Source organism: Bombina bombina, chromosome 3 (assembly GCF_027579735.1).
Source record: "Bombina bombina isolate aBomBom1 chromosome 3, aBomBom1.pri, whole genome shotgun sequence".
Taxonomy (NCBI): domain Eukaryota; kingdom Metazoa; phylum Chordata; class Amphibia; order Anura; family Bombinatoridae; genus Bombina; species Bombina bombina.
The window spans coordinates 301108425-301180513 of NC_069501.1; positions in this window are offsets into that span (position 1 = coordinate 301108425).

A 72089-nucleotide genomic window follows, 5' to 3' on the forward strand; every position below is an offset into this window, starting at 1 on the left:
TACAAATTGATTTTACACATATTCCAAAAACTGGCACTAAACAATTATATCTGCTTGTAATAGTTGACCAATTTTCTAAGTGGCCAGAAGCTTTTGTTACCCAGAGGGAAGATGCAAAAACAGTCGCTAAAATTTTAGCCACTGAAATAATTCCCAGATTTGGTTGTCCACTTCAGATTAATTCTGATAACGGTCCAGCGTTCATTAGTAAAATCACACATGAGTTAGTAGAATGGTTACAGATTAATTGGAACTTTCACATTCCCTACCATCCTCAAAGCTCAGGGATTGTAGAAAGAATGAATCGCAATATCAAGGAAAAACTTTTAAAGGCAACAGCAGGTACATGGGTTAAATGGCAAAACTATTTACCTGTGATTTTAGCAGAAATCAGAATGACCCCAAATAGGACAACCAGGTTGTCTCCATTTGAGGTCCTAATGGGTAGACCATTCCCGACTCCATGGGTAAAAGGCCCACTTATCATTAAAAATGGTGATTTAGATTGTATTAAGGAACAATATGTAAAACAATTGATTGATAAATTGAATGGCATCTATGGTGATGTGTCTTCCCGTTTACCTCTTCCCTCACAGGAACCAACCCATCCTTTCAAGCCTGGAGATCTGGTCTGCATTCGCCAGCTGAATAAAGCAAAGAAAGGAGGTTTCCTGTTCAGCAAGCCAGTCACTGTGATCGCTGTAACCAGGACTGCCATACTGACTGACGACAAGGACATCTGGATACATGCTTCACGAGTGAAACTCTGTCCAAAAAGAGGAGAAGCGGGTGACAAGCTATCGGTCACCCCTCACAAAGGAGAAGTGGGTGATAAGGTATCGATCACTCCTCACAAAGACCAGGATGACGATCTCAATCATGGATCCAAGACATTTCTGCAAGATCTTCCTTTTCCTAATGGGGATATTGATCTTTGTTTATATCCCAATAGTATTAATAAAGGCATGTTATTACTCACCTGAAGATGCTGAACACTTTACACCTATTTTGTTTACTATTAATAACATTGTGTAACTGTTACATGTCTTGTACTTTACGAAAGAAAATATCAGGTATGATACAAGATGCAGAAAAAGTTCAACTGCAAAATTTAATTAGAGGTAGACCCAGATAGTTTATATTGTAGGAACATTACAGGTTATGTGATCACAATGTGATCAAAGAGGGGAATGATGGGTATGTATGTGTGTGTGTGTATATATATATATATATATATATATATATATATATATATATGTGTGTATATGTGTATATATATATTATATATATTATGTTATATGGGTAATTTGAATCTCACATATTAAGCATATTGAGGGTAGCCTTAAATCTAGTATCAAATGTTTATAATGCAGCATTCCACAAGTTTCTTTTTGTATAAGTTGTAACATATGGTTCCAATATATGATCCTCTCTACAAATGGTTATATGGGCATATTCTGTTAAGTGCTATAACAACATTCTTATTTCCTGTGGGCCCCTTATGCAGATGTGAAGTTAACTACGTTTTTTATATATTTCCTGTGACCTCATGTATGACGTATACATCACTATAAATTCTTTGTGTGTTCTTCAAATAAATGGGACTTTTGTGAAAACACTCAGTTGCATGTGTGTGTGATTTCAGTGGTCACCCCAGGGCCCTGAAGAAAACGTGTGCCGCACCCTTATCAGCCAGAGCAGAGCTAAGGAACAAAAGAAGTAACCCTACAGACTCTGGCTTATCTAAGAAACCAAACACAGGAACACATTTCTTCTCAGTAAAGCAAATTATTTAACACACAAAGTTAAAGGGATATGACACCCAAATCTTTTCTTTCATGGTTTAGATAGAGCATACAACTCTAAACAACTTTCCAATATACTTCTATTATCAAAAGCATACCTAGGTAGGCTCAGGTACTGGTAGTTAAATGCTTATTGGTGGCTACACATCAATGCCTCTTGTCATTGGCTTACAATGTGTTTAGATAGCTACTAGTAGTGCATTGGTTGCCTAACAGGTCAAATAAACCTAATGATATACGAAGGGTCATATAACCTCAAATGTGAAAAAATAGGCTGTTTACATTTAAAAAAGGTAGGTTGCAAGAGGGACTGTGTTACAGACTTTTTATGGTCGATATACCTAGGAATCAGAAACAGTTTACCCAAACCCTTCATTATGTCTGATATGATATGTGATAAATTGGGATTATTGCAGTGATTGTGATGGAATAGAATTTTAAAATGATTTATCAGACTTCAAAGCAGGTACAGTTTAATGCATAGTTGTATCTCTAGTCTTGGATGTTTAACATGTTTGCTCATAAAAACAGCATAGCTGTTGCAGAGAAATAACACATTAAAATCTCATTATTCTACTATTTTTTGTAATTTTGTCAGGTGAATATTAAATAAATAACTTGCCATTACAACTGAAATGTCAGAAAAGCTTAAAAAAAATATGTACAAAGATTTAACAATACTAACCTGCATAGCCTTGAATATCATTTGGCCATTTAATTTTTATATCCCTAATCCATATTGAATAGAAAACTAAACTTCTTTGTTGTTAATTGAACTTGGAAATAGCAATTAAACTCTGAATAGGAGAATATTTTAACAGTACATTAGCATACACTTAAAAGATTATATGTAGGGATGACGCAGGAAACCTGTTTTGTCAATTAAGAGAACAATGCTACTAATTGCATGACTGCTATAAATGGACATTCCATTTTGATTATAAAAAACTTATTTGGTTTCCTAAACTTTAAGGATTAATTTCCTCCATATATTATATCTATAATTTATTATCAGTTTAATATCCATATGAATTATGTTCACTGTTCTATCTATCTATCTATCTATCTATCTATCTATCTATCTATCTATCTACATATATACATACTTCTGGGGATAAGCAAGCAGGGATACTTGCCTAGATTTGCTAATTTTCTAGACAATAATTTTAGGGCTCTTACTTTTATGAAATGGAGAATTTTAATCTCATGCTTTTATCTCCACCATAACTCAAATGAGTATTACTTTCTCTGGAAATAAGTTTCACCAAGCAGCAAATTAAACCTATCTTCTGCTGATGATGGTTAATAAACTTGAAACAGCTTTCCAGAAGTGTTTTTTTGCTGCACCCATCCCATAAAGGGTATTTTTGTGGTTACAAACAATACTTGGAAGGAAACAGTGTGATATATTGTATATCTAATTTGCATATCTTACCCAGAGTTCTGTAATGCATTGGTAACGGGGATACTTGACTAGATTTGCTAATTTTCTATACAATAATTATATAGCTCTTACTTATATGAAATTGTGGATTATATATGATCTATAGTCAAAACCTATTAAACAGATGTTAATTATTATATACATTTTTCAATCATGTAGAAGTCATTAACGAGGAGGAATATTGCACTGGAAAAGATGATTTGGTGTAAACTTGTAGAAAGATGGACCAATTTACATGTATTCTCATGCTGTGGTTGAGATTATTTTATTGTCCCACAAATAGAAATGAATGCATGAAGTCAAAATTACCATGTATTTATGGTGCTATATGGTTTTCAGATAACTTTATGCACAAATGAGTATGAATCTAGGTGTCTAGGTTTTTGTTTAATAAGCTATAAGCATGTGCTTCTTTTAATGACAGCTGCATATTTATGTTCCAACAGGAGCAACAATTCAGACAGGGCTTGTAAGCATGACATCTATGCAGACCTAAAAGAGTATACAAATTAATTAAAGATGAAACACAGTTGGTGATTTAAATTAATACCAGATACATGTAAACAATTTAAGACAATAGCTTTTGACAGATGTCTTATAAACACACTATGAAGTTATACAAATCTAAGAATAAAAAGATGATTAAAATGAAACATATTATTTAAAAATAATTATTATTACACTTCACATATATGGGACAGTGGACACCACCAAAAATAAAAAATAACAATTTTGAAATAATTATTACTACACTTCTCATAAATGGGACACAACCACATGGGTGTATAAGCAGGAATGCTAAAAAATAAAATAAAAAAACAGAAAATAAAAAAGTGACTATATAATGATCAAATGGTGTAAATGGAGATTTATATATGGTATGAAACATCCTAATACAATGTCTTATTTTTCCTTGTTTCCCATAATCCTTTATTAACCATTTAGTACTTTTAACCATATTGATTCTGAATGTATAGAAAGAGATCTGAAAAATAGCATTTCTCTAAAAATGTTTCTCCAGAATACCATTTTACCCATTCAATGGTCAAACAAACAAACGGACAGATTACAAGTTTTGCATCAGGAGCTATGCGGTGCTAACGAGCAGTTTTTTTCTCTCCGATCATTTACCTATAGCACTGGTATTACAGGTTTTTACCAGCGCTGCTTAAGTGATCGGTGAGTTGGTCGTACGTGCTCGTGCATGATTTCCCCATAGACATCAATGGGGAGAGCCGGCTGAGAAAAAGTCTAATACCTGCAAAAAAGCAGCGTTTAGCTTAGTAACGCAGCCCCATTGATTCCTATGGGGAAAAACATTTTATGTTTACACCTAACACCCTAACATGAACCCCGAGTCTAAACACCCCTAATCTTACACTTTTTAACCCCTAATCTGCCGCCCCCGACATCGCCGACACTTACATTATACTTATTAACCCCTAATCTGCCACTCCGGACATCGCCGCCACCTAGATTATACTTATGAACCCCTAATCTGCTGTCCCCAACATTGCCGACACCTACATTATATTTATTAACTTCTAATCTGCCGCCCCAATGTCGCCGCAACCTACCTACACTTATTAACCCCTAATCTGCTGCCCCCAACTTCGCAGCCACTATTCTAAATTTATTAACCCCTAAACCTAAGTCTCACCCTAACCCTAACACCCCATAATTTAAATATAATTAAAATAAATCTAAATAAAATTTTAATCATTAACTAAATTATTCCTATTTAAAACTAAATACTTACCTATAAAATAAACCCTAAGCTAGCTACAATATAACTAATAGTTACATTGTATCTAGCTTAGGGTTTATTTTTATTTTACAGGCAAGTTTGTATTTATTTTAACTAGGTAGAATAGTTATTAACTATTTAATAACTACCTAGCTAAAATAAATACAAATTGACCTGTAAAATAAAACCTAACCTAAGTTACAATAACACCTAACACTTCACTACAATTAAATAAATTAACTAAATTAAATACAATTAAATAAATTAAATTAGCTAAATCACAAAAAACAAACACTAAATTACAGAAAATAAAAAACATATGACAGATCTTTAAACTAATTACACCTAATCTAATAGCCCTATCAAAAAAAAAGCCCCCCCCCCAAATAAAAAAAAACCCTAGCCTAAACTAAACTATCAATAGCCCTTAAAAGGGCCTTTTGCAGATCATTGCCCCAAGTTAATCAGCTCTTTTACCTGTAAAAAAAAAATGCAAACAACCCCCCAACAGTAAAACCCACCACCCACACAACCAACCCCCCAAATCAAATACTAACTAAAAAAACCTGAGCTCCCCATTGCCCTCAAAAGGGCATTTGGATGGGCTTTGCTCTTAAAAGGGCATTTAGCTCTTTTGCAGGCCCAAAGCCCTAACTTAAAAAATAAACCCACCCAATACACCCTTAAAAAATCCTAACACTAACCCTCGAAGATTCACTTACCGGAAGAAGTCTTCATCCAAGCGGCAAGATGTCCTCAATGAAGCCCGCAGAAGTGGTCCTCCAGACGGGCAGAAGTGGTCCTCCAGATGGGCAGAAGTCTTCATCCAGATGGCATCTTCTATCTTCATCCTTCCAGCGCGGAGTGGGTCCATCTTCAAGACATCCGACGCGGAGCATCCTCTTCAAACGACGGCTTCTTCGTAATGAATATCTCTTTAAGTGACGTCATCCAAGATGGCGTCCCTTAGATTCCGATTGGCTGATAGAATTCTATCAGGCAATCGGAATTAAGGTAGAAAAAATCCTATTGGCTTATGCAATCAGCCAATAGGATTGAACTTCAATCCTACTGACTGATCCAATCAGCCAATAGGATTGAGCTTGCATTATATTGGCTGATTGGAACAGCCAATAGAATGCCAGCTCAATCCTATCATGGTAAGTGAATCTTCTGGGGTTAGTGTTAGGATTTTTTTTAAGGGTGTATTGGGTGGGTTTATTTTTTAGGTTAGGGCTTTGGGCCTGTAAAAGAGTTAAATGCCCTTTTAAGGGCAATGCCCATCCAAATGCCCTTTTCAGGGCAATGGGGAGCTTAGTTTTTTTTAGTTAGTATTTTATTCGGGGGGTTGGTTGGGGTTGGTTGTGTGGGTGGTGGGTTTTACTGTTGGGGGGGTTGTTTGTATTTTTTTTTTTACAGGTAAAAGAGCTGATTACTTTGGGGCAATGGCCTGCAAAAGGCCCTTTTAAGTTTAGTTTAGGCTAGGGTTTTTTTTTTATTTGGGGGGGGGGCTTTTTTATTTTGATAGGGCTCTTAGATTAGGTGTAATTAGTTTAAAGATCTTGTAATTTGTTTTTTATTTTCTGTAATTTAGTGTGTTTTTTTTTGTGATTTAGCTAATTTAATTTAATTTATTTAATTGTATTTAATTTAGTTAATTTATTTAATTGCATTTAATTTATTTAATTTATTTAATTGTAGTGTAGTGTTAGGTGTTATTGTAACTTAGGTTAGGTTTTATTTTACAGGTCAATTTGTATTTATTTTAGCTAGGTAGTTATTAAATAGTTAATAACTATTTAATAACTATTCTACCTAGTTAAAATAAATACAAACTTGCCTGTAAAATAAAAATAAACCCTAAGCTAGCTACAATGTAACTATTAGTTATATTGTAGCTAGCTTTGGGTTTATTTTATAGGTAAGTATTTAGTTTCAAATAGGAATAATTTAGTTAATGATAGTATTTTTCTTTAGATTTATTTAAATTATATTTAAGTTAGGGGGTGTTATGGTTAGACTTAGATTTAGGGGTTAATACATTTAATATAGTGGCGCCGACGTTGGGGACTGCAGATTAGGGGTAATAAGTATAATGTAGGTGGCGATGATGTTACTGCAGGTGAAAAGTGTAGATTTATACTTACCTATAGCGCACTGGGGGAGCCATGCAAATGCCAACCCTTCTTCAGAGAACCCAGGGCCATGCTAATAGTAGGCTTAGCGCAGCTGATCACCGAGCCTGCACTAAAGGATCTTCTCCTTTAGTGCATAGTCTGGGATCCGGATCGCTAAGCCTACTATTAGCATAGCTCCCGGCTCTGTGAAGATGTGTTGGGATTAGTGAGACTCCCCAGTGTGTTATAGGGAAGTATTTAACCTTTTAAATATAATTTAAAAGAAACAAATTTATACTAATGAAGTATATACTAGTTTTGTTTAAATTAGTTTGGGCGTTTGTTCGTAACAAAATGAATGCACATGACTATTTATTTGTAGAGCGACAACAGATTCCTATAGAGCAAGAGTTCTCAAATTACATGCTGTATGAGGGTGCTCTAAATGGGCTCATTGATAATAACGTGAATAACAAATAATTAGCAAGAATAGATGTAAGAAAATAAATTGTTACTTGCCTTGATCATCTCATAAGAGACTATAAGAATGGGATGATATTCCTATAGTAATCTAACCTTGGATTGGATATATTACCCTGATTATAAAGTCAACATCAGATCTATTATTGATCACTAATGTAATTCTTTCAAACAACCATTTGGCTGAGAACTGTGCTTTTTTTGAAACAGGTGTATATCACTGATTTGCTTCTAAACAATTGTTTTTTCACAGCTTTTTTTAGAAATGTATTTTTATATCTTGTTTTCCCATTTTTATCACTTTTTTACTGATAAAAAAGTTACAAAAATTGTTATCGAAATTTGTTATTTCTGATTATGGGCTAGATTACGAGTGGCACGCTAACTGTTGCACCTGAATGATATCAGGTTTTTATTGGATTTTTGTGTGCAACGGAAATAGTGCACGTATTATGAGTTGAAAGTAAATGCATTCGCTCGAGCGAAATCACGATTTACACTAGTTAGCGTGACATGAAAGCTTGCATAAAGGGTAGGGGAGGAAAAAAATTACATTAAATGTAACATAAATACACTTAAAAGTTATAAGGGCTTAAAGATATATGGTATACGGTGTTTGAAACAAAATGGGCTGCAAAGGGCTTTAACAATATGTGTACATATGCATATATTTATATGTATAGATGTGTGTACATATGTATTTAAAGGGATACTAAACCCAATTTTTTTTTTCTTTTGATTCGGATAAAGCATGCAATTCTAAGAAACTTTCTAATTTATTTCTATAATCAATTTTACTTAATTCTCTTGGTATCTTTATTTGAAAAAGCAGGAATGAAAGGTTTTTTTGTTCAACACCCTGGATAGTGCTTGCTGATTGGTGGTTACATTTAGCCACCAATCAGCAAGCGCTACCCAGGTGCTGAACCTAAAATTGGCTGGCTCCTAAGCTTTCATTCTTTGATACCAAGAGAAAAAAGAACATTTGGTAATAGGAGGAAATTAATTGCTTAAAATTGCATGCTCTTTCCGAATCATGAAAGAAAAAAAATTGGGTTTAGTATCCCTTTAACAGACAAAGAGCAACAGTGTATCTAATCCAGAAACTATAGACCCAACACTCAAATATACAAATTATCCCAAATTAATTTGTCACAATAAAAACAATAATGAACACAGTAGAGGTGGCACAATTGCATATGCTGGTTTGGATATCTCTTTAAAACATCCTAAAACAATATATATATTAATGATATCTTATAAAACAATATAAGTTAATGATATTAAATCTATATTATAAAAAAATACTTCCAATGTGGTCAGTTCATATATTTATTGAAAATGATTAATATTCCATGTTCGTAATAATTCTTTTAAGATAGGGTATTCTTGCATTATTTTCGGCCAAGCTTTTATAGGTTGCCAACACTTACCTCCTAATTGTTTACTTTGTATGAAATTATGTTCTAGTTGTACCCATTCTTTCTGTTCTATATTCTTACACCAGTCAATAATCCTTTGTAATATGGATGCTCTCCTATATTTTATTAAGCATGGTACCCCTAACCCTCCCTTTTCTTTAGGGAGATACATAGTTAATCTTGATACTCTCGCAGTCGTGCCGTGCCATATATATTTGTTTAGTAAAGATTGAAATTTATCAACATAAGAGTTTTGTAAAGGGATTGGTAATGTCTGGAATAAGTATATCAGTCTTGGTAGAATGGTCATTTTCACCGCTTGAATTCTTCCAAGCCATGATAAATTTCTATTTTTCCATCTATTTATTTCTATTTGGGTTTCTTTAAACAGTTTATCATAATTTAATATAACTAGTTCTTTATGACTAACTGCTATAGTAATCCCCAAATATTTTATCGTATTTGAAATTTCTTTTAAGTTAATATTTTGTCTAATTAATTGTAAACTATTTCTGTCTAATCCATAACTAAGCAATTCAGATTTCGACTGATTTATAGAAAAATTAGAGTATTTACCATACTCCTTAAGTGTATTTAAAACTGCAGGGATAGATTGAACCGGGTCAGAAAGTGTGAATATAACATCATCTGCATATAATGAAATTTTACAGCTAATGTTACCTATATTAATGCCATGTATTTCTTCATTCTGCCTTACTTTAGATGCCATAATTTCTATTGCTAAAACGAATAATATTGGTGATAAAGGGCATCCCTGCCGTGTTCCGTTATTTATTTTAAATGGTATCGATAAAGAGTTATTAAATTTAACAGTCGCATAAGGAGCATTATATAAAGAAAAGATTCGTTCTACAAATAATTTGCTAAAGCCGAAATGATATAAAGTGAGACGTAGGAATTGCCAATTCAGCCTATCGAAAGCTTTTTCAGCATCCATCGCCAGAAGTGTAGATGGTATACCTTTATTCTTTATATATTCTAAGATCTGTAAAACTTTATTAGTTCCTGGGACAAAGCCTACCTGGTTTAGATGAACTAAATAGGGTAAGAAGTTATTTATCCTAGTGGCCAAGATTTTACCATATATTTTTATATCTAAATTTAACAGAGAGATAGGTCTGTAATCACTTGGTGTTTCCATTAATTTCCCTGGCTTTGGTATAACAGCAATCCTTGCCTCTAACATATTAGATGGAAACGGTTTTCCTGAGTCTATCATGGAATATTATTCTTAAAATGGAAAAATCAATAACAACTATTCCATCCCCACTTACACCTATTATATTAAATGATTCTTTGCCATTCTGTGAATTTATATAAGAACTCTGGAGGATCTAATCCCAATTTATACACTAATGAATGGTAATATACTAAAATCACAAGCAGAATTAATCAATAATGGGGTACAGATTTTAAGTCCATGGTTGAGGTATCTTCAGCTTAAATCATTTCTAAATAACCACCCAAAGAGAATAGAACTAGTCAGACAAAGGTCCCCTTTTGAAATAATTTGTTCAGGAAATCAATCAGTAAAAGGGACAATATCAGTGGTATATAAATTATTGACTACAGCAACAATTTTAGAATTGCCAAAATATACCAAAGCTTGGTCACGAGAACTAGCAGTATCACCTACAACAAAAGAATGGGGTGTAATCTTTCAACGCCATGCAAAAACCTCAATATCAGCTAGTATACAGGAGACAAATTATAAATTATTGATGAGGTGGTATTTAACACCGAATAGGATTAAAACAATATTTCCTAACTTTTCAGGACAATGTTGGAGAGAGTGTGGAGGGAAAGGTACACTGATACATATCTGGTGGTCTTGCCCAACAATATTTGATTATTGGTCTTTAATAGTTAGAGAAATAAATAAATTACTATCAATACAGCTTCCATTAGAACCAACAATAGTTCTATTGTACAAGCCTGTTTTAAAATTATCAATAGAATATGATAAAGCATTATATATACTTTTAAATAGTGCAAAGCAGATAATACCGAGATTATGGAAACAGAAAAGAGCGCCAACAATGATAGAATGGCAGTCACAAATACAATATTCTATATCTATGGAGAAATTTTATTATCAATCAGTAGATCAGCTGGATCTGTATTATAATATAAAAAATCTTTTACAAAGGAAAACATGAGGTATATATTTAAGTATTATATTAAAGTAGTTATAAAAATTATCTGTTGCTGAAGATGTTATAAATAACAATTTAATGTTATATCCATGAGAATAATTTTTCTTTGTTATATCTTTTTTATTTTTTATTAGGCTTTACATACATTTGGAATCTTTAGCTTGTATTTTTGTTAAGGAAAATGATTTTGTGGACAGTAAAAGACCCCAGGGAACCTGAAGGGGTCTTTCGATGGACTATCATGGACTTTAATTTAATATAGATATGAGGAAAAAAATATATAATGACCAAATGTGTTAAATATGATTTTTTTTTTTTCTCCCTCTTTTGTTGTTAATTATTAATAAGTGTAAATGTGGAATAAAGCCTAAATAAAATAAAAAAAAAAGAAAATGATTAATAAACTGTGAATATATCAATGTAACCTCTAAAAACAATTCATACAAAGAATAAAATACACCGGTGTCAAAATTCATCCACACTTCCAATAATACATGTATACAAACACAGAGCTCTGTTCTCCACATGTTTCGGCTGAAAAGCCTTTATCAAGATCTTGATAAAGACTTTTCAGCTGAAACACGTAGAGAACACCACATCTGATCCACATTCAGATTGTTGCAATACTGGCTGCTAATTGCCAAGAGAAGGGGGAATGAGTGCTGTATAACGTGGCAAAAGTATCCGGACATGAGACGATACCATATGAGCGCTTACTAGATATTTCTAACATCATCGATTGGATTGACCTGTGCATTCAGGAGTGATGTAGGGAAGGCTACAAGAGGATTGACCACCTTACGGTCACCTGATTGAGTGCAGAGAATCGGAACAAACAAAAGCTGCTTATGAAGCGGCATGGAAACAAGGTACTGAGCTTTGACTCTCCCCTGTATTTCATTCTTTCCCTGCATTTGGAACATTATAAATCAACAGAAACCTTACATTTTAAATTTTTTCTTAAAGGATAAGAATCAAAGTGGCAATTTATGATCTTTGGAGGTATTGCATGTTTATAAAACTATAACACCGACCCTGCATTATTTGCCACTAAGAGACTTTTAAAATCACTCTCTATTAAGAGGAGTTTTTTATGATGCATTTTTTTAATGTAATATTATATCTTGGAGAACAGAGCTCTGTGTTTGTATGCATGTGTTATTGGAAGTGTGAAGGAATTTTGACACAGGTGTATTTTATTCTTTGTATGAATTGTTTTTAGAGGTTACATTTATATATTCACTGTTTATTAATCCCTCCTACTTGACTTTTTTTCATTAAATATATGAACTGACCACATTGGAAGTATATTTTTATATTATAGATTTAATATCATTAACCTATATCATTTTATAAGATATCATTTATATATATTGTTTCATTTATTTACATAAAAAAAATCATAATTAGGATGTTTTAAAGAGATACCCAAACCAGCAAATGTAATTGCGCCACCTCTACTGTGTTCATTATTGTTTTTAGTATCCCTTTAAGTATTTATATGCTTTACTATATATTCACTGTACATATTTAACATTCTAATGTTCTTCACTTACAGGATAATGTACTTTTTATTAATACTTTGATATATATATATATATATATATATATATATATATATATATATATATATATTTATTTATTAATAAAAAGTACATTATTTTCTAAGTGAAGAACATAGGAATTAAAAATTTGTGTAATGTGCATTGTGGTTAACAATTTTGGTCTCACAAGGTCGGGTTAGTGCACATGAAGAATTGCTAACTTTAATGTGCATTATTGAAATATTAAATATTAAATATTAAAAAATAATAATAATTATTAAAAAAATTATTAGACATTCTTTAAAAAAATATAGATATATTCTATGGATTATTTTGAATATTCTACAGTATGTATAATAATTAGTGATGTCGCGAACCTAAAAATTTGGGTTCGCGAACGGAGAACTCGAACTTCCACAAAAGTTCGCGAACCGGGCGATCCGCCATAGACTTCAATAGGCAGGCGAATTTTAAAACACACAGGGACTCTTTCTGGCCACAATAGTAATGGAAAAGTTGTTTCAAGGGCACTAACACCTGGACTGTGGCATGCCGGAGGGGGATCCATGGCAAAACTCCCATGGAAAATTACATAGTTGATGCAGAGTCTGGTTTTAATCCATAAAGGGCATAAATCACCTAACATTCCTAAATTGTTTGGAATAACGTGCTTTAAAACATCAGGTATGATGTTAAATTGATCAGGTAGTGTAAGGGTTACTTGTACGTGATATACCTGCCCTGACCATGCTTTGCAGACCAGGTATCAGTGGTCAGATGGACCCTTGCCCCAACACTGTGTGCCAGACATGCCATTATAGCAGATTTATATGGCTTTGGCATTGCTTTTTGGTAATTAGAAGGCTGCTAAATGCCACTGCGCACCACACGTGTTTTATGCCCAGCAGTGAAGGGGTTAATTAGGGAGCATGTAGGCAGCTTGTAGAGTTAATTTTAGCTTAAGTGTAGTGTAGTAGACAACCCAAAGTATTGATCTAGGCCCATTTTGGTATATTTCATGCCACCATTTCACCGCCAAATGCAATCAAATAAAAGTTTTTTTTCACTTTTTCACAAACTTTAGGTTTCTCACAGAAATTATTTACAAACAACTTATGCAATTATGGCATAAATAGTTGTAAATGCTTCTCTGGGATCCCCTTTGTTCAGAAATAGCAGACTTATATGGCTTTGGCGTTTCTTTTTGGTAATTAGAAGGCTGCTAAATGCCACTGCGCACCACACGTGTTTTATGCCCAGCAGTGAAGGGGTTAATTAGGGAGCATGTAGGCAGCTTGTACAGTTAATTTTAGCTTAAGTGTAGTGTAGTAGACAACCCAAAGTATTGATCTAGGCCCATTTTGGTATATTTCATGCCACCATTTCACCGCTAAATGCGATCAAATTTAAAAAAACTTAAATTTTTTCGCAATTTTAGGTTTCTCACTGAAATTATTTACAAACAGCTTGTGCAATTACGGCACAAATGGTTGTAAATGCTTCTCTGGGATCCCCTTTGTTCATAAATAGCAGACATATATGACTTTGGCGTTGCTTTCTGGTAATTAGAAGGCCGCTAATTGCTGCTGCGCATCACACGTGTATTATGGCTAGCAGTGAAGGGGTTAATTAGGTAGTTTGTAGGGAGCTTGCAGGGTTAATTTTAGCTTTTGTGTAGAGATCAGCCTCCCACCGGACACATCAGACCCGCTGATCCCTCCCAAACAGCTCCCTTCCCTCCCCCACCCCACAATTGTACAAGTCTGCCAGTACTAAAATTAAAGGTTTTTAAAATGTTTTTTTAATTTTTTAGCATTATTACATATGGTGTGGTGTAGCATCCCCCCTTAGCCCCCAACCTCCCTGACCCCCCCCCCCCCCAAAACAGCTGTCTAACCCTCCCCATCTGCCTTATTGGCGGTCATCTTGGGTACTGGCAGCTGTCTGCTATTATTTTACAGTCAAAAAAGTTTTTGTTTTTTTAAATGTACACTACTGTTACACCAGATATGAGTGGTGGCACAGGGCAAGTGGGCACAGTATACGCTGTGAGCCTGACACACATGCTGGCAGGCAACTGCAATTAGATTATACAGGGAAAAAAATGCAGACTGATGTTCTAGCCCTAAAAAGGGCTTTTTGGGGTGCTGTCCTTACAGCAGAGATCAGATGAGTCCTTCAGGACTGTAGTGGACACTGAATACACTAGCCTAGCTTCCCTATTAAATCAGCAGCAGCTACACTGTCCCTCCTCTCACTAAGAATGCAGCTTCCAAATGAATCTAAAATGGATGCTGTCCAGGAGGTGGGAGGGTCTGGGAGGGAGGGTCTGCTGCTGATTGGCTGTAATGTGTATTCTGACTGTGAGGTACAGGGTCAAAGTTTACTCAATGATGATGAATAGGGGGCGGATTGAACATTGCATATGTTCGCCGGGAACTATTCGCCGGCGAACAATTCGCGACATCACTAATAATAATATTTAATATAATATTTAATAATTAATATTTTTAATATTTTCTATTTAGTATTTTAATAATGTGCATTGAAGTTACAATGCACATTCTTACACATATTTTTACACATATTTTACGTTCCTAAGTTCTTCACATAGAAAATAATATACTTTTTTTTATTAAATATAGATTTCTATAAATATATACAGGGAGTGCAGAATTATTAGGCAAATGAGTATTTTGACCACATCATCCTCTTTATGCATGTTGTCTTACTCCAAGCTGTATAGGCTCGAAAGCCTACTACCAATTAAGCATATTAGGTGATGTGCATCTCTGTAATGAGAAGGGGTGTGGTCTAATGACATCAACACCCTATATCAGGTGTGCATAATTATTAGGCAACTTCCTTTCCTTTGGCAAAATGGGTCAAAAGAAGGACTTGACAGGCTCAGAAAAGTAAAAAATAGTGAGATATCTTGCAGAGGGATGCAGCACTCTTAAAATTGCAAAGCTTCTGAAGCGTGATCATCGAACAATCAAGCGTTTCATTCAAAATAGTCAACAGGGTCGCAAGAAGCGTGTGGAAAAACCAAGGCGCAAAATAACTGCCCATGAACTGAGAAAAGTCAAGCGTGCAGCTGCCAAGATGCCACTTGCCACCAGTTTGGCCATATTTCAGAGCTGCAACATCACTGAAGTGCCCAAAAGCACAAGGTGTGCAATACTCAGAGACATGGCCAAGGTAAGAAAGGCTGAAAGACGACCACCACTGAACAAGACACACAAGCTGAAACGTCAAGACTGGGCCAAGAAATATCTCAAGACTGATTTTCTAAGGTTTTATGGACTGATGAAATGAGAGTAAGTCTTGATGGGCCAGATGGATGGGCCGTGGCTGGATTGGTAAAGGGCAGAGAGCTCCAGTCCGACTCAGACGCCAGCAAAGTGGAGGTGGAGTACTGGTTTGGGCTGGTATCATCAAAGATGAGCTTGTGGGGCCTTTTCGGGTTGAGGATGGAGTCAAGCTCAACTCCCAGTCCTACTGCCAGTTTCTGGAAGACACCTTCTTCAAGCAGTGGTACAGGAAGAAGTCTGCATCCTTCAAGAAAAACATGATTTTCTTGCAGGACAATGCTCCATCACACGCGCCCAAGTACTCCACAGCATGGCTGGCAAGAAAGGGTATAAAAGAAGAAAATCTAATGACATGGCCTCCTTGTTCACCTGATCTGAACCCCATTGAGAATCTGTGGTCCATCATCAAATGTGAGATTTACAAGGAGGGAAAACAGTACACCTCTCTGAACAGTGTCTGGGAGGCTGTGGTTGCTGCTGCACGCAATGTTGATGGTGAACAGATCAAAACACTGACAGAATCCATGGATGGCAGGCTTTTGAGTGTCCTTGCAAAGAAAGGTGGCTATATTGGTCACTGATTTGTTTTTATTTTGTTTTTGAATGTCAGAAATGTATATTTGTGAATGTCGAGATGTTATATTGGTTTCACTGGTAAAAATAAATAATTGAAATAGGTATATATTTGTTTTTTGTTAAGTTGCCTAATAATTATGCACAGTAATAGTCACCTGCACACACAGATATCCCCCTAAAATAGCTATAACTAGAAACAAACTAAAAACTACTTCCAAAACTATTCAGCTTTGATATTAATGAGTTTTTTGGGTTCATTGAGAACATGGTTGTTGTTCAATAATAAAATTAATCCTCAAAAATGCAACTTGCCTAATAATTCTGCACTCCCTGTATATCTGATAATGTTAATGTAAAATATGTATTTATACGTATATATCTATTGGGTTAGCGCGTAAGTGATAGGTGTTTTTTTCTTCTGCGCTCTCCATTGACTTCTATGGGGAGAAGTTCACAAGGTCACTATATTTGTTTAGCGTGCGTCGCATTTTGCTTGTGCAAAAACTTTTTGCGTTCAACTTTTTATACATGCGCTATCAAACGTAATCTAGCCCAATCACCGATGATGGGAAGAAAAAATAAGAAACAAGTAAAAAGATAAGAACAAATGAAAGGAGAAAGGTTTCTAAGCTCACTAGAAGACAAACACAAAAAGATTAATTTACAACAATTTATTTAAAATAATTATAAACATGTATAAATGTGTGTAAATAAGGATCACTAAAATCAATCGGGTAAGAAACCTAGACAGAGAAACTTTACTGAGTACAAAAAAGAAAAAACAAATACCAAACAAAAACAAAAATTAAAATGGACACATTTTTAAAAAACAGGCACAATAAAAAATTATTTTTATCACAACATTCAACAAAGCAGCACCTGAAATAAAAAAAAAGAAACATTGGCCCATTCTCCAACAAGACAATTGCCTTAAAGAAATCCTATGAGATAATCCTAGAATCACATTTAGAAGAAAACTAAATTTTTAAAAGAATCCTAGCACCCAGGAGGATATAACAGCCTGAAAGAAGTGAAAATGGCTTCGCAAACACAAGCAACAGATTGTATAAATGTAAGAGTCAATTGTATAGGTTGCAAACATGCATATAATTGAGAAAAGCCTACTAAAAAATGCATCTCCTATTCCAACTATACAAAAATATCTATGTCAACAGTCTCACTAACTGTAAAACAAAATATACAGTCTACCATTTGGAATGTAGTTGTAAGCTACAGTGCATATGGCACACAAATTGTCCATACAAAGTACGCTTACTAAAACACATAAGAAATATAGAGGTCATAGCCTATCAACTAATTATAATAAAATCCATAAAAAAAATCCAGCAGGCATCAAAGGGACTATTCAAGAGCATGTCAAAACATCCCAAAGTGGGGGAGATAGGTTTCTGAAACTAAGAGAAACTCCTGGATACATTATATGAACACCCTACATATAGCAGACATTGGGGGATATTTATCAAAGGTCTGGTGGACCTGATCCGACAGTGTGGATCAGGTGCGCCAGACCTCACTTAATTCGGAGGGCAATATGCTCTCCGTATTCAGCATTGCACCTGCAGCTCTTGTGAGCTGCTGGTGCAACGCCGCCCCCTGCAGATTCGCGGCCAATCAGTCGCCAGCAGGGGGTGTCAATCAACCCGATCATACTCGATTAGGTTGAATTGCGGCGATGTCTGTCCGCCTGCTCAGATCAGGCGGACAGGTTATGGAGCAGCGATCTTAAGACAGCTGCTTCATAACTGGTGTTTCTGGTGAGCCTGCAGGCTCGCCAGAAACACGGGGCCCTCAAGCTCCACCTGGAGCTTGATAAATGGGTCCCATTGACATTTCACAGGACACATTCCACTCAGAACAGGCCTCGCCATGGTCGACTAAAGAAGTTGAGTGCACAAGCTCAGCATCATATCCAGAGGTTGTCTTTGGGAAATAGACATATGAGTGCTGCCAGCTTTGCTGCAGAGGTTGAAGGGGTGAGGGGTCAGCCTGTCAGTGCTCAGACCATACGCCACACACTTCATCAAATTGGTCTGCATGGCTGTCATCCCAGAAGGAAGCCTCTTCTAAAGATGATGCACAAGAAAGCCTGCAAACAGTTTGCTGAAGACAAGCAGACTAAGGACATGGATTACTGGAACCATGTCCTGTGGTCCGATGAGACCAAGATAAACTTATTTGGTTCAGATGGTGTCAAGCGTGTGTGGCGGCAACCAGGTGAGGAGGACAAAGAAAAGTGTGTCTTGCCAAAAGTCAAGCATGGTGGTGGGAGTGTCATGGTCATGGTCTGCATGAGTGCTGCCAGCACTGGGGAGCTACAGTTCATTGAGCGAACTATGAATGTCAACATGTACTGTGACATACTGAAGCAGAGCATGATCCCCTCCCTTCGGAGACTGGGCCACAGGGCAGTATTCCAACATGATAATGACCCAAAAAACACACCACCAAGACGACCACTGAAGCTGAGGGTAAAGGTGATGGACTGGTCAAGCATGTCTCAGAACTAGACCCTATTGAGCATCTGTGGGACATCCTCAAACAGAAGGTGGGGGAACACAAGGTCTCTAACATCCACCAGCTCCGTGATGAGTGGAAGAGACCTCCAGTGGCAACCTGTGAAGCTCTGGTGTACTCCATTCCCAAAAGGGTTAAGGCAGTGCTGGAAAATATTGGTGGCCACACAAAGTATTGACACTTTTGGCGCAATTTGGACATTTCCACTTAGGGGTGTACTCACTTTTGTTGCCAACGGTTTAGACATTAATGGCTGTGTGTTGAGATATTTTGAGGGGACAGCAAATTTACACTGTTATACAGGGTGTACACTCACTACTTTACATTGTAGCAAAGTTTTATTTCTTCAGTGTTGACACATGAAAAGATATAATAAAATATTTACAAAAATGTGAGGGTGTACTCACTTTTGTAAGATACTGTATATGTGTTAGGTTGAATCCATTCATGTGTATTCTTATAGAACAAATAAGACAATAGTCCACTTATCAGATAGCAGAGCCAAGACATCTTTTATTGGTTACCACAGTCATGTGACCATAACGTACATGTGACACATCCATACCAGAAAAACATGCTCACTATGATATACTTTAAAATACAAGCCATGACATTACAAATGCTGACCACATCTGATGAAGAAGTAAGAACACACACTTCAAAACACGTAAAGTTTCAATAAATGGGTGTGAAACCCCATTCTAAAAAACGATATACGTATAATAAGGAGTATTTAAAGTGCTGCGAAAATCTCCCAAGGGAAACCAAAGAGGGACCTGTGGAGAGAGAGATATATATATACGCATATACGCATATCCTGCATGCATGATTTTAACTTACCTCATAAAACATTTGAAGGTTTTAAATGTGAGTGTTCCAGACAACTTGTTTTAGAAACTGTAAAAATAAATGGTGTTATTCTATTGGATCTCTCAGTTGTTTTTCTTCTCTCTCTGTATATATATATATATATATATATATATATATATATATATATATATACATAAAAACAACGGAGGATACTTACCCAGAAACTTTCCATCTACTCAAGGAGGCATGCAACTTACAAAGGGAACCAGTAGAAAGGGATTTTTTTCCCTCTCCCAGACAGAGCCCTTACCTCATAGGATTGAGTTAGGGACTTGTAAGTACATCTCTTTACTAAAATTCACAACATTCTGCATTGTCTTTGAGTTCTCTAAAAATATTAGTGATTAACTTTTGGAAAACTAGTATTATTATATATTTTTTATTCCATTAATACTATAAAACTATAAGAGGAACTATCAGATTTACCATTTTGGAAATACACAAACATTAATGGGCAAAGACCCACTAGAAACATTAAGGGATTAAAGGCCTACAGCTCGTTACCAGCAGAGAGGGAAATATAACTTAACCAATAACCTTACAATAACTTATACTCTATAAATAACTTATAACTATAAATAACGACACAACAACTTAGCTTTAGTGGATACATTTTAAACCGTCACAGGTTAAAAATTTGTTTATTAGAAAAATAGAGATAACTTAGGAGCCAACAAGGCTAAGCTGACGGCAATAAAAGCTGGCTAACCCAGCACTACAGGAGGTCAGTGGCCCCAACGGAGACTGCAGCAGAGGGGAGGGTCCCCTCTGCCCTGGGAGATGCTACAGAGGGAAGCAAGCGGATGGTGCCCAAAAGCACAAGGTGTGCAATACTCAGAGACATGGCCAAGGTAAGAAAGGCTGAAAGACGACCACCACTGAACAAGACACACAAGCTGAAACGTCAAGACTGGGCCAAGAAATATCTCAAGACTGATTTTTCTAAGGTTTTATGGACTGATGAAATGTGAGTAAGTCTTGATGGGCCAGATGGATGGGCCGTGGCTGGATTGGTAAAGGGCAGAGAGCTCCAGTCCGACTCAGACGCCAGCAAGGTGGAGGTGGAGTACTGGTTTGGGCTGGTATCATCAAAGATGAGCTTGTGGGGCCTTTTCGGGTTGAGGATGGAGTCAAGCTCAACTCCCAGTCCTACTGCCAGTTTCTGGAAGACACCTTCTTCAAGCAGTGGTACAGGAAGAAGTCTGCATCCTTCAAGAAAAACATGATTTTCTTGCAGGACAATGCTCCATCACACGCGTCCAAGTACTCCACAGCGTGGCTGGCAAGAAAGGGTATAAAAGAAGAAAATCTAATGACATGGCCTCCTTGTTCACCTGATCTGAACCCCATTGAGAACCTGTGGTCCATCATCAAATGTGAGATTTACAAGGAGGGAAAACAGTACACCTCTCTGAACAGTGTCTGGGAGGCTGTGGTTGCTGCTGCATGCAATGTTGATGGTGAACAGATCAAAACACTGACAGAATCCATGGATGGCAGGCTTTTGAGTGTCCTTGCAAAGAAAGGTGGCTATATTGGTCACTGATTTGTTTTTGTTTTGTTTTTGAATGTCAGAAATGTATATTTGTGAATGTTGAGATGTTATATTGGTTTCACTGGTAAAAATAAATAATTGAAATGGGTATATATTTGTTTTTTGTTAAGTTGCCTAATAATTATGCACAGTAATAGTCACCTGCACACACAGATATCCCCCTAAAATAGCTATAACTAAAAACAAACTAAAAACTACTTCCAAAACTATTCAGCTTTGATATTAATGAGTTTTTTGGGTTCATTGAGAACATGGTTGTTGTTCAATAATAAAATTAATCCTCAAAAATACAACTTGCCTAATAATTCTGCACTCCCTGTATATCTGATAATGTTAATGTAAAATATGTATTTATACGTATATATCTATTGGGTTAGCGCGTAAGTGATAGGTGTTTTTTTCTTCTGCGCTCTCCATTGACTTCTATGGGGAGAAGTTCACAAGGTCACAATATTTGTTTAGCGTGCGTCGTGTTTTGCTTGTGCAAAAACTTTTTGCATTCAACTTTTTATACATGCGCTATCAAACGTAATCTAGCCCAATCACCGATGATGGGAAGAAAAAATAAGAAACAAGTAAAAGATAAGAACAAATGAAAGGAGAAAGGTTTCTAAGCTCACTAGAAGACAAACAAAAAGATTAATTTACAACAATTTATTTAAAATAATTATAAACATGTATAAATGTGTGTAAATAAGGATCACTAAAATCAATCGGGTAAGAAACCTAGACAGAGAAACTTTACTGAGTACAAAAAAGAAAAAACAAATACCAAACAAAAACAAAAATTAAAATGGACACATTTTTAAAAAACAGGCACAATAAAAAATTATTTTTATCACAACATTCAACGAAGCAGCACCTGAAATAAAAAAAAAAAGAAACATTGGCCCATTCTCCAACAAGACAATTGCCTTAAAGAAATCCTATGAGATAATCCTAGAATCACATTTAGAAGAAAACTAAATTTTTAAAAGAATCCTAGCACCCAGGAGGATATAACAGCCTGAAAGAAGTGAAAATGGCTTCGCAAACACAAGCAACAGATTGTATAAATGTAAGAGTCAATTGTATAGGTTGCAAACATGCATATAATTGAGAAAAGCCTACTAAAAAATGCATCTCCTATTCCAACTATACAAAAATATCTATGTCAACAGTCTCACTAACTGTAAAACAAAATATACAGTCTACCATTTGGAATGTAGTTGTAAGCTACAGTGCATATGGCACACAAATTGTCCATACAAAGTACGCTTACTAAAACACATAAGAAATATAGAGGTCATAGCCTATCAACTAATTATAATAAAATCCATTAAAAAAATCCAGCAGGCATCAAAGGGACTATTCAAGAGCATGTCAAAACATCCCAAAGTGGGGGAGATAGGTTTCTGAAACTAAGAGAAACCCCTGGATACATTATATGAACACCCTACATATAGCAGGTCTCAATAAAGACATTGGGGGATATTTATCAAAGGTCTGGTGGACCTGATCCGACAGTGCGGATCAGGTGCGCCAGACCTCACTTAATTCGGAGGGCAATATGCTCTCCGTATTCAGCATTGCACCTGCAGCTCTTGTGAGCTGCTGGTGCAACGCCGCCCCCTGCAGATTCGCGGCCAATCAGTCGCCAGCAGGGGGTGTCAATCAACCCGATCATACTCGATTAGGTTGAATTGCGGCGATGTCTGTCCGCCTGCTCAGATCAGGCGGACAGGTTATGGAGCAGCGATCTTAAGACAGCTGCTTCATAACTGGTGTTTCTGGTGAGCCTGCAGGCTCACCAGAAACACGGGCCCTCAAGCTCCACCCGGAGCTTGATAAATGGGTCCCATTGACGTTTCACAGACACATTCCACTCAGAACAGGCCTCGCCATGGTCGACCAAAAGAAGTTGAGTGCACGAGCTCAGCATCATATCCAGAGGTTGTCTTTGGGAAATAGACATATAAGTGCTGCCAGCTTTGCTGCAGAGGTTGAAGGGGTGAGGGGTCAGCCTGTCAGTGCTCAGACCATACGCCACACACTTCATCAAATTGGTCTGCATGGCTGTCATCCCAGAAGGAAGCCTCTTCTAAAGATGATGCACAAGAAAGCCTGCAAACAGTTTGCTGAAGACAAGCAGACTAAGGACATGGATTACTGGAACCATGTCCTGTGGTCCGATGAGACCAAGATAAACTTATTTGGTTCAGATGGTGTCAAGCGTGTGTGGCGGCAACCAGGTGAGGAGGACAAAGAAAAGTGTGTCTTGCCAAAAGTCAAGCATGGTGGTGGGAGTGTCATGGTCATGGTCTGCATGAGTGCTGCCAGCACTGGGGAGCTACAGTTCATTGAGCAAACTATGAATGTCAACATGTACTGTGACATACTGAAGCAGAGCATGATCCCCTCCCTTCGGAGACTGGGCTGCAGGGCAGTATTCCAACATGATAATGACCCAAAAAACACACCTCCAAGACGACCACTGAAGCTGAGGGTAAAGGTGATGGACTGGTCAAGCATGTCTCAGAACTAGACCCTATTGAGCATCTGTGGGACATCCTCAAACAGAAGGTGGGGGAACACAAGGTCTCTAACATCCACCAGCTCCGTGATGAGTGGAAGAGACCTCCAGTGGCAACCTGTGAAGCTCTGGTGTACTCCATTCCCAAAAGGGTTAAGGCAGTGCTGGAAAATATTGGTGGCCACATAAAGTATTGACACTTTTGCGCAATTTGGACATTTCCACTTAGGGGTGTACTCACTTTTGTTGCCAACTGTTTAGACATTAATGGCTGTGTGTTGAGATATTTTGAGGGGTCAGCAAATTTACACTGTTATACAGGGTGTACACTCACTACTTTACATTGTAGCAACGTTTTATTTCTTCAGTGTTGTCACATGAAAAGATATAATAAAATATTTACAAAAATGTGAGGGGTGTACTCACTTTTGTAAGATACTGTATATGTGTTAGGTTGAATCCATTCATGGGTATTCTTATAGAACAAATAAGACAATAGTCCACTTATCAGATAGCAGAGCCAAGACATCTTTTATTGGTTACCACAGTCATGTGACCATAACGTACATGTGACACATCCATACCAGAAAAACATGCTCACTATGATATACTTTAAAATACAAGCCATGACATTACAAATGCTGACTACATCTGATGAAGAAGTAAGAACACACACTTCAAAACACGTAAAGTTTCAATAAATGGGTGTGAAACCCCATTCTAAAAAACGATATACGTATAATAAGGAGTATTTAAAGTACTGCGAAAATCTCCCAAGGGAAACCAAAGAGGGACCTGTGGAGAGAGAGATATATATATATACGCATATACGCATATCCTGCATGCATGATTTTAACTTACCTCATAAAACATTTGAAGGTTTTAAATGTGAGTGTTCCAGACAACTTGTTTTAGAAACTGTAAAAATAAATGGTGTTATTCTATTGGATCTCTCAGTTGTTTTTCTTCTCTCTCTGTATATATATATATATATATATATATACATAAAAACAACAGAGGATACTTACCCAGAAACTTTCCATCTACTCAAGGAGGCATGCAACTTACAAAGGTAACCAGTAGAAAGGGATTTTTTTCCCTCTCCCAGACAGAGCCCTTACCTCATAGGATTGAGTTAGGGACTTGTAAGTACATCTCTTTACTAAAATTCACAACATTCTGCATTGTCTTTGAGTTCTCTAAAAATATTACTGATTAACTTTTTGGAAAACTAGTATTATTATATATTTTTTATTCCATTAATACTATAAAACTATAAGAGGAACTATCAGATTTACCATTTTGGAAATACACAAACATTAATTGGCAAAGACCCACTAGAAACATTAAGGGATTAAAGGCCTACAGCTCGTTACCAGCAGAGAGTGAAATATAACTTAACCAATAACCTTACAATAACTTATACTCTATAAATAACTTATAACTATAAATAACGACACAACAACTTAGCTTTAGTGGATAAATTTTAAACCGTCACAGGTTAAAAATTTGTTTATTAGAAAAATAGAGATAACTTAGGAGCCAACAAGGCTAAGCTGGCGGCAATAAAAGCTGGCTAACCCAGCGCTACAGGAGGTCAGTGGCCCCAACGGAGACTGCAGCAGAGGGGAGGGTCCCCTCTGCCCTGGGAGATGCTACAGAGGGAAGCAAGTGGATGGACCCACCCGCAAGGGGAAGGAGGGGCACCTTGTGTGCACTTGAGGCTATCCGCCCCTCCCACTTTTAGAATGGCCACCGCTCCCCCGTTCACCCTCTCCCTAAGCAACAAGGCCACGACCTCCCGCAGTCAGGGTGTAAGTATTCTCCGCCTGTAAGGATAACTGCCACCCCAGGCCGCTCAGACCGAGGAAAGCAGTATGATGGAGAATCATATACTACAGCTATGGGCTTACTAAGCTTAGATTGACTAATCATAACTATGCCATAGCGGTATTAATCTTCGGGCCGCCAGAACAAGGGAAGGGAGGGAGGGGAAACAACTTCAGGATCCAGGAGAAGAGGGCAAGGAGACTGCAATCAGCACACTTTAAGGTCAGACTAGGGCTCCTCCCTAAACTAGCAACAATGTTGCATACTTCACTACCCAGCCCTCTACTCCTATCTCACTCACTACAGCCTTAACCCTTAGATTGCTACAGTCCCATTTAGGTCCTTTCACTGCCTTAAGGGATTAAAGGCCTACAGCTCGTTACCAGCAGAGAGGGAAATATAACAACCAATAACCTTACAATAACTTATACTCTATAAATAACTTATAACTATAAATAACGACACAACAACTTAGCTTTAGTGGATAAATTTTAAACCGTCACAGGTAAAAAAAATTTTATTAGAAAAATAGAGATAACTTAGGAGCCAACAAGGCTAAGCTGGCGGCAATAAAAGCTGGCTAACCCAGCGCTACAGGAGGTCAGTGGCCCCAACGGAGACTGCAGCAGAGGGGAGGGTCCCCTCTGCCCTGGGAGATGCTACAGAGGGAAGCAAGCGGATGGACCCACCCGCAAGGGGAAGGAGGGGCACCTTGTGTGCACTTGAGGCTATCTGCCCCTCTCACTTTTAGAATGGCCACCGCACCCCCCGTTCACCCTCTCCCAACGCAACAAGGCCACGACCTCCCGCCACAAGATAACTCGAAGATGGTATCCTTGCCGCCACAATAAAACCCAGCACCTGACTTAAAGGAAGGGCATAAGAGACCTTCGAATATCGCTGATAAATATATCCAAGGCTGCATCCTCTAAATGTACCCTATCCTTCCTGTAATGCTCAATCTTGTCAGCCGTTAAGGCATCGTGTCTGACCACGAAACCTCCCTGCTCTGTGACGGTTCTACCTACGGTCGAATTAATTTTTTTCCTGACCCTATACGCTGCACTATGTGAGGACATGTGCCTCCATTCTAGCCTGGGTATAATATTAGACCAACCCAAGATGACATTGGGGACACGGGTTTTTTATCCACGTTATGTCAGCCTGCATGATCTTAATCAGCTGCAGAACGGGAAGGGCACCTAAATCATTTCCCCCTAAGTGCAAAATGATGATATGGGGTTTTCCCCAGCGAATAAGGGCCTCGGACAAAAGGGAGGGGAGCCTAGGCCAACACATTCCTCTCTCCCCCAACCATCTAATTGATGCTCTGGCAGGGTGAAAATCAAAATTTTGTCCACCAGGGCGGGATAGACACCGGATAGATGCCCAGTGTACGTAGGAATGACCTACAATCCAAATTCTTGTTGCACCTTTGGATGCTCCTACAAAAACAAAAGGAGGTTAGTAACTGTGTCTGACTGTAAACAGAATTAAACAAGGGGCCGAACATAACACTTATACTTATTCGACCGCCACCTACCCAAGCGCTTAATAGATTCCACTGATTGCCCTGATGTCGCTGCGTTCGACGCTGCACCTATCCTAAAAGAGTGCAGGGCTATTCTGGTTGCATCGAGACCCGCTACGGCTGCAGCGCGGGACAGTATTCTGCGGAACTGATAAGTGGACAGCGCGGAACCATTTTCATGCATAAGCAATGGGCCTGGAACTGGAGGACGAGTAGCCAGATAGAGGGTCAATAATTTGACAGGGCAGCAATCACCCAACATTGGGGAAATGGTCACCCAGATCCCCTTGCCCTGCTGATCAGTTTTTGAACGAGGGAGGAAGAGCAAAATCGAATCAGGCGATGCTTTAAAGTGCTGGATTTGTACACCCTTATTGGTGCAACGTTTAGATGGGGAAAGCAGTTTGCCTATGCGCAGGGCAGCCGCGAATGCCAATACAAACGCCGATCGAAATAAGCTTAGCTCATATGGAGAAGAGCATATCGCCCCCAAAGCCGTAACCAGCTTCTCCAGGCGCTCTTGGGTAATGGGCTCACGGGAATCTTTTTGCTGCGGCTGTAAGCGACCCCAACCCTTGAGCACTCGCCGAACAAAAAATGAATTAGTGGGATCGGGTAAAGCAAGTGCCCGATAGAAAAAGGCGAGCGCGGCCATGCGAGCCTGAACGGCACCGGGGTGTGCCCCAGCCGACCATAAACTCACCAGCCAGTTGCATAAGACTATTTGCGTAGCTCCGACCGCCTCCACTTCCTGATCATGGCAGAAGGACTCCCATTCCCTCCAAGACCTGACATAAGAGTACCAGGTGGAAGGAGCCAATGATGCACGGACTAAAGGGAGCAGGGATACCCAGGATTCAGAAGCTGCCAAAGAAATTTAGGACAGGGTAAGCCTAATCTGGCAGCGCAAGGAGAAAGACGCCTAAATGTCGCCCATTCAAAACCTAGATAGGGCGTCAGCAATTACATTATTTACCCCGGGGACATGTTTGGCTTGAAACTGAATGTTAAGTTCCAAACAGCGTAACACCAGGTGCCGTAACAAGCAGACCACAGCAGCCGAAGTGGGCGGACAGTCCTAATTATAGCATGCACTATACTGAGGTTATCTGTCCCAGAAACAACATTTCGATTAGAAAACTGTATGCCCCCAGAGCTCGATCGCCATGACTATGGGAAACAATTCCCAGGAGTGCTGCCCGCGATTGACGAGAGGAACGCCGAGACCGCCGACGCTGCAGATGGGGGTACCGACGCGAAGAGTGACTCGACCGACGCTCCGGGTAAGATGGAGGCTGGCTGCAGGTAAGTATCTGAACCAGGCCCTGAACCACCAATGACGCACGTGGACGCCATATTAGCCTGAGACGTGCCAGGCTGTTGCAAAATAATGGCGGATTGAACCGGGGGGTGCCTGGCTAATCGGGGAGCAACATTAGGCCCTCAACCACCAATAAACTGTGCGTTAAGGCCTAGATTAGTAGGGCCCGCACCAATAGAAGTGGTCGCTGCGCTGGAAACATTAGGGCCTGCGCAAGACCCACTAGAACCGGGAGTTGGCCGGCTTACATTATGCCCAAAATAAGGCCCAAGGGGCCGCCATAACTTGTAGAGGGGTCGCATCAGAAGCAGAAGTGCTAACACTAGTCCCCAGGAAGGGTCAGTAATTGATATATTTGTGGAGTCCGCTCTAACGCTAGGCCCCCAAATGAGGCCCTACATCATCCGACCCTGTAACTAAAGGCCCTGTCTGCTGATGTTCTGTTGATTCTGGAATAATAGATAGTGTGCTCTGCCCCTCCTGATGTGAATCTGCCTGCTCAATAAGCCCACTAGTGATCTGAGTTGGAGGGATCACATCCCCTATGTTATCAGAATTATTCATGGTACTTATCTGCTTTCTCCCTGTAGGTTTCTGGAACTGAAGCTCCTTGAAGCGGGCTGGAGGCAAGCTGGATCGTCTGGAGCGATGCATGCTGACAGGATAAAGGCCTAGCAGACCGAAGGAACAGGAGAGAAACGACTCTGCTTCAGGATCCAGGAGAAGAGGGCAAGGAGACTGCAATCAGCACACTTTAAGGTCAGACTAGGGCTCCTCCCTAAACTAGCAACAATGTTGCATACTTCACTACCCAGCCCTCTACTCCTATCTCACTCACTACAGCCTTAACCCTTAGATTGCTACAGTCCCATTTAGGTCCTTTCACTGCCTATTTGTTTACTTTTTAGTGGATTGATATAACAGAATCAAACTTTTTCAGACAATCCTGAATTTGGATATACATGTACCTGTATATATTGGTTTAATTAATTTTTGTTATCCTCATATACACACATATATACATGTATATGGTTGTTTTAGATGAATTGTTGTATATGAATCTTTTTGTGTTTGTCTTCTAGTGTTATTAGAAACCTTTCCCCTTTCATTTGTTCATTTCACTTTATTAGTGTAAGGGATACACTACTTGTGTTTAGCAGCATAGAACTCTAAAACACCAAAACCATCAAATAAGGTCATCTGTGTAAGAAATTACACTTAAACATAGAAGGATCTTATGTTAAAAGCTATTCACAACACAAAATTATATATATATATATAAATATTAATAATGAGCCTTGTGCAAGCGGATATATATACAATCTCCTGTATATCTATCTAACCCTCCAAGAATAGATAACAATACTTCCTTCATAATAGTCAATCACACATTTATTAAAGAAAGATAAATAACAAGATTCACTTAAAGGGACACTGAACTTAATTTTTTTTCTTTCGTGATTCAGATAGAGCATGCGATTTTTAAGCAACTTTCTAATTTACTCCTATTATCAATTTTTCTTCGTTCTCTTGCTATCAATATTTGAAAAAGAAGCCATCTAAGCGTATTTTTTGGTTCAGGACACTGGACAGCACTTTTTTATTGGTGGATTAATTTATCCACCAATCAGCAAGAACAACCCAGGTTGTTCACCAAAAATGGGCCAGCATCTAAACTTACATTCTTGCATTTCAAATAAAGATACCAAGAGAATTAAGAAAATTTGTGTCATGAACCAAGCCTCCAGACGAAAAAGAAAAGGTCTGGGAGGCATTCTGCTAAGAAGGGCTGTGTGGGGATTTGAACCTGTAGCTCTGTGGTTGCTATTTCTGTTTGCTTACATGTTGAGCCACAGCCAGTTCTAGCAATAGCATGGATCTTAAAAGATCTGATAAATAACTATTTGCCTTACTTGTTATTACACCTGTGCAAACACACAGGTGTTCTCAATTCTGGAATTAATCAGAACCAACCCTGTGCAAAACCTCCCTATTTAAGGATGGCTATTAGTCTGCATTTTTGTCTTCACATTGGATCTGTTTTGTCAAGTCAGAACCTGTTTCCTGTATTTCTTTGGAGAAAAGATTTCCTTTGCACCTGTTTACAAGGTATTACCAGGAGAAAGCCTTTACATTTAAACCTGTTACCAATCTTCAAGTTTGTTTCCTGCCTTGTGCATTTCCTGCACTCAGCAATTACAAGGAGAGAGACTTTACCTTTAAACCTGTTACCAGTTTGCAAGTTGTTTCCTGCATTGTGCAATTCCTGCACTCAGCAATTAGAAGGAGAGACACTTTACCTTTAAACCTGTTACCAGTTTGCAAGTTGTTTCCTGCATTGTGCAATTCCTGCACTCAGCAATTACAAGGAGAGAGACTTTACCTTTAAACCTGTTACCAGTTTGCAAGTTGTTTCCTGCATTGTGCAATTCCTGCACTCAGCAATTACAAGGAGAGAGACTTTACCTTTAAACCTGTTACCAGTTTGCAAGTTGTTTCCTGCCTTGTGCAATTCCTGGACTCAGCAATTACAAGGAGAAAGACTTTACCTTTAAACCTGCTACCTGTTTACAAGTTGTTTTCTGCCTTGTGCAAATCTTACATTTCAGTTATTACCAAGAGAAAGACTTTCCTTTTTGAATCTGCATCTCTGCTTACTAGTTTTCTTTATTTTCACTCCTGCTGTATGTGGTCTTAACATACCTGAGTAGCATATTTAAATATTCTGCAAGTATTTGCTTAAACAAAGTATTTTGTTATTTAAATAAATTTGTTTTCATTTTCAATCAGTATGGCTTCTACTAACCTTCCTTTAAAGCAACTGTTCCAGACAATGAGGCTCTCACATGATATCCTGAGACAGAACATGACAGAATGTGAAGACCTTAAAAGAGAGCCCTCTGGGATTATTTCTGTATTGGAATCAGTGTTAAAGTTTATTAAGGACATACTGATTAACTTCATGGAGCTGGTGGAAATGTTATCTCTCCCAACCAAAACCTTGTCTGAAGTTACCTCCCAAACAAGGACAGGTTTTAAAGAACCCTTAACAGAAGAGGAAAAGACTCGGCGAAGACAGTTTAACCTCTGTTTCTATTGTGGGGGAACTGGTCACCGCATCACAGGGTGTCCAGTAAGACCCCCTAGAGGATCAAGTCGAGATATAGCCAAGTTTAAAATGGACTCTGATGTTAAGGGAACAATTATTCTTCCACTAGCAAACTTAAAGATACTCCTGGAGAGGATCCAGCTACTGAGAATACATCAATTCTACAAACAACCGTTTCTAACACGCTTCAAGAAATGGTACATGATTTGAAACAGATGGGTCATTGGGAGTACAACTCCAACTACATCCATTACCCATACCACTGCGTCTGTTTCTGCATCAACCACATTGGGGAACTCTGCAAAAATACCTCCTGGAAATCCTGCACATTACCTTGTTTCTGCCCTGGCTGGAGATCCAGCTAACAAAAGTCACTCATCAGACATAAAAGTGACAAACCTTCCAGCTGAATCAGACTCTGCCAATTCTAAAGATCCACACCTCCTTGTACCACCTTCACCCAGCTACTCATTGACTGAGAAAGAATTGGATGAGATGGTTGAATTGGATATAAATGACACAGAAAATGAATTCCTGGACTCTGAAGGAGAGGTCATACCTTACCCGGAGGTACTCTACCCATCAGGCAAATATGACCCAGATAACGAATTCCTTGACTCTGAAGGAGAGGTCTTTTCCTACCCGGAGGTACCCTGGCCCATCAGCCAGTCCATTGCAAGCTGCTGGGTATATTCAGGAACCTCTAAATCAAAAACTGTCTTGGTTTTTTCAGCTCTTGTTATACCTACTGGATATCTTCTAAGGGTCCCCAATCTCAGGCAGCTGTTCCAAGCAAAGAATCCATTCCATCTGATTGTATTAGGGCTTCAAATGGAACACTTGTTCGTAAATCCCACCTTCAGATGTTTGAACAGGCTTTTGAGCGCCCAGAGTGCGCTCTTTGGAGGGGGCATCTGTCATGAACCAAGCCTCCAGACGAAAAAGAAAAGGTCTGGGAGGCATTCTGCTAAGAAGGGCTGTGTGGGGATTTGAACCTGTAGCTCTGTGGTTGCTATTTCTGTTTGCTTACATGTTGAGCCCACAGCCAGTTTCTAGCAATAGCATGGATCTTAAAAGATCTGATAAATAACTATTTGCCTTACTTGTTATTACACCTGTGCAACACACAGGTGTTTCTCAATTCTGGAATTAATCAGAACCAACCCTGTGCAAAACCTCCCTATTTAAGGATGGCTATTAGTCTGCATTTTTGTCTTCACATTGGATCTGTTTTGTCAAGTCAGAACCTGTTTCCTGTATTTCTTTGGAGAAAAGATTTCCTTTGCAACCTGTTTACAAGGTATTACCAGGAAGAAAGCCTTTACATTTAAACCTGTTACCAATCTTCAAGTTTGTTTCCTGCCTTGTGCATTTCCTGCACTCAGCAATTACAAGGAGAGAGACTTTACCTTTAAACCTGTTACCAGTTTGCAAGTTGTTTCCTGCATTGTGCAATTCCTGCACTCAGCAATTAGAAGGAGAGACACTTTACCTTTAAACCTGTTACCAGTTTGCAAGTTGTTTCCTGCATTGTGCAATTCCTGCACTCAGCAATTACAAGGAGAGAGACTTTACCTTTAAACCTGTTACCAGTTTGCAAGTTGTTTCCTGCCATTGTGCAATTCCTGCACTCAGCAATTACAAGGAGAGAGACTTTACCTTTAAACCTGTTACCAGTTTGCAAGTTGTTTCCTGCCTTGTGCAATTCCTGGACTCAGCAATTACAAGGAGAAAGACTTTACCTTTAAACCTGCTACCTGTTTACAAGTTGTTTTCTGCCTTGTGCAAATCTTACATTTCAGTTATTACCAAGAGAAAGACTTTCCTTTTTGAATCTGCATCTCTGCTTACTAGTTTTCTTTATTTTCACTCCTGCTGTATGTGGTCTTAACATACCTGAGTAGCATATTTAAATATTCTGCAAGTATTTGCTTAAACAAAGTATTTTGTTATTTAAATAAATTTGTTTTCATTTTCAATCAGTATGGCTTCTACTAACCTTCCTTTAAAGCAACTGTTCCAGACAATGAGGCTCTCACATGATATCCTGAGACAGAACATGACAATTTGATAATAGGAGTAAATTAGAAAGTTGCTTAAAATTGCATGCTCTATCTGAATTACGAAAGAAGAAATTTGGGTTCAGTGTCCCTTTAATATTGCTTACAAGATTAAAAATACAGATAAAACAAAATAAGAGAAATAGTAAATAACATTATATTACCCCGTTTGTTTCAAACTGTGGGAGGTCTTAAGTCATGGAGTGTAACCTGATATTTTCCCTTCTAGAGAGGCACTCTGAATACCCTATTCTCATACTGATTTTTATACCCTTTAAACTGCTGACAAACAATATTGGCAACCTTCCAAGCAAGGTATTATAAGTTATTGTGAGCTTCTGTTAGTCACTCCTAGATATCTATATATGTTATATGCTTGTTTACTGACTAGAACAGCATTACATCATGCCTGGTGTTAAAATAGTCAGAAGGACACACTAACCCCTCTGTAACTACAGTGATACAATTTTATACATATTAAAATCTTATAATCTGAATTCAATGTGCATATGATAGTGAAACATAAGACCAACGTGCTAGCCAAAGAAGTACAACATAATTTTGTACTTTCCTGTCTTCTTGCATTGGTTTTAAGTAAATAGATAAAATGATAAAAATACTAGATATAATTAAGAGAAAATTATATTTGAGTCCTTAAGCACAGATTTAAGAGTGACAGGACATTTGGAGAGTGAAGAAATACAGATGAGAAAAGTAATTTTCTAACATGTACTGAACTTAATTCCCTAATATACAATGTAGTAATATTAAACACATGGGGCCCGATCCGCTATGCAGCGTCGCCCGCAAAAGCCGGCGAACGCCAGATTTTGCACGATTTTGGTATTACATATACGGCTTAGCATACAAGTTACGGCCGTATATTTCACCCGCCGCTCGCAATTTTTACTCCCATAGGCTAACATGGGACCGTGTCGTAAACCGGTATCCAATATCCAGAGCAAGGCCTTATGTGGCGAAAATGGAGAAATCTTACTCGATTTTCACCTCGCCATAAAATGCAGTCATAGCAGGCCTTGCACTGAGTATGGGAGCACTGTAACTACCTAAAATGCCTGGAAAAATAAACTAACACCTAACGCATGCGCAATGTCTATCTACCTGTCAACCGCAATCCCCCACCGCAATAACTAATAAACTGTATTAACCCCCTAAACCGCCATAGCCCACACCGCAATTAACCTATTCTAGTATTAACCACTAAACCGCCATAGCCCACATAGCTATTAAATCTATTAACCCCTAATCTGCCGCCGCCAATGTCGCCGCCACTATAATAAAGTTATTAACCCCTAAACCTAAGTCTAACCCTAACACCCCCTAACAAATATTATTTTAATAAATCTAAATAATATTACTATTATTAACTAAATTATTCCTATATAAAACAAAATACTTACCTATAAAATAAACCCTAAGATAGCTACAATATAATTAATAATTACATTGTAGCTATTTTAGGATTTATTTTTATTTTACAGGCAACTTTGTATTTATTTTAACTAGGTACAATAGCTATTAATAGTTAATAACTATTTAATGGCTACCTAGTTAAAATAATTACAAATTTACCTGTAAAATAAACCCTAACCTTAGTTACAATTACACCTAACACTACACTATCATTAAATTAATTAAATTAATTAACTACAATTAGCTAACATTAAATACAATTAAATAAAATAAACTATAGTACAAAACCCCCCCACTAAATTACAGAAATTTAAAAAAAATTACAAGAAGTTTAATAAAATAAAAGCCCCCAAAATAATAAAATGCCCTACCCTATACTAAATTACAAATAGCTCTTAAAAGGGCTTTTTGCGGGGCATTGCCCCAAAGTAATCAGCCTCTTTTACCTGTAAAAAAAGAAATACAACCCCCCAACATTAAAACCCACCACCCACACCCAACCTTACTCTAAAACCCACCCAATTCCCCCCTTAAAAAACCTAACACTACCCCATTGAAGATCACCCTACCTTGAGCCGTCTTCACCCAGCCGGGCAGAAGTCTTCATCCGATCCGGGCAGAAGAGGTCCTCCATCCGGGCAGAAGTCTTCATCCAAGCGGCATCTTCTACTTTCTTTCTTCCATCCATCTTGAAGGACATCCGATGGCAGAGCAATCCTTCCTGGCCGACGGACTAACGACGAATGAAGATTCCTTTAAATGACATCATCCAAGATGGCGTCCCCTTCAATTCCGATTGGCTGATAGATTCTATCAGCCAATCGGAATTAAGGTAGGAAAAATCCGATTGACTGATGCAATCAGCCAATCGGATTGAAGTTCAATCCGATTGGCTGATCCAATCAGCCAATAGAATTGAGCTCACATTCTATTGACTGATTGGAACAGCCAATAGAATGCAAGGTCAATCCGATTGGCTGATTGCATCAGCCAATCGGATTTTTCCTACCTTAATTACCGATTGGCTGATAGAATCAGCTAATCGAAATTCAAGGGACGCCATCTTGGATGACGTCATTTAAAGGAACCTCATTCATCGTTAGTCCGTCGGCAAGGAAGGATGCTCCGCATCTGATCTCTTCAAGATGGCAACTGCTCCTCATCGGATGGAAGAAGATAGAAGATGCTGCTTGGATGAAGACTTCTGCCCGGATGGAGGACCTCTTCTGCCCGGATCGGATGAAGACTTCTGCACTGCTTGAGGACCACTTGTGCCCAGATCGGATGAAGACTTCTGCCCAGCTGGGTTAAAGACGGATCAAGGTAGGGTGATCTTCAATGGTGTCGTGTTAGTTTTTTTTTTTAAGGGGGATTGGGTGGGTTTTAGAGTAAGGTTGGGTGTGGGTGTTGGGTTTTTTATGTTGGGGGGGTTGTATTTCTTTTTTACAGGTAAAAGAGCTGATTACTTTGGGGCAATGCCCCGCAAAAGCCCTTTTAAGGGATATTTGTAATTTAGATTAGGTGTAATTAGTTTAAACGTCTTGTAACTTTTTTTATTTTCTGTAATTTAGTGGGGGGGGGGTTTTGTACTATAGTTTATTTTATTTTATTGTATTTAATGTTAGGTAATTGTAGTTAATTAATTTAATTAATTTAATGATAGTGTAGTGTTAGGTGTAATTGTAACTTAGGTTAGGGTTTATTTTACAGGTAAATTTGTAATTATTTTAACCTAGGTAGCTATTAAATAGTTATTAACTATTTAATAGCTATTGTACCTAGTTAAAATAAATACAAAGTTGCCTGTAAAATAAAAATAAATCCTAAAATAGCTACAATGTAATTATTAATTATATTGTAGCTATCTTAGGGTTTATTTTATAGGTAAGTATTTAGTTTTAAATAGGAATACTTTAGTTAATAATAGTAATATTATTTAGATTTATTTAAATAATAATTAAGTTAGGGGGGTGTTAGGGTTAGGGTTAGACTTAGGTTTAGGGGTTAATAACTTTATTATAGTGACGGCGGCAGATTAGGGGTTAATAGATTTATATAGGATATGTGGGCTATGGCGGGTTCAGGGGTTAATACTAGAATAGGTTTATTGCGGTGTGGGCTATGGCGGTTTAGGGGTTAATAATTTAGTTATTACTTGCGGTGTGGGCTATGGCGGTTTAGGGGTTAATAATTTAGTTACTACTTGCGGTGTGGGCTATGGCGGTTTTAGGGGTTAATAATTAGGCCTTATTGCATTGTGGGGATTGTGCGGTCTAGGGGTTAATATATTTATTATTAGTAGTGAGAGGGGAGATTGTGGATATAGGGGGTTTTACATGTTGGCTTATTTTTGGGAGGCAGGTTAGACTTTTACGGGAAATGTAATATTTCCTTTACTTTTTTTAGGCGCCGGCAGTTTTTAAAAGTGCCGTAAGTCACTAGCGACTCCAGAAATTGTAGTTTACGCTCATTTCTGGACATCGCTAGTTTATCAGACTTACAGCACTTTAGGAACTGCCGTCGGGGTATATGTAATACCCGATGTGCGAGGTGAAATTACAGGCGGTGCAGGTTCCCACGCTTGCGCCAAAACCTACGTCGTATATTGGATCATGCCCCTGGTTGTCAGATCATGCTCCTTTTATACTTACATTAAAAGAATATGAGATACAGCTTTAAAGTAATAATTTTTATCCCGTATACTTTAACACTTTACTTGATTTTAAAGGGACAGTCAACACCAGAATTTTGTGTATCTAAAAAGATAGATAATTCCTTTATTACCAATTCCCCATTTTTTGCATAACAAACACAGTTAAAATAATACACGTTTTACCTCTGTAATTACCTTGTATCTAAGCCTCTGCAGACTGCCTCTTTATTTCCAGTTCGACAACTTGCACTTTAGCCAATCAGTGCTTACTCCTCAATAAATTCACATGCGTGAGCGCAATGTTATCTATGTGAAACACATGAACTTATGCCCTCTAGTGGTGAAAAACTGGCAAAATGCTTTCAGATTAGAGGCAGCCTTTAAGGTCAAACTATTTTCATATGAGCTGTATCCATGGATACAGGTTTCTCCCCAAGGGCCCATTGGTAGATAGATAGGTATATCTTTTTAAACATAGGCACTTTTTGACTTGTTTGTATATATATATATATATATATATATATATATATATATATATATATTACTGACTAATTAATTGAATGTTTTTTAGTTGTTAATCTACGACTAGCAATTTTTATGTGTATAGCAGAGGGGTTTCATATCCCTTAGACCGGTGGGCTCTCACATCCAGCTTTTGAGACTTTCTTCCCCTGTATTTTTTTCAATGATTAGTGCTGGCACAGAGCATACTTTTTTCTATCTTTTCTCCTTCTGTCCCCCCTTCGTTTTTTTTCCATATTTCCATATATTACATTATATATATATATAATAATAGAGTAAGGAAAGCGCACCCTCACTTAAAAAGCATCTACCAGGGTGCAGGCACAAATTAATGCAGTACAGATGAAGCTTGCACTCTCTGGATTTTCAAAAAGGTGCTTTATTTAGCAAAAAATGTGAAGTTTCGGGATCAATCACCCCTTCATCAGACCAAACAAACAGTGAGCAAACAGTGTTTAAATAAGGTGTTAACCCCTCCCCCAGTTCAGAATAAGACAGCCCCTTAAGGTCATATCCAATTAGACCCATCAAAAATTTAAAGTGACATTTCAAAAAGATTATAACTTAGCATATTTATACATGTGTGCAAGCATATCAATAATAACAACATATATATTGTATATTATAGGGAGCTGAACTAGTGCACATCCCAATAAAGTGAGAAACTGATAATGAATTCAATCCCAAATAACAGCAGAGCGGTCAAATAAACTGCAATATACTAGCATTCAGAGACTTAAACATATAGGAGGGACAATAATAAAAGTAAACACTTACAAAATGATAATCAAACATTCAAATCACCATTACAGTCACCCAGACACCAAACCTCGACAACAGTGGGCGTGGCCAAAAACGGCATCTAGGAAAAAAAAAAACGTCATGTAAACGCCATCCAATCACAGGAAGTGCTGGCAAGCTGGGTCAATGTAAGGGCAAAAACGGTTAAGTGCCAAAGTGATCCAGAATCAGTAACTATTAACATAATACATCACAAGCAATTCCTGCAAGATATGTTCAAAAAGAAAGCAAAAAATAAAAGAAAAGAAAACCAAAACAAAGTCAGTGTAACATGTCACAGCGCTTCATGATACATATTAGTCGCAACCTCAAGCCAGCAGTGTATAGTGTAACTAAAACAGACAACACATTGGCAGTTCAAGGAATATATATACAAGTGTGAAACAAATAATGTTCTCAATAGGAAAAAAAAATCATATGTATGTATAGTGAGTATATAACACAAGAATAATAGGGTAAATTGCCCAATAAATATAAGGCACAAAAATGTGTACAGTGTTGTATGTCACTAACTATAACATAGAAACACTTCCAATACAATGAATAAGAAATAAGAAATGATAAAAAAAATTAATAAAAAGTTAAACACATATGTAAAACAAGCATAAAGAGCATATGAACAAAAAGTGGAAAAAATAAGAAGAAATGGTGAGGATGACTAAAAGAGGGTCCCATGGGATGTCAACTGAGGAAATGCGGCTTCTCAGGGACGTCAACAGGTAATCACCATAGCACAAGGAAATAATGGTTCACAAGTGTAGAGACCAGATAATTAGGATCATCATGCCTATCTACAGGGCAGGTTCTAAAAAAGATAATATAGTGGAAATTAGAACACCACAATAATTCTATAACATGAATATAGGGCTATATAAAATAGATTCATTATGTGCAAAAACCCCAATAGGGTTAAAGGAGAGTAACACATGATATATCATCATCAGACTATAAATAGATAGTAAATAAGTTAGGCCAGTGTGTACACCAACTCACAATTCCATGTCAGTGTTTATTATATTATATTGTGTCAGCGAGGGGTTCATTGTTTCAACCCCTCGCGGAATTTATTGACTATTTCCTTCAACCTGTGGTTAAATCCACTGTGTCATACTTAAGGGATTCTTCTGAGCTTATCCACCTTTTGGGTCAGATGGAAGACATTCAAACTTCTGACATTTTAGTCACATTGGATGTCATTAACCTTTATACCATCATCCCACATACACATGGGGGGAGATGGTCAGGAGAATCCTATCCGATAACCCCCACTATTGTGGACCACCTATTGAGTTTTTGCTGGAACTGTTGGAGCTTTGTTTGGACCAAAAATATTTCCGATTCAAAAATGTTTTTTACTTGCAAACACTAGGCACGGTGATGGGGTCTAATATGGCTCCATCATATGCAAACAACTATATGTCCATGTATGAGCAATACATACAAGTTCTAATCAGATTTTTCCGGCACTACATAGATGATGTGTTCATGGTTTGGAGAGGTGACAGTGAAGTCTTTAAGCTCTTGGTTCAATAATCGTAATGCCGGAATTAACCTGTATGGTTCTAGATGGACATTAATGTTTTGTGCATACATTTTTTAGACTTGAGATTTACAAGAAAGGACACCATCCTGTTTAAGACTCTACACAACACTATACAATAAACCGACTGATAGGAACTCAATACTTCACTATAATAGTTTTCATCCTTATTTTTTAAAAAAAAAGGAGTCAACTCTCCCAGCTCCTGCGTGTTGTATGCAACAACACCGAGGAGGCCCACAAGAAGGAACAACTTGAAACAATGGCTCAGAAATTCACTGACAGATGATATCCTAAACCGTAATCACGGCACAATGCGAGAATGCACAGACACTCAACCAACAATCGTTGTTGACTAAACCACTCAAGCCGGCTCAACAGCGCATGAATTTCATTACCATGTATACACCAGCATCACGGAAGGTCCAATAAGCGTCAAACAACATTCGCCCATTGTATCAACAGGTACTTCATTACCATTTGGAGATTTGCCTCCCCCGAGATTGGTTTACAAGAGGGCACAGAATCGAGGGACCTTTTGGTGAAGACCAATCCTATTGCAAGCTACCAAAACCAAACTTGGTTACCCCAGGAAAGAAGGGGTGTTACAGATGTGGCAATTGTATTACCTGCAATGGTATGATCATTGGTAACAGGTTTTATCACCCTCATACGAATAAGACCTTCAGTATACAACATCGGTTGACCTGTACTTCAGATCATGTGATCTACGTGATCATTTGTCCTTGTTCTCTATACTATGTGGGGAAGACCATTACCTCCTTCAGAGAGAGGTTGGCCAACCACAAAACAGCTATTAGATTAGCTCTAGACAAGGGATAGTCCCGATCCAACCTGTGGCAACGCCACTTTTAACAAGCTGGTCATCCCATCTCTACCCTGAGGACAATTCTCATTGATCACATTCCCAAAATCTAGACGTGGGGGTGATCGGGCTAAGGCCCTTCTGAAGATGGAGTCACTTTGGATTCACCGTCTTGATACCATCACTCCAAAAGACCTTAATGTGATGATCGATTATAGTTGTTTCTATAAGTGACTGTGGGCTTTCTCTCATCTTGGAGACTAGTTTCTACCATGTTCCCCGGGCACGCTATGGATTATTGTACATTATTGTTTACTGGCTGCTATACCATGACACTAGGTGTTGATGTCACAGTATATACTGAAGTTTGATCTGTTTGATTTATACTATGTAGCCGCATTTGGCTCTCTAGGTATTATTACTGTTAACATGTCTGTGTCCTGCAAGCATACCAGTTTATTGTTTTAATCTTTTTCACTAGATGTTTGCGATCAGATATGGTTACATTAACACAGTACCGCCAGATCACCTGCCTTGGTTACGTGATGATGTTATATCTTTATTTTTTAGCTATTATTAGCAAATATGTTATTCTTTCCACAGCTTCTGACATATTAGTGTCTTATTCCTATGTATCGAATTGCTTTTTATTAACATATACAATGCTTCATGTGGTTGCCATGGTTTCTTTATTCATAGGCACTTTGTTCATATTGGATTGGCCAGACGCGTTCTTGCGTTGCAGCTTGAGGCCTTTGTTTTCTGATCTCCATGGTTACACACGTTATGCGTGATGACGTCATCACGTACGCATGCACATTGGCTATACGTTGCTCACTGCTGGCTGTTGACACACTGTTGCCTTGGTTACGAGTGGCTGTTCGTGGTTTACGGAGAGTGCTATGGTTTTCAGCTGTGTTTGAGCTTTCATGTTTTGGCGGTTCTGTGTTACGTATCTGATTGGTGGGTGGGGGTATTTAAGGTACTTTATCAGAGTCATATTTTATGCCTGTCTTTGTTCTGACTTGCTGCATGTGACCAAGGCTCCTGTGGGGGCTGAAACGTTATGCTTGTTTTGCATTAAAACTGGTGATTCATCTTATCTCTGGTGCTGGCTGTTTTTGGTGTGGGATACCACGGATCAACACCGGGTTCTGTCCTACTTCAGTGTATAATATATATATATATATATATATATATATATATCTATATATATTTATACAGATTCAAAATAAGGTGCACTCCATCAATCACAGTCCAATTGCCGTGGTGCTGCATATACAATACATATAGTTTCCAATATTCACTCCATGCGAGTAAAATAAAGCTGCACTCACCGGTCTTGTAGAAATGTTTCTTTATTATACACAAATGACAGTGTTCAATACACAAATACCCCCAGACGTTTCGGTGCGCCTCTGGCACCTTTCTCAATGGGTCTGCTTCCAATCCTCCAACAAACAATCTAACTACCCGCCACCCTTATCCTTCTATTTAAACCCCTAAGCGTGCTCTTCATTTCCGGTATTGCCAGACCAATGCGCACGTTGGTCTGGGCAATACCGGAAATGAAGAGCACGCTTAGGGGTTTAAATAGAGGGATAAGGGTGGCGGGTAGTTAGATTGTTTGTTGGAGGATTGGAAGCAGACCCATTGAGAAAGGTGCCAGAGGCGCACCAAAACGTCTGGGGGTATTTGTGTATTGAACACTGTCATTTGTGTATAATAAAGAAACATTTCTACAAGACCGGTGAGTGCAGCTTTATTTTTACTCGCATGGAGTGAATATTGGAAACTATATATATATATATATATATATATATATATATATATATACAAAAGTCCTGTAAACCCAGCACACACTCATCAATTCAACCCCCAGGGTGCCTGCCAAATACTAATACAGCAAAGTTCCAAAAAGGCAAGCACTCTCTGGATTTTTGCAAAAACAGATTTTACTGTGTACAAAGCATACAGTTAATGTTTTCGGGCTACCACCCGTCCTCAGACATACAAGTACATTTACTTACCACCTACTTAAGTGCTACCAATACCTTCCCAGGTGAAAACGCTCTGCCACATCCGGAACACCGTAGGACACCAACAGTGCAACTGCGCATGCGCCAAAAGAACTACAGGTCTTCCTCTGGGCCAACATAAAAAAAAAAAAGCAAAATTAAAATCAAATATAATCTTGCGGTACTGCACATACATGATCTAACAGGAATCCAACTGAGTAATACATCCTTATTTGATCAATCAATCTGTATGGTATCCCTAACAGACAAATAAAGGAATCATTGATGCACACCATATACTACAAAACAAGCAAATTAGTCTGTCACAGATAGTCTGTCACAGATACAGCACAGAGTAACCACTGTAATCAATATAGACAAGGCAGTTAGACAAGGTAATCAAAGAACAAATTACTGGTGTATAGTATACACACTAAATAAGCATGGTGAACATATCCCCACATATGTAATATATAGATGGACACACCAACGAACCGGAAAACGAGGGACTACCTATGAACAAATGCTAGGGCACAAAAAGGGGGAAGGGGGGGGGGGAGAGGAGGAGGAGGGGGAGAGGGGGGGGAATGCTAACTAAAATCAAAAACAAATTTGTATACAACTATAGCAAGGTAAATAAATAGCAAATTACTAATAATCAGTTAGTGTACAACAAAAAAAAGGGGGGTTGGGGAGGGGGGAGAGGGAAGCTTCCCTCTCCCCCCTCCCCAACCCCCCTTTTTTGTGTGATCCTGATACACAAGGTGTTGATAATGGGTAGTCCTTTTTTTCTGATTAGTTGGAGTGCCCATTTATATATAACATATATGGGGTGATGTTTTACCATGCACGTTAGGATGAATTTTTATTTTATTCTATGTATGTACACTAACTGATTATTAGTAATTTGGTGAACAGAATGGCTCATTGAAAGTGCAACACTCTCACGCTCGCTGCAAAATTGATAGTGATTGAGGCCTACACAAAATATAAACTGTCTGTAAAATAATGCTTTGAGAAATTTATGAAGCTATAAAAAATAAATAGAAAATCAGGGAAGAATGGTTAGCTGGCAATGGCGAAGTGAAGAGGAAAGGGAAGGCAACTGGAAATGAAGAGCTAAACAAGCTCCTGTGGGAATAGTTTCTAGCCGCACGCTCTAAAAATCTACCAATTTCTTGACCTATACTGCTAGCACAAGCCCTCAAACTAGCCAAAGAATTGGGCAAAACAACTTTTAAGGGATCTAATAGGTGGTTAGAAAGTTTTAAAAGGAGGCATTGCATTGTATGGAATGAAATATGTGGAGAAGCAAAGGATGTAGATCAAGAAACTGTTAGACAATGGGAAGAAACCATACGCTACAAAAGACATCTACAATGGCGATGAAACTGGCCTATTCTTTAGGTTGTTACCTTCAAAAACTCTGGCTGTGAAACGCGAAAAGTGCACAAGAAGAAAGTTATCCAAGTAATGATTGACAGGGTTTCTTTGTGGAAACATGGACGGGAGAATGGAGAAGCCTCTTGTGATTGCTAAGGCAGAAAAGCGACGTTGCTTCAAGAACTTAAACACTACACAGCTGCCTGTTATTTGGCATGCAAATAAAAAAGGCTGGATGACATCAGAAATAATGTCAGCATGGCTAAGGAGTTTCGACCAAAAAATGAAGAGAGGTCATAAAGTCATCCTGTTTATGGATAACGCTACCTGCCATCCGCATCTGAAACTTAGCAACGTAAAATTAGCCTGGTTCCCAGCAAACACAAAAAGCGTAACACAGGCAATGGACCAGGGTGTCATCTTGTAATGATTTTGTACTAGTTGATAAGAGTATGGATCACAACTGCAGTACTTGCAGAAAAGAGGTAATATTCCTTTAAGAATTGCTGAATGTATCACTAGACTAAAGTACTACTTATCAGGAAGTAGCCAGAAAAGCCTTAAGTGAATTAATAAACTGTGGTTCTGTGGAAACGAAATATCCTGAACAAAAGTTACAGAGTTGGAGTATGTGTAGTCAGGTTTGTAAACCTGTCAGAAGCAGTGTGATATTCGTCTCTCTGTGGGAGGAATTCTGGTATGCTGAGGTTACAGCTTATTGGAGAAGCTTAAGTCCGGTACTCGGAGCGGTTGAAGAAACTTAATGCACAGTCACTATGCTTGGATCAGAGTTAGTTCAAGTTGTGGTTAAGAACAGAATGTAATTAAACAGACTGTCCGTTGATGGACTCAGCTGCAGCTGCAATGACTGTAGCAATAAACTTTGGTTTGGGATGGAGTTGTTGCTGTGTAGCAAAGTACAAACAAGGTGTTCAATATCAGGAAACTCTGAATAGGAAGATGCAGTTTTAAGTTGAGACAAATTGAGTAGCAAACACAATTGTAGAGAAATAACGATTCCAGGTTTGAATCCTAAGAAGGACAGGAGCTCAGTGTTGGTTGCTCGAGTAGCACAATTATCAAATTACTAAGCACCTGTATCAGGGAGTGTGCAGGATATAAAGGCAGAAGGGGAAGGGCTAAGAGGAATGACATAGAGAGAATTCTGACATGACCTCCCTTCAAACAAGCTGACCCACAGCTTGAGGACGTGGATGGTGTGGAAAACGTCTGTGGAATAGGGAGACCAATCTAGGCACTCGGATATTGGAGGACGGTTCCCAGGTATCATCCTCAGGAGAGAAACCCTTCCATTGGACCAGGTATTGAAGCTGGAATCAAGAAGGCTGTGAACTTCATATTCATCTGAGTCCAGAATTGTAGGAAGAGGGGGTAAAACTGGAACAGGAGTTCTCATAGGACCAGAAGGTTTCAATAGAGATATGTGGAACGTTGGATGTATTTTGAGTGTGCCGGGTAATTGAAGAGTAACGGCATTGGAATTCACAATCTTCTGTATGGGAAATGGGCCAATAAATAACCCTCCTAATTTCTTTCTGGGGATTTGTAGTTTTAGATTTTTTGTTGATAACCATACCTGATAGCTAACTGAGTAAGATGGGGGTGTCCGTCTTTGAAGATTGTAGTATTTCTTCTGTGACACCTGAGCTCCTTGGATGTTTTGTCTGAGTAACTTGAAGTTATCAAGCAATAGGTTGGTCATCTCATCTACCTTTGGGCAAGCAGAGCCTTCAGGAGAAGTCAATGAGAATGCTGGATGATAACCATAATTTGCATAGAATGGGGTCATCTTATTTGAGGAATTGATGGAGTTATTATAGGCATATTCTGCCATAGGAAGGTACCGTACCCAATCACCTTTTTGGTATGAGCAGTAACAAGGCAAGTACTGTTCGAGCCACTGATTTAATCTCTCTGCTTGTCCATTGGTTTGTGGGTGAAAAGAGGTGCTAAAACGGTGGTCAACTTGGATATGTTCACAGAGGTTCCTCCAGAACCGGGAAGTGAACTGACTCCCACGATCGGTGGTAAGTATGGGTGGAATTCCATGAAGCTTCACTACATAAGTAAGAAAGAGTTGAGCAGTTTCAGATGAAGTGGGTAGTTTGTGGAAAGGTATGAAATGTGCCATCTTTGTAAATAGGTCAATAACAACTAGAATAGAATTTTTATTTTCTGAAGTTGGGAGTTCGACTAGAAAGTCCATAGTTATGTGTTGCCAGGGTTTTTCAGGTATTTGTAATTGCATCAGGAGCCCATAAGGTAGACGTTTTTCAGATTTTGATGTGGCACAAAATGTGCAGGTTTGAATATATTGCTTGACTGTGGTAAACAGAGATGGCCACTAGAATTCTCTTGCAATGTGTTCCATTGTTCGTTGCACACCTGGGTGTCCGGATAATGGAGAATCATGATGAATTTTCAGAACTAAGTGCCGTAAGTCAGGTGGTATGTATAACTTCTGTTCATGATAGTAGAACCCATCAGGTCTTTTATGTAGGAGATGATATGGAATGTGATTATCAGCGTCTAATGATCATTGTAAATTCTGTGTTAGTTGAGGGGTAAGTCCAATTAAGTGTTCCATTGGAATAATACTGGAAGGAGCTTCTGTACATATTGGTTTCTTATCTTTGCAGAAGAGGGCATCAGCTTTTTTATTTCCAGGTCTGTATAGGATGTGAAAGTATAATCTTGCAAAATACAAGCTCCATCGTACCTGTCTGGAGGAGAGGGACTTATTGGTTTGTAAATACTCCAGGTTTTTATGTTCTGTATAAATGATAATAGAAAGTTGTGTTTCTTCCAGGAGATGTCTCCAATGCTCTAGGGAGTGTTTAATTACAAGAAGTCTTTTTTCCCCTATGGGGTAGGTCATCTCAGCTGGAATCATGACCTTAGAAAAAAAGCAACTGGATGAATGGAATCAGTGAGTGTTCTTCGTTGTGAGAGCACAGCTCTTAAGGCATAATCCAATGAATCAACCTCGAGGATAAACTGTTGCATCGGATCAGGGAACCTGAGGATGGGTGCAGTAGTAAATCTTTCTTTTAGGTTGTTGAATGCTTTAGTAGCATCTGCATTCCAAATAAAAGGAGTAATTGAGCTTGTGAGACGTGTTAAAGACTTTGTGATATTTGAGAAACCCTTAATAAATTTCCGGTAGTAGTTTGCGAAACCTAAAAATCATTGGAGAACTTTCTTGCAGGTGGGAATTGCCCAGTCCTTAACAGTTTCGACTTTGTTTTCTTCCATTTGGATACCAGAGGGATTGATATGATAACCGAGAAATGAAATTTGATTGGTATGGAATACACACTTCTCAGATTTAGCATAGAGATGGTGAACCCTAAGCCTGAATAACACCTATCTAACATGCTTGATATGTTCCTGTATTCTTTTTGACTATATGAGAATATTATCTAGGTATACCATGATGCATATGTCAAGTAGGTCTCTAAACACATCATTAAAATCTGAGTACTCAACAGGAAAAACAATCTTCAAGTCAGGAACTTGAAGTAGTAAGTGTTGTGGATGACACGTTTGTTTGCAGTAAGCAGAATCCAGGGATAACCGGAGAGTTTTCAAATTTCCAACAGGTTGATGAAGTTGAAACCACTGTAAACCTAAACCAATAGGAAAAGGGGAGATGGTATGACATCAAATGTTAAATATTCTGTATGACCACATGGAGTTTTCACTAGTATGAGAATGGTATGATGGGTAATAGGCCCAGCACTAATTTGAGAGCCATCAATGGCACGGATTAAGACAGGCTTATTTTTTAACTCCAAAGGAATTTTATTTTTTATAACTAAAGCTTTGTTAATTAAGTTTCCATAAGCTCCGGAGTCGACTATGGCTTCAGTATTCAGTTTGTCTTGTTCCCACTGCAAAAATAGAGATAAACGACAGTAAGTAGGTTTGGTATTAGTTGTTAATGATGAATATATAGATTGGCACTTACTCTTCTTTGTCTTGAGAAGGATTGGACAATCTTTAACTGTATAAGTGGGGTTGGCACAGTACATACATAGTTGTTTGTTCCTCCTTCTGCTCCTTTCTTCAGCAGTCAGGGGGCCACTGATGAATCCAACGTCCATGGGTTCCGGGGTAGTTTTGGAAGTAGAAGGTGATTGGGTATTATAACTCTTGAAGTGAGGTTCTGTGGAAAATCGTTCAGACTTCCTCTCCCTGAGTCGTCGGTCAATTTGTATTGTGAGTTTCATTAAAGCCTGTTTTGCAGTTCTGTTCTGGCTAGTTCCTCTTTTATGGCTTCTGCAAGCCCAAGTCTGAGCTGCTTCCTGAGCACTATGGCATTCCACTGAGAGTATGTGGCACATTGTTTAAAGTTGGTGATATTCCTCGACTGGGCGCATTACTTGTTTTAGGCTGTGCATGCTGGCCTCAGCAGTCATCTGTAAATTTGTATGTTGATACAGTTCATCCATGGTTTTAATGAAATTGTCCAGAGATCCTAGTATAAGGTCATTGGATTCATAGAAAGAGTCAGCCCAAACCCTAGGTTCACCTCTTACGAAGGATATTAGGGCTAAAACCTTTACCCTATCTGTACAATATGTTTTGGGTTTCAGATTAAATAATAAATGACAGGTGTTTTTAAATTGCCTGTATGCCTTCCTATCTCCTGAGAAAGTATCAGGCAATGAGACCTGTGGTTCAGGAGTGGGTTCAGGAAGATTGGCTTTCACTGTAATTGAATCTCTGATTAGAGTACGGAAAGCTTCATTTTCAACTTGGAGGTCCCCTAGACCTTGCCCCAATTGGTCAACTCTCTGTGACAAATTATATACAAACTGTGGTAGTCATGCTGGATCCATAATCAAAATGTCCTTAGTAATATGTTATGATTTTGTACTAGTTGATAAGTGTATGGGTCACAACTGCAGTACTTGCAGAAAAGAGGTAGTATTCCTTTAAGGATTGGTAAATGTATCACTAGACTAAAGAACTAATTATCAGGAAGTAGCCAGAAAAGCCTTAAGTGAATTAATAAACTGTGGTTCTGTGGAAATGAAGTTTCCTGAACAAAAGTTACACAGAGTTGGAGTACGTGTAGTCAGGTTTGTAAACTTGTCAGGAGCAGTGGGATATTCGTCTCTCTGTGGGTGGAATTCTGGTATGCTGAGGTCACAGCTTATGGGAGAAGCTTAAGTTTGGTACTCGGAGCGGTTGAAGAAACTCCGGTTTTGTTTGTCACGGCACGGTGTGAGGATAGAGGTGCGGTGAATGCTACAATCAGTAACTAGTCATCATGTGCAGGATTATGTTGGTAAGGAATGCAATCCATTTATATACCGGTTGTCAGTCATTGGTGAAACTGCTCACTATGTTCCAGGATGTTACTTAAAATGCACAGTGACTATGCTTGGATCAGAGTTAGTTCAAGTTGCGGTTAAGAACAGAATGTAATAAACAGACTGTCCGTTGATGGACGCAGCTGCAGCTACAATGAGTGTAGAAATAAACTTTGGTTTGGAATGGAGTTGTTGCTGTGTAGCAAAGTACAAACAAGGTGTACAATATGAGGAAACTCTTAATAGGAAGATGCAGGTTTAAGTTGAGACAAGTTGAGTAAAAAACACAATTGAAGAGAAATAATGATTCCAGTCTTGAATCCTAAGGACAGGAGCTCAGTGTTGGTTGCTTGAGTAGCACAACTAACAAATTACTAAGCATCTGTTTTAGGGTGTGGGCAGGATATAAAGGCAGAAGGGAAGGGCTAAGAGGAATGCCATAGAGAGAATCCTGACACATCTACACCATGAAGACACACTATAGAAAATGATTGCTCCAATGCTTGGTTGCAAACATTTCTACCACACAGAATGCACACCAGCTTGCTAAGTCCATAACAGTCCTTGATGTCGTCAACTGGATTTCTATGGCATGCAAGGCTATTTCTGCAGATACCATTTGGAAGTGCTTTGTAAAAGCTGGTTTCTCTAATTCCAACATGAACAATAGTGAAGAGCTTCCAGAAGTAATACAGGTAACTGTAGAAGAAACTAATGATATTTGTTCATTATTTCAGCAAGGAAGTCTTGTTGACAGTGAAATGTACTGTGACATTGACATAGACAACAAATTTGCAACGGAAAGCACATTTTAAAAGTGCTGTGGAACTTTTAGATCAACAACTAGACAGTGATGAGAACATGGATGATGATAAAAGTGATGAAACCACAGAAAGTCCCAGCAAACCAGAAGTAGTTACCGAGATGCTCTAGTTAGAGTTTACCAGTTGCAAGAGTTTGCATTATTTAATAACTGCCCAGGGCTTCTAGAACCAATAATATGCACTAGACATTGGATTGAAAAAAGGATAACCAATGCCCCAAGAGAACATGCAACATTATTGGGAATGTGGGGAGAAGTAAACCAAAAAAGGTATGTACAGTAAAAACATACAGTAGACAGTAACTGTAGTATGTGTATACTGTACTGTATAACAGTATGTAAAGCTTAAATACTGTGCAGTATATTTTTTTAATACTGTACATTATTTTACAGTACTGTTGGATGTTTTGTTTATGATTATTGTAATGGGTTTACCTACCAGAGACTCTGTTCAACTTAGTTCCTTGTTATACAGTATGTTAATGTTTATATGATAACTGCTCCTTTGTTGTTGACTGCAATTGCTATGTTTTTTTAAATGTCTTTTTACTGAAGGAAACCAAGACAGCAGGGATTGTGGGAAGAGGACCAGTGGGGAACTGAGTGTTGGTTGTTCAACCCTTTTTATTCAAATTGTGCTGTTGTGAAAAAAGTTAGTTTCTGCTTAAAGGGACTCTGAATCCACATTTTTTATTTCGTGATTCAGATAGAGCATGAACTTGTAAGCAACTTTCTAATTTACTCCTATTATCACATTTTCTTTATTCTCTTGGGATCTAAGTGGGATGTAAGTTTAGATGCCGGACCATTTTTGGTGAACAACCTGGGTTGTCCTTGTCCTTACAGTACTGGACTGGAATAAAAAAAAACTAACACACGCTATACAGTACTGTACTTTAAAATGTTTGCAACAGATGTGATTATTAGTGGGAATTGTGCACAATAGATACTGTACCTATAGCTGTAATTGTACAGCATACTGTATTTAGAAGAGTTGGAGTTTGTGTATTACAGTGATTGTGAACAAAGTTGATGCAAGAATGAATCTTTTAATAATGTTCAGTACTGTATTTGTATAGAATACAGTTGATGTCTTCACATCCATTTTCTGCTAGAATGAAAAAGTACTGTAGTACAGTACTGTAAAAATAAATCCATATACAGTACAGGTGTACACAAAAAATAAAAGTATGTACAGGTAGAGTACAGTACCTGTATTTGTATTTACAGTCCAAGTAGACAAACAGCACTGTACCTGGTACAAGCGATGAGGGACCACTGCAGACACCCCTAAATGTAACATAAAAGCCAATGTCCACAGCACCAAATTTTATGATTTTTTTTTCTTTGCTTAGTAAAAGCATCAAGGCACACAACTGCAACTGCAATTTTTTATTTACAGTATTTTATTTACAATACTGTATTTTTATTTTTATTTTAGTGTATTTTATTTAAACGTAATGATTAAACGGAAACTGACTCCATAATACACGCCAACAGAACACTTTACTTTAAAATGTTTGCATAAGGTGTGATTTCCTGTAATTGTACTGCATACTGTATTCAGATCAGTTAAAGTTTGTGTATTACAGTAATTAATGCAACAATTAATCTTTTAATACTGTACTGTATTTGTATACAATAGATGTTTTCTCACTTATTTTCTGAGTAAGAAAAAAAAGTAAATCCAAACTACTGTAATGATTAAGCAGAAAACTGTACTGTCTTTGTTACTCGCATGCAAGAAAAACAAGAAATGGATTCTGATTAGGAATGCACTTATACCGATACTGATACTGTATCAGTATGATGCTGATCCTGAGCTTTTGTGCTAAAATGCTCCTATACCGGGAATGCCAGTCAGAGGGAGACCTGCAGTGCTGCGAGAGAACATGGAAATGGCTTCCCAGCCAATCAGGAAGCCGGGCAGCGGGTCATGACCTGCTGCCCAACTTCCTTATTGGTCAGGAGGCCAGTACCATGCTCCCTCACGGCAGTGCAGGTCAGATTGGTTTCATGTCCAATACAGTAACATTATTCTGCCATTTTGGATTTTGCGCATGCCAAAAGATGCTCCATCGATCACTAAGGGGCATATTTATCAGTGTGCGACATGATACACTGTCGACATTTATCATTGCACCAGCAGTTCTTGTGAACTGCTTGTGCAATGCCGCCCCTGCAGATTCGCGGCCAATCGGCCGCTAGCAGGGGGTGTCAATCAACCCGATCATACTCGATCTGGGTTGATTTCTGTCAGCAGCCTCAGAGCAGGCGGACAAGTTATGATCATAACTTCTGATTCTGGCAAGCCTGAAAGCTCGCCAGAAACAAGGGGCATCAAGCTCCATACAGATGCTTGATAAATATGCCCCTATCTGTTTAAGGCAGAAACCTGTCCAATACGGAATACAGTTTTTTAATACTGTACTGTATTTGAATACAAGAGATGTTTTCTCACCCATTTTCTGTGTTAGAAAAAAAAAGTAAATCCAGATAAAAAAAAAACTACTGTAATAATTAACCAGAAAAAACTGTACTGTCTTTGTTACCTTGCATGCAAGAAAAACAAGAAATGGATTCTGATTAGGGAAGCACTGATACAGATACTGGTACTGTATCATTATGGTGCTGATCCTGAGCATTTGTGCCCAATGCTGCGATACCGGAAATGCCATTCAGAGGGAGACCTGCAGTGCTGCAAGGGAACATGGAAATGGCTTCCCAGCCAATCAGGAAGCCAGTCCCACACTCTCTCGTGGCAGTGCAGGTCAGACTGCCTTCATGACCATTACAGTAACATTATTCTGCTATTTTGGATTTTGTGCATGCCAAAAGACGCTCCATCAGTCACAAACTCTTTGTAATACAAACAAAACCTCCAGACCTCACTAACTATAAATCCTTTTTTTGCGCACTCCTAATAAACCTGATCTCCTCACAAACGTTCTATTAAGATGAGTTCAAATAAATACAAAGAAGAGTGGCGCCCATATAACATATAGGCTAAAGGTATACAATAAAAAGGTATAACTCAATCAACTTACGTTGTTAATAGCCTTAAATATGCGATCTCACAATATATTGTAAATACACTATATCTAGATATATGTTAAAACTGCACTCTGCGATATGGTTACAAAACACAAATATAGAATTAAAAGATATTTAATACACATAGAATATAATCATATATTATCCTCTAAAAACGAATGTTGTGGCCACAACTACTAACTAAAGTTAAGAAAGGAATATTCCAGCAATGTCTTAAATGAATTTAGTAACTAAATGACAACTGTGTGTCTGCTCTAAAAACACTTTGAGTGACAACTTTGTGTCCGCTCTAAGAACACTTTGAGTGACAACTTTGTGTCCGCTCTAAGAACACTTTGATAAGCGTATAGTAGGAAACGTATTATCCATGTACATGCGTTACTTATAATCCAAGGTATCCACAGAGAATAATTGTTACAGAGTACCTTAAGTGTCTTGGTAGTCGGCGTTCTCCAGCCGTTACTTCATCCAAACAGACATGTGATAGTGGTGCAGCCTATCCTTATGCAGGTCTGTATTTGAACAAGTGCTGCTTTATTTCAGATCAGCTTCCAACCCGCTGTCTGTGCTGTGCAAATCCAGTGATCTTTGCAATAATAGTCACTTGTTTTTACCTGTTAGGTATCTGATTAGCTTCCACTACACTGTCCGGTTAGTTACGGATCAGCTTTCACTCTGCTGTGTGTTCGATTTTAGATCAGCTTATAATCCTTTTTAAACCCAGTACGTGTTCTGATGTATCGGGTATAATAGATCTTTCAGGTGTTTCTCCTGTTAAGTTATTAACCAGCTTGTGGTCAAATTACTGCACTTTCGTCACTAGTCTACGCGTTTCAGCATCTAAACGATTCCTTTATCAAGATGACAGGAAGTGGACAGATGTCAGTCTTTTATATCCGTCCCTTAAAGGGATATTTTCTATTTTCTTAGAGGCAATTTATTAATATTCATAATGTTTTTAATGTTTTTAATAATTAATGTCACTCTTCTAAAAATATTTATATATATATGTCTTAAAGAAGCTAAAGTTAGGAAAACATACATATTGCATAATCAAAAACCATTTGGATGAATTGCTAATACTAAAATGTTTTTATTTTATTTTTTATTTATTCATTTTTATCAGCATGGTACAAAAGGATGTCATTGTTGATACAAAAGTTTAAACAGAAACAAAAGAGGGAGAAACCATCAGTCTCCAAAAGAAAGGAGAACGTACTCCCGTATAGTAAAATGAAATAGTAGAGCTAGACTGTCCGTGATAAGTCCATTTGAAAACAGTAGCCCCACTCCATATAAATGCATGGGGATTGACAATGACACCAATGTACAAAACATAACTCAAACAACAACAAAACTATGCCGAAATTTCTTAATTTAAGATCACTTTGTATATATTCTACACATCTAGTGGTATCCCTCGACTTTGTATTTAACTATCAACCTTTGAGAGAAGTGCTAAGCTAAAGAGGTCATTATTAGAGTATCAGGCAGGGGTGGGACCACATCAGCCACATCCCTCTAAGGTAACACTAGGCCTGTCATTCATCCTAGTTCACTCCTGTAACTTGTGTAAAGCTCCCCCCTTCTATACTCAGATCATTTTGGATTTCATCCTAGATGAATTTTAAATCATGGAAGAATCCTAACCTATTCGATTTAAAGAAACCATATTCTTCCATTCTCAAGGTATCTGTCATGTGAGAGTGCCAGTCCTTTAGGGTCGGGCAGATTTGAGATTTCCAGAGCCTAGCGACTAAGGATCTAGCAGAATTCAATGCCAACTGAATTAGTCGTGTTCTTTATTTACATTTACATTTAGGTAACAGGTTCAGTAGGGCCGTTGTCGGGTCTAGCTGAAAGGAATCCCCCCGCCCCATTATGACTTGTAGGATATTCTGTATGCCCTCCAAAAAAGGTGACAATTTAGGACATGCCCACCATATGTGTGTCATTGTCCCCCTTTCCCCACAACCCCTCCAACAAAGGTCCGACGAGGCAGGGAAAATGCATTTAAGTCTGATAGGTGTCAAGTACCACCTAGTCAGGAGTTTGTAATTTGTCTCTAAAAATCTAGCTGAGGTTTAAGATTTTCTTGTGTTATTAAAATTTTTAACCCACTCTGCTTCTGTGATAGTCTTATTCAATTCCCTATGCCAGCGTTCTATATAATCAGGAAGTTTCGAGCTCTGTGCATTAACTAGGAGTCTCTTAGCCCACGATAAGGTGTGATGTGCTGAACTTGTCATAGCACATGTCTGTTCGAAGGGTGTGAGATTTCTTGTAAGTGACTGTTTGAGAGGGTGGGTATGGAGAAAATGGTGAACTTGGTTATATTTTAGCCACCTAACAAAAACTCCACCTAGGATATCTGTAAGGTCTGACCTGTTTTTGAGTTTGCCCTCACTGAGTAAATTAAATAGGGGAACCGTGTAACCCATCTCCCAATTATTCAGGTTATTCCTGTCAAACATTACCCCCCCTAATAGCTCAGCATTCGAGGAAATTGGGGACATGGGTGATCTGAGTGTTGATATTCCTGGGAATCTCTTTATCAAAGTGTCCCATAATTCAAACACATGGTGTAAAAGCGGGTATGCCTTCAACCATGGGGGTTGATTCTGCCCTGCTATCCAACATAAAGCTCCCGGAGAGGGGGAGTGAAGTATATGTGAATCTATTGGAATTCAAGCCTTAGAGTCTCTATTTCTGTGCCACTCTATGATTCTATAATCCTGTGGCCTGGTAATAGGTTTCTATCTTAGGCAGACCCAACCCTCCCTCTCTGGCTGACCTGTACATAGTTGCCTTCTTAACTCTGGGTTTTATGCTTCCCCAAATGAAGGAATCTAAAGCGTGTTGTATCTTAGTAAGGAGGCCCTGTGGTAGGGTGATAGGGACAGCTTGAATCACGTACAGCAATCTAGGGAGTACATTCATTTTCAAAATTTGGAGTCTACCCCACCATGAAAAGGGACGGTCCTTCCAAGTCTTTAAATCTGTTGATACAGTATTAAGTAGATTAGTGAAGTTAAGCTCTAGGAGGGCTTTCGTGTTTGGAGTAAGATACATCCCCAAATATTTGATCGCTTGTGGTTGGTGTTTAAGAGTGCAGGACTGTAAAAGGGTCTGAAATTCTTGAAGTAGGAGGGAGATATTTAAGATTTCTGACTTTTGTTCATTAATCCTGAAATTGAAAAAGTCACCAAATTGTTTGAGAACTTTCAGGACCTCAGGGACAGATGTCTGGGGTGATGATAATGTGAGCAGGACATTGTCTGCGTATAGCGAGAGTTTACAGTCTAAAGGGCCTACTTTAATGCCAGAAACCAGCGGATTATTTCTTATTTTCTGTGCTAAGACTTCCATGCTGATTATGAATAAGATAGGGGAAAGTGGACAACCCTGCCGTGTGCCATTGTGGATAATGAAGGGATCGGACATCATATTATTTACTCTAACCCTTGCTGATGGTGCATGATAAAGGCTCTGAATTCTACGAAGCATACCCTCCCCCAGACCCACCTCCCTAAGTGTAGCAAATAAAAAATCCCAGTTTAGGCGATCAAACGCTTTCTCAGCATCTGTGGAAATAACCACCATATCCGTGTTTGTATGTTTAGCTTGATCTATTAATTGAAGTGATCTGATGGTGTTATCCCTGGCCTCTCGACCAGGCACAAAGCCAGCCTGATCAGAGTGGATAATCTGTGGGAGTATTCGGTTCAACCTATTAGCCAGTATTTTTGTAAAGTTTTTTAAATCAGTGTTCAATAAAGAGATGGGCCTGTAATTACCGGGATGCGTGGGGGATTTACCAGGTTTGGGAATAACTGAAATCTGGGCTTCTAAGTATTCCGGGGGGAGATGTCCTTCCTTATCTATATGCCTATATAACTCTAATAGATGTGGCGTTAAGATATCCTTATTTGTTTTGTAATATTTGTTTGAAAACCCGTCTGGTCCAGGACTTTTATGTGATGGAAGGTCATTAATAACTTTCAGTATTTCATGTAGTTTGATCGGTTCATCTAAACTCTCTTTGTCCTCTCTTTGAATCTTACTCAAATCAGTACTGTCATGAGCGCTTCCGTTCATCGCCGTGTCGCCGCGGCTCCCGGAACTCCTCTGTGTCTCTGACGTCATGTTGCTTAGCAACATGACGCTTTCTCTCACACCCCTCTGATGACGGTTACGCTCCTGCCCTTTAAATCTCGGCGGGAGATCTGAATCTGGGCCCGTTTGTTTGTTTCCCTGGATTGTGAGTACCATATCAGTTTTATTCTTCTGTGTACCGACTTCTGCCTGCCTGACCAAGCCTCTTGCCTAATCCCTACTTGCTGATATTTGGACATTGACTTCTGCCTGCCTGACCTTGCCTGTAGCTATTACCCTTTTGCTGTCTCTTGGATGCCGACTTCTGCTTGCCTGACCCTGTCTTTTGCCTATACCTTTTGTTGATATTTGGATGCCGACTTCTGCCTGCCTGACCTTGCTTTGGCCTTTACCTTTAAACCTATTCTTTGTTAAACAAGACCTGCTTAAAGGGACATTTTACTTTTACAAGCTGCAAAAGAGAACTTTGCCTTTCTGTTTGTTATACACCTGCTTAAAAGGGGACATTTACTTTTACAAGCTGCAAAAGAGAACTTTGCCTTTCTGTTTGTTATACACCTGCTTAAAAGGGACATTTACTTTTACAAGCTGCAAAAGAGAACTTTGCCTTTCTGTTTGTTATAAACCTGCTTAAAGGGACATTATACTTTTACAAGCTGCAAAAGAGAACTTTGCCTTTCTGTTTGTTATAAACCTGCTTAAAGGGACATTATACTTTTACAAGCTGCAAAAGAGAACTTTTCCTTTGTTTTACAAGCCTGCTAAAGAGGACCTTTTTCAGAAGCTTCAAAGTAAGAGCATTTCCTTTTTGTTCTTTGTACTACTTAAAGGGACGTTTTATCCTTTGTGGCTTTCCTGCATTCTGGAACAATATTCATTTTTGTTATCTTCTAATCTGCTTCCTGAGTGGGTCACGTCCTGGATATTTCTCAGTGTGCTAGCGTGTGCTTTCAATTCACGCTAGCAGTTGGGTTACATCCCGGATTGATTCCAGAGCGGCTGACATTACAAACGGGCCATAAAAATGGACCCCACTGAATTATCTATGGCCGTGGCTCACCAGGGACAGCTCTTGGGTTCTCATGCCACTCACTTGCAGTCTCTGGACACTAAACTTGATCAAATTACTGCTCTATTACAAAATTTGGTTGCTACCGCACCTCCCAATCCTAATCCCAATCCAAATCCGATTGAGGCATTACCTCCTCCGATTCCTAACAATCAGTCTCAGGTACAACTAAGTCCCAGGATTCCTCTTCCGGATAAATATGATGGGAATCCTGAAGAATGTAGAGGCTTTTTGAATCAATGCCGTCTTCATTTCCGAAATAGCCCTACTCTCTTTGCTACTGCCTCTTCTAGAATCACGTTTCTTATTTCCTTAATGAAAGGAAAAGCCTTGGCTTGGGTGTCACCTTTGCTAGAAAAGAATGATCCTATACTGTTGGATGTTGATACATTTCTATCTACATTCTCAAACGTATTCGATAAACCTGGAAGGTCATCCGCTGCTGAAGCAACTCTCCTGGATTTACGTCAAGGAAATCAACCAGTCTCTCAATATGCAATTGAGTTCCGCACCCTTGCCTCTGAAACCACTTGGAATCAGGGAGCACTCAGAGCCGCTTTCCGTAAAGGACTTTCTGAGCGTCTCAAGGATGAATTGGTGTATCGTGAACTTCCAGAGTCCTTAGAAGCCTTAATAAATCTCTGTATCTGTCTCGACGCCAGGTTTCGTGAACGCCAACAAGAAAAGGATAGAACACAGAGGACTGCCACTCGAACTCCTTTTCGTTTAGCTCCTCGTTTTTCTAGTCCAGTCACTCCAGCCTCTCCTACTACTGATCAGGCTGAACCCATGGAAGTAGGAAGTATAAAATTAACTGAGACTGAACGCTTAAGAAGACGGACTCTTGGCTTATGTCTGTACTGTGGCCTTAAAGGACATTTATTAAGGGATTGTCCTACTAGGCCAGTAAAAGCCAGGGCTTAACTCTAGTCCAGGGAACTGAGTTAAGCCAAAATAGTGGTCATTCCCTATACAAGAAACTCTTTGTTCCAGTAACTCTTCTAATTGGACAAAAGAAGATCTATACCCAAGCCCTAATTGATTCCGGTGCTGGAGGTGTGTTCATTGACTCTACATTTGTTTCTACTCATTCTATACCCTTACTAAAGAAGGAGTATTCCATTTCAGTCTCTACGGTCAGTGGAGATCCTTTGGGTTCTGGATACATTCAGTTTTCTACTCAACCCTTAATCCTCACCGTAGGAATACTTCATTCTGAGACAATTTGTTTCGATGTCATTCCCACTCCGCAATTTCCCATTATCTTGGGATTACCCTGGCTCCAGATTCACAATCCCATTTTTTCTTGGACTTTCGGTGAACTCACTTCCTGGGGATCTACATGTCAGACTAAATGTCTTCAAGAGATTACTAAGTTACCACTCACTATTGCTCTCACAGTTGAAACTCCGGAATCCTTACCTATGCATTACCATGACTTTGTGGATGTCTTCTCCAAAAAAGAAGCGGAACGTCTTCCTCCTCATCGCCCTTTTGATTGTCCCATTGACCTCCTTCCTGGGGCTGCCTATCCTCGAGGCAAAACATATCCACTTTCTAAACCAGAAAACATGGCTCTGGAAGAATATATAAAAGACAATCTGGCTAGAGGATTTATTCGACCCTCCTCTTCCCCTGTAGGGGCTGGTTTCTTTTTTGTGGGAAAAAAGGATGGCGGATTAAGACCCTGTATTGATTATCGTGGATTGAATCAGATTACCATCAAGAACAGTTATCCTCTGCCCCTTATTCCTGAACTTTTTACTTATCTTCAGGGAGCCACCATTTTCACCAAACTCGACCTACGTGGTGCATACAACTTGATCCGTATACGCAAAGGAGATGAGTGGAAGACTGCCTTTAACACTCGATTTGGGCATTATGAATATTTGGTCATGCCCTTTGGGCTATGCAATGCTCCGGCGGTTTTCCAGCATTTTGTAAATGAGATCTTTCGTGATTTTTTGAATATTTTTGTTATCATATACCTGGACGACATCTTAATTTTTTCTCAGAACCACCAAGATCATGTGCACCACGTCAAGAAAGTACTTCAACGTCTAAGAGAATTCCATCTGTTTGCTAAACTGGAGAAATGTTCTTTCCATCAAAAAATCATACCCTTTCTGGGTTATGTAATATCGGCATCTGGATTCGAAATGGACCCTACTAAACTTTCTGCCATTTTGGATTGGCCTAGACCTGATTCTTTGAAGGCTTTACAACGTTTCCTAGGCTTCGCCAATTATTACAGAAAGTTCATCAAGAATTTTGCTACTATTACTTCTCCTCTTACTTCTCTCACAAGAAAAGGACAAAACTGTAAAGTATGGCCGTCTGAGGCTATAGAAGCTTTTGAATCTCTCAAAGAAGCTTTTTCCTCAGCTCCTATCCTTCGTCATCCAAATCCTGAGTTTCAATTTATTCTGGAGGTGGATGCTTCCTCTGTTGCTGCTGGAGCGGTTCTGTCTCAACGAATACCAGAGACTGGAAGGATTCATCCTGTTGCTTTTTTCTCTAAAAAATTCACTCCTTCCGAATTTAACTATGACGTAGGGAATAAAGAGTTACTTGCCATCAAGATGGCATTGGATGAATGGAGACATTGGCTGGAAGGTACTTCTTTGCCATTTACTATACTTACTGATCATAAGAACCTTCTGTATCTCCAAACAGCCAAACGACTAAATTCCAGGCAAGCACGCTGGTCCTTATTCTTCTCTCGGTTTCACTATAATTTGTCTTACATACCTGGTTCAAAAAATATTAAAGCAGACGCACTTTCCAGACAATTTCAAGATACCCCAGTTCCTGAGTCTGGTACCATTCTCCAACCTCATGAAGTCATTGCCCAGTTAACAACTTCTTGGTTACAAGAATTACAGTCCGCTCAAGAGCGTCTTCCTTTGTCCTGTAAACCTCCCAATGGTTTACTCTTTGTTCCTGAACGCCTTCGTTCCAAGATTTTATTTTGGGCTCATGATAGTCCCCTTTCTGGACATCCTGGCATCAGTATTACCACTCGAAACCTCAAACAACATGTCTGGTGGCCTACACTCTCTCAAGATGTGAAGGATTACGTCTCAGTATGCACACAATGTGCCATGAACAAAACTCCACGCCAACTTCCTTCAGGATTACTCCAACCATTGCCTATACCTCACCAGCCTTGGACTCATGTATCCATGGACTTTATTACCGATCTTCCCTTGTCCACTGGGAACAATACTATCTGGGTGGTGGTCGACAGGTTCACTAAGACGGCTCATTTTGTACCCTTGCCAGGATTACCATCTGCCAAAAGACTCTCTGAACTTTTTATTCTACATATTGTAAGAATCCATGGATTTCCTCTTGATATTGTTTCAGATAGAGGGGTACAATTCGTTTCTCGATTTTGGAGGTCACTTTGTAAACATTTTGGTACTACTATATCTCTCTCTACTTCTCACCACCCACAATCGAATGGTCAGACTGAAAGAGTAAACCAGTGTCTTGAAACATATCTTAGACATTATGTGGATCATTATCATTCTAACTGGACTTCTTACCTTCCTTTGGCTGAATTGGCCCATAATGCCCGGTACAATTCCTCCCTTCAGACTTCTCCTTTTCATGCAGCTTACGGATATCAGCCTAGGACGTTCCCTTTGCATACTTCCTCCACAGTGAATCCTGCTTCTGATCTTACAGCCCGAAGATTAACTCGACATTGGCAGAAGATACATCGTATTCTTTCTGTAACTTCTAGACGTTACAAGTTCTTTTCGGATCTTCGACGGAAAAAGGCTCCCAAATATCGCCCTGGTGATAAAGTTTGGATTTCCTCTCGATTTCTTCGCCTGAAACAACCTTCTAACAAATTGGGACCACGATATGTGGGTCCTTTCCGAATACTGGGTCAGGTATGTTCCACTGCTTATCGGGTAGCTTTACCCAAGTCTCTCAAAGTCCATCCGGTATTCCATGTTTCTCTTTTAAAACCTGTGATGATTAACAGGTATTCTAAGCCTTTTTCTAAACCTCCACCGTTATTGGTGCATGGACATCCTGAGTTTGAGATCAGCCATATTCTAGATTCCAAATTGCGGGGCAAGAAATTGTATTATCTCATTCATTGGAAGGGTTATCCAGTCACGGAACGTTCTTGGGAACCTGCTCATCAAGTAAATGCTCCAATATTGGTCAAGACCTTCCACAAGACTCATCCTGATAGACCTGGTCCTGTCCCCCGGAGGGGCCCTTGAGGAGGGGGTGCTGTCATGAGCGCTTCCGTTCATCGCCGTGTCGCCGCGGCTCCCGGAACTCCTCTGTGTCTCTGACGTCATGTTGCTTAGCAACATGACGCTTTCTCTCACACCCCTCTGATGACGGTTACGCTCCTGCCCTTTAAATCTCGGCGGGAGATCTGAATCTGGGCCCGTTTGTTTGTTTCCCTGGATTGTGAGTACCATATCAGTTTTATTCTTCTGTGTACCGACTTCTGCCTGCCTGACCAAGCCTCTTGCCTAATCCCTACTTGCTGATATTTGGACATTGACTTCTGCCTGCCTGACCTTGCCTGTAGCTATTACCCTTTTGCTGTCTCTTGGATGCCGACTTCTGCTTGCCTGACCCTGTCTTTTGCCTATACCTTTTGTTGATATTTGGATGCCGACTTCTGCCTGCCTGACCTTGCTTTGGCCTTTACCTTTAAACCTATTCTTTGTTAAACAAGACCTGCTTAAAGGGACATTTTACTTTTACAAGCTGCAAAAGAGAACTTTGCCTTTCTGTTTGTTATACACCTGCTTAAAAGGGACATTTACTTTTACAAGCTGCAAAAGAGAACTTTGCCTTTCTGTTTGTTATACACCTGCTTAAAAGGGACATTTACTTTTACAAGCTGCAAAAGAGAACTTTGCCTTTCTGTTTGTTATAAACCTGCTTAAAGGGACATTATACTTTTACAAGCTGCAAAAGAGAACTTTGCCTTTCTGTTTGTTATAAACCTGCTTAAAGGGACATTATACTTTTACAAGCTGCAAAAGAGAACTTTTCCTTTGTTTTACAAGCCTGCTAAAGAGGACCTTTTTCAGAAGCTTCAAAGTAAGAGCATTTCCTTTTTGTTCTTTGTACTACTTAAAGGGACGTTTTATCCTTTGTGGCTTTCCTGCATTCTGGAACAATATTCATTTTTGTTATCTTCTAATCTGCTTCCTGAGTGGGTCACGTCCTGGATATTTCTCAGTGTGCTAGCGTGTGCTTTCAATTCACGCTAGCAGTTGGGTTACATCCCGGATTGATTCCAGAGCGGCTGACAAGTACTTTGAATATAAGTGTCTAATAATTCTGCTTGCGTTACCCGCTCATTACAGGGGAGATTGTAAAGATTCCCATAATAGGTCATGAATGATTTAGCTATCAGATTTGAGTCCGACGTTTCCGTGCCGTCGTCTGCTGTTATATTGAGAATGTAGTTGTGTAATGTTTTACGCTTTAAGGCCCTAGCGAGCAGGGTACCAGATTTGTTACCTCCATGGAAGTATATCTTCCTAAGATATAAAACCTTTACACATGCCTCCTTATGTAAGTAGTTTTGTAGCTGGGATCGTTATGTGGCTAGCGCCTGCAAAAGATCCTGTCTCTGGGGATTACTTTTATGTGAATTTTCGTCAGTTTGTACTTTCTGTAGTAGTGTTTTGTATTGTGCTAGCGAAGAATGCTTTATAATAGCTTTCTGTTTCAGCAACGACCCCCTGAGAACAGCCTTATGTGCGAACCAAGTCATTGGAGTGTACGTCGTGGAGTAGCAGTTTAGCTGAAAGTACTCTGTCAAAGCTTCCTGGGTTTGTTGTACGACTAGTGGGTCATATAGGCCTTGTGAACAATCTAAAGTCGGGAACAATGCTACCTTTAGATCTCCCCCTAACAGGAGTGTGCCTTTTTGGATCTCTAGGTGTTTGTTACTGACTGTTGTCAAAAAGTGAGCTTGTCCTGTGTTGGGTGTGTATACGTTAGCTAGGGTAATTGGTCTATTAAACAACATACCCACTAGTATTATATAGCGACCTTCCCTATCCACCAATTTCTCCAACAGCTGGAAGTGTGTATTTTTATTGAATAATATTCCCACCCCATTCTTTTTCTCTGTGTTAGAGTGAAGGTACGAAGTGGGGAAGTCTCTAGATTTGAATGTAGGTTCTTTGTTGGTGACAAAATGGGTTTCTTGAACAAAAATAATGTTAGCTTTTTCTTTTCTCCCCCAATTAAGTGCTATGGATCTTTTAGTTGGGGAATTTAGGCCCTTAAAGTTTTGAGAGATTAGTTTAATTTCCTTAATTTTTGTATCTGCATCGGTGTTGTGGGATAAAGCTCATTACCTTACGTTGGAGGAGTTGCCCAGTCATGTAGCGTCTATACTCAGCAATCGCAGTGTCAAAGAAAACAGCACCACTGAAGTGTTGGTCCGGCCCACCCCCGCCTGTGGTTAGATAGTGGATGGAAGTAACTCTCTAATACGTGTATACAAAAACATCTCTTAGTCCTGGATCAGAAGTAAGCAATACAAAAGTATCATTATTTAGGCATAAACAACAAAACAATAAACAATACAACCAAACAAACCTGATAACAAAAAACATTTCATACACAAATTCCCTGTAAAACCTTCCCAAGTAATATTGGGGTTCATAGGGGAATTATTTCAACCTAACAAGGTTGAAAGGCACCTGTGAAGGAGAAAAACAGTGTTAAAGGGGATAAAAGGGGAGAGAGAAGACCATAACATAAACAATCTAACTCAAGAGCAAATGAAACATAGCACCAATATAAGACCATGATAATAATCATGCTTAAGGCTAATCTCAGGAATGTCTCAAGTATCTTTATTGGCTTGCCAGGCCTTCACTGCCAGAGGAACTGTATAGATAGTCTAAAGATCCCTCAACTCGGGTCTAGATCTGCTGGCCCTTTCCGTTGTTTTGATGCATCATCTCTAGATCTTTTCTTTGCCGTTTTCGTCCATTGAGGACGTTGAGGTTTTGGCAGTGCTGAATTTCTTTGTGAGTCAGAGATATCCGAAGGTTCCAATGAAGGGAGGGTAGGTTTTGGTATGCCCAGTGTTTGGCAAAAGTGGTCCAGATCTTCTAGTGTCCTGTATGTTGCAAGTTTGTTGTTCTTCAGTACTCTCAAACTGAAGGGGAATCCCCATCTGTAGGGTAGTCCGTGATCTCTCAGATGAAGCGTGAGTCTCAGATGAAGCGTGAGGAATCTTATTTCTTTGCGGTTTTGTAAGGTGATAGGGCTGAGGTCTGCGTAAAATTGAAGCGTGTCACCATCCAAAGTGAAGGATTGTTGTTTTCTTGTAGCATTTAATATTGCTTCTTTATCGGTGTATCTGTGAAACCTCAGGATTATATCCCTTGGAGGCTCCCCATCCCATGGCATGGGTCTTAAGGCTCTGTGCGCCCTGTCAATCGCTACATCAGGTAGCTGCTGATTATTCAGTAGTTGTTTGAAGATGTTTTGTAGATGTAAGGGGAGAGTGTCGCTTGTGACTTTTTCAGAGACACCCCAAATGCGTAGATTTTGTCTCCTACCCCTGTTGTTGAGGTCTTCTAGCTTGGATTGGAGATATTCAATTTGTGATTCCTGGGTCTCCATTTTCCTGTTGATTAGGTCCATGTTGGATGTAGTCTCTTTCTCTAATTCTTCCAAATAGGCCACTCTGCCTCCCAGATCCGCAACATCCTTCTTTATTTCTGTTAAACCCTCTTTCAACATCTTACTGACCTTTTGAAAAAATGAGGAGAGGTCTGCTTTGGTCGGGAGATCCTTAAGGTCAGCTTTAGTTATAGGTGATTCTCTGTCAGGAGGAATTGGATCTTGTTGCTCTTCTTGAGACATTTGTGAATTATCATCTTCCTCCACAGTTGGAGAGTATATAGCTTTAAAGAATGTGTTCATCTTTGAAGTAGAAGTAGCATGTGGCTTTGTACCCTTGTCCACCCTGGGGACTCTCCTGGATGCCATAGTGTGATGCAGATACACAGTAGCTATACCAGGTTATGAGAGAGGTGTGTAGTTCAGTCAGAGCATATACCTATATATAGTATGATGTTGCAGACTTTAAATTGCAATGAGATGAATGCAAAAAAATGATTCAGGTAATAATCCCCTATCAAATGACAGTCTCTGTGTTTATAAGCAGATTCCTCCTGTTGCTGAGAATATCTGTGCTGTGCTTCAATTGGGGTTTCTGATACAGTCATATAGGGGCCCAGTAAGTGTTAAATGCAGCAAACACCACGCCTTTTAACACATCAGTTAGGGTTTCTATACACCAATCTATGATCTTCTGTAGCTAAACAGGATTGTAAGGGCCTGAGGCTGTAAATTTAGGCAAGGCCTTAATAGCTACAGGGTTTCCCTGGCAATTCAGCGGGGGCCCGTTTTTAAAAGGCTTTTATTTCAGCTTTTTATCCCTTAAACATATGTGCATGCCCTCTGTCTACCTGTAGATGACCTCCGTTGGCTCTTCTGACCCTCTGATGACCGCTCTGATCATTAGATAGTCCAGTTAGTTGTGATGTTAAGAATAGCTGGTATGGGGTTTCCAGTCAAAACAGCAGGGGCGCATCATGATAGAAGGCTCTAACTCAGTCAAAACAGCTCCTTTCTGCATAAAAAATATGCAATCTTGTTCCCCATTCTCTCCCCTCACTTCTCACTTGGTTCTGTCAGTCCAAACATGTCTGGACCAGCGATAATCTCCCTCAATGCCAGGTCAAATGTGGATCTTCAGCAGGAAACGTCCATGTCAGTTCATGGCTCAATACTAAAATGTTTTATATATAAATTAAAATAAATTTGAAAAATAGAAAAAATATATACTTATATGTGTTGGTAAATGTACGGTGGTTAGAACTATATCTATCTACAAATATAAACCATTTATGATCATAAATTATATCAGATAAATGGATTTAGATCCAGCTTCGCATTGAGACCATTAGGTGTTAAGGTATTAAAATTAAAAATTAGTTCAGCTTCAGTTAGAAGTAGGTTTCTAGTAATATTCCCACCCCTATGTAGTGTTATCTTTTTTAGTCCAAAATATCTCATTCCATTATTATTTTTGGTTATGGTGATCCTTAAAATGTTTTGATAACAAGTTATCGTCAAAGCCCCACTCAATATTTAGTAGGTGTTGTCTTATCTTATCTCTTAAGGGGCGGCTAGTTTGACCCAAATACTGCCTATTACATGGGCATTGAATTAGATAAATGATGTTGCTGTCAGTACATCTTATAACCTCATTTATATGAAATTTAAAATTAGAGTTGCTCGATTGAACAATTTTAGTTTTTGTACTAAATTTACATGCTTTGCATCTATGGCAAGGAAAACAGCCTTCTAATCTGTTCCCTGATAGATCTACATCAATTATATTACCTCTTTTGTATTGGAATTCACTGGGTGATAAGATATTTTTTAAAGTTTTTTCTCTTCTATTAATTATTTTAGGTTTATCACTAATAGGGTCACTCAGCAGTGGGTCTTTTTTGACTAAGTGCCAATGATTTTTTAATATTTTATTAACTACCTTACAATCTGAACTATAGTTAGTAATACATGCTGTATCTTTTATTGTGGTTTCTTTTGTCTTATTGTCATTTTTTTGTTTTCTACATTTTAATAACTGTTCTCTGTCTTTTTGCTCAGCATAGAGGATAGCTTCATGAATTATATTGTCACTATATCCTCTTTCTGTGAATTTATCCCTCAGAACATTTGCTTGCTCTCTAAAATCTGCTATATTTGTGCAGTTTTTTCTTAGACATAAAAATTGACCCTTGGGTATATTTGTTTTTCACGTATCCAGATGGCAGCTTTGGGAGTGGACATAATTGTTTGCGTCCACATCCTTGAAAAAAGTTTTTGTTATAATTTTTAATTTTAATACCTTAACACCTAATGTTCTCAATGCTGGATCTAAATCTATTTATCTGATATAACTAGTTTACAATCAAAAATGGTTTATATTTGTAAATAGATATAGTTCTAACCACTGTACATTTACCAACACATATAAGTATATATTTTATCTATTTTTCTATTTCAAATTTATTTTAATTTATATATAATACATTTTAGTATTTTCTAAGCAATTAATCCAAATGGTTTTTGATTATGCAATATGTATGTTTTCCTAACTTTAGCTTCTTTAAGACATATATATATATATATAAATATTTTTAGAAGAATGACATTAATTATTAAAAACATTACGAATATTAACAAATTGCCTCTAAGAAAATAGGAAATATCGCTTTAAGGAACGGATATAAAAGACTGACATCTGTCCACTTCCTGTCATATTGATAAAGGAATTGTTTAGATGCTGAAACGCGTAGACTAGTGACGGAAGTGCAGTAATTTGACCACAAGCTGGTTAATAACTTAACAGGAGAAACACCTGAAAGATCTATTATACCCGATACATCAGAACACGTACTGGGTTTAAAAAGGTAACGGACACATACCTTACAGACAGCGGATTGGAAGCTGATCTGAAATCTAACACACAGCAGAGTGAAAGTTGATCTGTAACTAACCGGACAGTGTAGTGGAAGCTAATCAGATACCTAACAGGTAAAAACAAGTGACTATTATTGTAAAGATCACTGGATTTGCACAGCACAGACAGCGGATTGGAAGCTGATCTGAAATAAATCAGCACTTGTTCAAATACAGACCTGCATAAGGATAGGCTGCTCCACTATCACATGTCTGTTTGGATGAATTAATGGCTGGAGAACGCCGACTACCAAGACACTTAAGGTACTCTGTAACAATTATTCTCTGTGGATACCTTGGATTATAAGTAACGCATGTACATGGAATAATACGTTTTCTACTATACGCTTATCAAAGTGTTCTTAGAGTAGACACAAAGTTGTCACTCAAAGTGTTTTTAGAGCGGACACACAGTTGTCATTTAGTTACTAAATCCATTTAAGACATTGCTGGAATATTCCTTTCTTAACTTTAGTTAGTAGTTGTGGCCACAACATTCGTTTTTGAGGATAATATATGATTATATTCTATGTGTATTAAATATCTTTTAATTCTATATTTGTGTTTTGTAGCCATATCGTAGAGTGCAGTTTTAACATATTTCTAGATATAGTATATTTACAATACATTGTGAGATCGCATATTTAAGTCTATTAACAACATAAGTTGATTGAGTTATACCTTTTTATTGTATACCTTTAGCCTATATGTTTTATGGGCGCCACTCTTCTTTGTATTTATTTGGTCACTAACTCTTTAAGGCAGAAACCTGTCCAATACGGAAAACTTCCGCTGTCCAATGCCATATTGTCTTATGCAGGTTTCACTGTATATATGTTTATGTAATTACAGTCATATATACACATATACAAACATTAATATATATATATATGTACACACATATATATATTATTTCTCAATTTTTTTATTTGGTTTAAGAATTAGAAATATTAGTTGGGGACACGCAGGACCCCTGCTCTAAAAAACACAAACAAAAGGTTCAGACACGCAGGTCCAATTCAAAGTACTATCAAAACAATGATATGTCATGTAATCCTTCCTTTATAGAGGAAGGAGACTTTAAAGAGTACATACAAAAACAATAAATAGGGGGAAGAATGGGTAAAATGATTGAGTTTGTGGTGAAAGTAGTTGACCTAAATTGAACCCTGATGTGGGCTCTAAATGTGGGGGGAGCTAGTGCGTATAAATTAAGTTTAGTATTTCAAAAGCCAGCACAAGGTATATGTGAGATAAATAGAGGCTCTGAGAACAAAAACTTTTGTATTTCAGGAGGAGATTACATTCCAGCGATACATAGTATTATATCAATCTCTTAATATGCTATTAATATAATCTAAAACAACAATGCATAGCAACATGAGGAAGAAGATAACATAGATTGGAAGGTCACAAAATAATCTTAAAACTGTGCCTAGCACACACCGTACCTAGCACAAACAGTACCTAACACACACAATACCAAGTACATTCTGTACCCAGCACACAAAGTACATAGCACACCCGGTGCCTAGGACATGCAGTACCTAACACAAACACACAGCACAAACCTCATTCAGCACAGACATCACCTAGTACAAACAGTACCTAGCACAACCAGTACCTAGCACAACCAGTGCCTAGCACAAACAATACCTAGTACAAACAGTACCTAGCACAAACAGTACCTAGCACACACAGTACCTAGCACACACAGTACCTAGCACAAGCAGTACCTAGCACAAGCAGTACATAGCACACACAATACCTAGCACAACCAGTACCTAGCACAAACAGTACCTAGCACATACAGTACCTAGCACAAACAGTAGCTAGCATAAACAGTAGCTAGTACAAACAGTACCTAGCACAAACAGTACCTAGCACAAACAGTACCTAGCACAAACAGTACCTAACACAAACAGTACCTAGCACAAACAGTACCTAGCACAAACAGTACTTAGCACAAACAGTACCTAGCACAAATGATACCCAGCACA